At 37.9% G+C, this 70,061-nt stretch overlaps 8 protein-coding genes and 2 pseudogenes across 16 annotated transcripts; 7 read left to right on the plus strand and 3 right to left on the minus strand.

Moving 5' to 3' along the window:
• Positions 1-558: 558 nt before the first annotated feature.
• LOC110746676 (cysteine-rich receptor-like protein kinase 6) lies at positions 559-5,066 on the minus strand (annotated as a pseudogene). Its single transcript, XR_015836498.1, has 8 exons — positions 4,238-5,066; positions 3,792-3,935; positions 3,549-3,679; positions 3,316-3,453; positions 1,634-1,718; positions 1,270-1,507; positions 1,016-1,166; positions 559-906 (listed from the first exon to the last, which is right to left on the minus strand). The product of XR_015836498.1 is annotated as a cysteine-rich receptor-like protein kinase 6 (transcript).
• A 7,911-nt stretch (positions 5,067-12,977) lies between these two features.
• LOC110768785 (uncharacterized) lies at positions 12,978-17,556 on the plus strand. Its single transcript, XM_088254211.1, has 3 exons — positions 12,978-13,539; positions 15,009-15,760; positions 16,705-17,556. Exons 1-3 carry the CDS (start codon positions 13,252-13,254, stop codon positions 17,231-17,233), a joined length of 1,569 nt encoding a protein of 522 aa, XP_088110337.1. The 5' UTR covers positions 12,978-13,251; the 3' UTR covers positions 17,234-17,556.
• Positions 17,557-25,609: 8,053 nt separating this feature from the next.
• LOC148293713 (uncharacterized) lies at positions 25,610-27,977 on the minus strand. The gene has a single exon (XM_088255384.1). The coding sequence runs from the start codon at positions 27,414-27,416 to the stop codon at positions 26,016-26,018; it is 1,401 nt and encodes a 466-aa protein (XP_088111510.1). The 5' UTR covers positions 27,417-27,977; the 3' UTR covers positions 25,610-26,015.
• A 4,871-nt stretch (positions 27,978-32,848) lies between these two features.
• LOC110768786 (succinate dehydrogenase [ubiquinone] iron-sulfur subunit 3, mitochondrial-like) lies at positions 32,849-34,962 on the plus strand (annotated as a pseudogene). The gene is made up of 4 exons (XR_015836742.1): positions 32,849-33,117; positions 33,485-33,729; positions 34,121-34,323; positions 34,594-34,962. The product of XR_015836742.1 is annotated as a succinate dehydrogenase [ubiquinone] iron-sulfur subunit 3, mitochondrial-like (transcript).
• An 858-nt stretch (positions 34,963-35,820) lies between these two features.
• Positions 35,821-40,234, plus strand: LOC148293714 (succinate dehydrogenase [ubiquinone] iron-sulfur subunit 3, mitochondrial-like). 5 transcript variants are annotated; one of them, XM_088255189.1, is made up of 5 exons: positions 35,916-36,220; positions 37,971-38,298; positions 38,759-38,997; positions 39,389-39,598; positions 39,871-40,234. In XM_088255189.1, exons 2-5 carry the CDS (start codon positions 38,026-38,028, stop codon positions 40,085-40,087), a joined length of 939 nt encoding a protein of 312 aa, XP_088111315.1. In that variant the 5' UTR covers positions 35,916-36,220; positions 37,971-38,025; the 3' UTR covers positions 40,088-40,234. The 5 variants fall into 5 exon arrangements, with proteins under 5 accessions (XP_088111316.1, XP_088111315.1, XP_088111313.1 ...); XM_088255187.1 differs by having other exon boundaries at positions 35,917-36,220; positions 37,206-38,298; XM_088255188.1 differs by having other exon boundaries at positions 35,917-36,220; positions 37,934-38,298.
• Positions 40,235-41,093: 859 nt separating this feature from the next.
• HCC2 (Thioredoxin superfamily protein) lies at positions 41,094-44,825 on the plus strand. Of its 3 annotated transcripts, XM_021972645.2 has the most exons (8): positions 41,156-41,295; positions 41,787-41,835; positions 42,073-42,208; positions 42,369-42,447; positions 43,725-43,925; positions 44,013-44,102; positions 44,224-44,356; positions 44,441-44,825. In XM_021972645.2, exons 3-8 carry the CDS (start codon positions 42,158-42,160, stop codon positions 44,568-44,570), a joined length of 684 nt encoding a protein of 227 aa, XP_021828337.1. In that variant the 5' UTR covers positions 41,156-41,295; positions 41,787-41,835; positions 42,073-42,157; the 3' UTR covers positions 44,571-44,825. The 3 variants fall into 3 exon arrangements, with proteins under 3 accessions (XP_021828336.1, XP_021828335.1, XP_021828337.1); XM_021972643.2 differs by lacking the exon at positions 41,787-41,835 and having other exon boundaries at positions 41,097-41,295; XM_021972644.2 differs by lacking the exons at positions 41,787-41,835; positions 42,073-42,208 and having other exon boundaries at positions 41,094-41,295.
• Positions 44,826-46,457: 1,632 nt separating this feature from the next.
• Positions 46,458-47,210, plus strand: LOC148293715 (uncharacterized). The gene has a single exon (XM_088254573.1). It carries the CDS (start codon positions 46,458-46,460, stop codon positions 47,208-47,210), a length of 753 nt encoding a protein of 250 aa, XP_088110699.1.
• Positions 47,211-48,949: 1,739 nt separating this feature from the next.
• LOC110768788 (inactive TPR repeat-containing thioredoxin TTL3) lies at positions 48,950-52,322 on the plus strand. Its single transcript, XM_021972642.2, has 5 exons — positions 48,950-50,538; positions 50,630-50,825; positions 51,076-51,248; positions 51,421-51,754; positions 51,893-52,322. Exons 1-5 carry the CDS (start codon positions 49,520-49,522, stop codon positions 52,007-52,009), a joined length of 1,839 nt encoding a protein of 612 aa, XP_021828334.1. The 5' UTR covers positions 48,950-49,519; the 3' UTR covers positions 52,010-52,322.
• Positions 52,323-67,278: 14,956 nt separating this feature from the next.
• LOC148293716 (uncharacterized) lies at positions 67,279-67,740 on the plus strand. Its single transcript, XM_088254574.1, has one exon. It carries the CDS (start codon positions 67,279-67,281, stop codon positions 67,738-67,740), a length of 462 nt encoding a protein of 153 aa, XP_088110700.1.
• A 300-nt stretch (positions 67,741-68,040) lies between these two features.
• On the minus strand, positions 68,041-68,760 carry LOC148293717 (uncharacterized). The gene has a single exon (XM_088254860.1). It carries the CDS (start codon positions 68,758-68,760, stop codon positions 68,041-68,043), a length of 720 nt encoding a protein of 239 aa, XP_088110986.1.
• Between the last annotated feature and the right edge of the window lie 1,301 nt (positions 68,761-70,061).

A 70,061-nucleotide genomic window follows, 5' to 3' on the forward strand; every position in this document is an offset into this window, starting at 1 on the left:
TTCCAGATGTAGGAGCAGCACTATTAGCAATCATGTTTCATGAAAGATAAAACTCAATTCATCCCTCATCTAATGGTTTTACTTCTTCTATAGCATTGCCTTTCTATTGATAAGTTTCTTTGACTTAGTTTCAGTGTTCTGCTTCTGTTTGCTCTTGTTCAGCTACCCTGTTATGCTTTGATATAGCACTTCCTATGTTATTGTATCAAGAATGTGCTGCATTGATTTGATAACAATGTGCTCATAAAATTTGATTTTATGGTTCGAAAATTGACTCCTTGTTTCGCTTTAGGTCGTCTTGAATGTCCAGACTTAGCTATTTACTTTTGAAATATGATTATTTTTTATCAATTTACTTACATTGGAATATCTTTTGCTACGCAAAATACAGAGGACCTAAGTTAAGTGTACAATATTATGAAGGCTCATTCAGAACCCTACTTGAACAACTAGTGAATGAAATACACAGATAATTAATGAAGAAATAATTAAAATGAATCAAAAGGAATGCTAATAAATTACATCACAATTTCACAAAGCCAGTTTGATCTTCAACCACTAGCGAGGATGTAGTTCAGTAATTCTTGAAATTTCATATTCCAGTACTTTGGCAGAATTACTCTTGGATCAATCAGACCTTGTTACCCCTGAATTATATTCCGATCCTAACGACATGTCCGATCCAATGCTATGCAAATAAAATGCTGGTTGGGAGGGCACTGGGAGAGTGAGAGAGTAGCTATTCAGCATGAGAATAACAGAAGCCATGGTTGGCCTATCAGCCACATTTTCTTGCACACATAATAATCCAATGTGGATGCATCTCATTATTTCTGTTCTTGAACCAGTCCTCAATGTGGGATCTATTAGATTTGAAGCTGTCCCTTCCCTCCAACTTCTCCAGGCCTGCAATGATTTGTGAATTTGCAGAAATGATCAGAGATAAGTTTTCTTTCTTTGATTCGTTGCACTAAATTGTATTGAGATACCAAAACCATATTATATTTTCACTTACGAAGCTTAGAAGATCCTCCGCATTTTCTCCATGCCGGAAGCCACTATTTTTTTGTCCACTGACTATCTCTAGAACTAACACGCCAAAACTGTAGACATCGGACTTAACAGAAAAGTACCCATGCATTGCATACTCTGGAGCCATATACCCACTGCATATCAACAAAAAGAATGTCGCGTTCACCAACACATATGGAAAGGAAATTGTTGACATAGCAAACATAAGCCCACAGGCAATTAAGTGCATATTCTTACTAGGTCCCAACAATCCGACTAGTATTGCCTTGTGTTTGATCAAGCACGAACAACCTTGCCATGCCAAAATCTGAAATTTTGGGGTTCATTTCTGCATCTATCAAGATGTTACTAGCTTTGAGATCACGATGAATAATTCTAAGGCGAGAGTCTTCGTGGAGGTAAAGGAGGCCTCGAGCAGTGCCTACTATGATTTTGTAGCGCCTCTCCCAATCTAGGTGTGCACGCTTTGTTGGGTCTGCAAATATATTAATGCAAAATCAAGACTTCAATTACAATGTTTGCTTGCATACATGTTTCACAATTGGAATTCTATAATAAACATTCAAAGTCAAACGAAAACAAAGCATAATTCCAGACATACCAAATATGATGTGATCGAGACTTGCATTAGGGACAAATTCATAGACAAGAAGCCTTTCACTTCCTTCTAAGCAGAAACCTAAGGGCTCGTTTGGTACACAGGATTGGCTTGGACTGGCTTGGACTAAATTTAGTACCATGTTTGTTTTATCTAATCCTAGTCTTAGATGGGATTGCTAATACCGGGCCCACCAAAAACACCTCCTTAGGAGGGGACTACTAATCCCATGTGGAAAGGGAGGATTAGCTAGTCCTAATGGTGACCAATGTATAAAATGCATATATTATATTGTAAAATTAATAACATATATTATTATTATTATTAAGGGGGTTTCACTAAAACACCCAAAATGGGGGCTGAAATTATAAAAAAACCCAACACCCAAAACACTTTATAAACACACCCAAAACCCATCATTACACACACTCAAAACTCATTTATAAACACACCCAAAAAATATGCAATTGTTGATTTTGGGGTTGATTTTGGGTGTGTTTCTATGTTTAAATAGTGTGTGGGTTTTTTTATAAATACATGTCTAGGATTGAGTTTATTTATAATAATCTATATTATTAAACTTACTTACACATATACTATAATGTACATATATACATGTATATACACATAAATATATCATATATGTATATATGTATATATATACATACACATATATACATATATAATATATATAATATACATATACATATATACATGTATATTATTATTATAATATACCCATATACACATATACATATTAATATTATAATAATAGCATACGTGTATATATGTAATATATATTATAATATAATATACATATATTATATATATATATATATATAATATAGCATACGTGTATATATATAATATACATATATATATATATATATTATATATATATATATATATATATATATATATACATGTATATACATGTATATATATGTATATTATATACATATACATGTATATATACCCATGTATGTATATTATATATATATACTAGTATATACATATACATGTATATATATACATGTATATACATGTATATATGTATATTACAATATATATAATATATTGTAAAATACATATATATATATATTATAAAATACATATATATATATATATATATGTATGTATTATACCCATGTATATATTATAATATACATATATACACCTATATACACATATTATATATGTATAATGTATGTATATATATATATATATATATATATGTTATATATAAATATATAAAATATACATATATACATGGGTATAATACATATATATATATATATATATATATATGTATTTTATAATATAATATAATATATATATATGTATTTTATAATATAATATATATATATATACATGTATATACATGTATGTGTACATATATATATATATACATACATATGTTTATATTATTTATAATATACATATATACATGTATATACACATACATGTCACATATATTATAAAATACATATGTACACATACATAATATATGTATGTATACATATATACATATACATAGATAGTTTTGAAATAAAAAATAAAAAATCTAGTCCTAGTCCAAGCGTACACCAAACGCAGGATAAGTGTTATCCAACTTAGACCAAGCCAAGCCAAGCCAAGACAGTCCCTAAGCATAGTCCATGTCAAGACAGTCCCGTGTACCAAACGAGCCCTAAGAGTCTAACTAAATTCCGGTGTTGAAGTTTAGCCACTAATAAGACCTCATTTTTGAATTCTAAATCTCCTTGCCTAGAATTTGTGGAGAGTCTTTTTACAGCTATATCTTCTCCATTGAGAAGCCTACCCTGAAAAAATATATAGGTACGGAATGAAAAAACAAAAATGATATAAGTGGTTCAAGAAATATCAAAGTTATAAGTTCTTGTTAACTTGTCACTACCCTGTAAACAGATCCAAATCCCCCCTGTCCAAGTTTATTTGCTTCAGAAAAGTCATCTGTGGAAACTCTAATGGTGGCCAAGTCAAATTGCAAGGATTCTGCAAATCCAATTTCATCTGTATCGTCGCCGCCTGAGGGACAATTTAAATTCTAAAAACACTTATAAAAGTAGTAGTACTTGGCTTCCTCCCTATCAAATGGAATAATATGATTAATTAATGTTCACTAGAGTTGCGTCCTTACTTGGAATTAACTTCCTAGTTTCAAGTTTTTTCTTTGTCCTCCTTACTCTTAAACAAATGCAGAAGAATATAACTATTAGTACCACAGAAACAACAATTGGCACAACAATAATGATGAAAGTCCGAGATCTGTTACTCTTGGATCCTGCAAAAACCAGAAATCTCATTTGCATTAATTTGAATACATACATGCATTTGTATATGAACCTAACAAAATATGCATTAGAAATCTCTTCGACCCAAAATTGTTGTAGTGTCAATGGTAGTAATGGTCCCTGAATTTGTATACGAGACAATTACATCAACTTAAAATTGAATTGAGGGACTAAAATGTAACTAGTACAAATTCCTGGACAATTGCTCTAATTAAGCCAACTTTATTTCTTCAAAGCATAATATATTGTGATATATATATATATATATATATATATATGTACATATACGTACCTCCTGCAGACGGTGGAGGAGGACTAGACAGTGGCTGTGAAGGAGGACTAGACGGTGGCGTCGACAAAGACGGCAATGGTCGCACAGTTGTAGGGTCATAGAAGCGAGAGATCTCATACCTAACATTACAGCTGGGTTTAATAACTCTACCACCTTGCTTCCCCTGACAACATTTTGGGATATCTCCCAAAGCACCAACCAAGCAATCACTGCAGATCTGCTCGGTCAAATCCGGCGTACACTGCGCAAGTCCATAGATTGTTTGGAAGTTGGGAGCGGTTGCGGTCCCTACCGCAAATTTTCGAAGCGAACCGTTCGCCGCAGCTTGACCACTTAGGTCCTCCAGTAGCGTCCTCAGCTCTTGAAAAAACCCGTTGACGTCAGAGGAGGACACGTTCTGTAGGTTCCACAGCCAGAAAGCAGGGAGTGTTTCCATGGCGCCGTAGATGGAGCGGTTGGAGTAGCGAAGCATGCACTCGTTATATACGCCGAAAGCTTCCTTTTGATTGGGACAGACCTGTGTGAGCATTTGTGTGGAGTTGCTGAGGCAGCCACGGCAAGTGTCCCCCGTGACATCCCCACGACATAGCCCGATTGCATAAACCTGGTCGGGGTTTTCCCCGTAGGATGAGTTGTAGAAGCCGTAGCCATTGCCGTTGTTGGAGGAGGAAGAAAGAGAAGAGAGAAGGGTGTTGAGGTTTGTCTGGTAGGTACTGTTGGTGGTGTAGTTGCCTTTATCGTTGAAACACGAAAGGCTTAGAAAATCAGGCGGCTGAGCAAGGGATTGAGTGCTGATGATGAGGACCAAAACGGGAGAAAGGAAGAACATTAATGGCGCCACTCTGTTTTGTGCATTATTGTTGGTCAAATCAAAACTGTGTTTATGTACTTTTTATTCTTTATGATAAAAAAGAAAAAAAAGAGAGCATAATACATCAAAAAGAAAATGTAATTTATTTCTCAAATGATATATGTCATATAATAATACTCAGACCAAGTCCTGCCAATTCCAATTCATCAAAGTACTTCTTTTGATAGAGATTGGACTGGTACTGATTTTGATTTTTGAGGATTGATTGAATATTGAATCATTGATTGAAATGGGAGTGGCTCTGGGCTACCGCGTAATCTGGGTCAAAGGGTAGGAAAATTCCACAAAAGAAAAAGTGATACAGTTTTGATCGAACTTCTAAATCTAAAGCATATATAGGAAGTTCATGAGATTGGGAAAATATCAATTTTAGGACGTCAAACATCCGATCATTTGAAAACAAAATAGATAAACTATTCACGTATCGAAATTTGTCTTCTCTGATAAATCCTTAAAAAAGCCTTAGTATGCCCTGATTTTGGAATGAAGTAGCCTCCCCAACTCCTAAACTTTTTCTCATTTAAAAAATAAAAAAGTTAGTCTCCTCTCCGCTTCCAATTAACAATTTTGGTCAACCCTATACAAGACCAATGCATTCCTCAATAATTGAGGTTACAATAATGAATGGTTACAAATAATTTTTCAACGTGATTCAGAAAATATATTTAATTCGGGGTGATATCAGAGACAGTCCTACATCCAGGCTAACCTGAGATGTAGCCTAGGTAGTTGATATTTTGTAGACTAAAATAATACCACAGCTCCGGTGACCGATAAGTTAATAACAATAAAAAATTAAAACTAGACCCACACACAAATAAAATCCGGGTCAGATTAAAGATAAAATCCGAAGTTGGTTCTAGCCTGAGCCCAAAATCAATTTATTTTTTAAAAAAGCCCGATATTGTTGATTTTTCCAAAAGCCCAATTCTTTTTTTCTTCAATACTAGTTTTTTAAACAGCCCAACCCATTTCGTTTTCCTTGCCCAAATTATGTAAATTCAACTATAACCCACCTTTTTATTTAAGTATCTAAACTATCAAATTAGATTTCACAATCATCATCCAACTATCAAATTAAATTTTACAACCCATGACAAACAGAAATACAAGCAAAGCACCAAACATATTCACTTGTATCAGTTAGGGGATGTTTTGCAGCTCCAATGGCTTCTCCATCATCCTCGTTCCAATTCAACAAAGCGCCAAACCTAAATCCTGATCAATTATCACAACTATGGAATATCAGGAAATGATTAATTTTTCACAAAATGACATAATCTAAACCATTGAAAAACAAATATAGACCCATCAATCAATCAATCAAGAATTAATTCAATAAAAAAAAAACTAATTAACCCAAATATTAGCATTCGTTCATCAATAAGATGCTAACACAGACATGCTACAGAAGGAAAAAAATGGAGAAAAAAATAAAACAATGAATGCATTTAGTCAACAACTAGTTAAGCAGATTCATGCAAAAAAACAGATTCAAGACAACTCAATTAAATAAATTGAAACTGATTCAAGGCTAACAATCGAAACTAAAATACACAGTTCAAAATCAGAAATTAAACTAAATCCATGATCAGAAAAGCAACACTAGATTATAACAGAACTTAACCAAAGCATAATTGGTGACTTAGTTCTCATCCACTGTCTTCTTCATGGTCCTTGTGGGCCGATTGATAACCAAAAGTGATGGCTTTAACCGAGATGGATCTCGGTCTTCTTGAGCCATAAATTCTAAAAAGGCTTATTCTTGGAGTAGATGACTCAAAAGATACCTTTAACCAAACGAAATCAAAAAATTTATCAGATTTGTTCCAAAATAGAGAAAAGCAACCAAACCTGATTCATCCAAAACGAATGAAAAATTAGGTCGACGGAGAGAGGAGATGAGGTCGACAGAGAGGGTGAGGTCAAGAGAGAGCAAGAGATTTACAATTCTTCATCTTCTTTAATTTTCTTCTCTAAATTTGTTGATGTTGAAATTTGGAGATTTAGGGTTTATGAAGTATCAATTAGGGATTTACAATTGAGACTTATGAATTATCAATTGGGGATTTTGTTGGTCTATATGTTTACATCTTCTATATATTATTCAATATGTTATATTTTATAATGTCGGATCAACATCGAAATATTAAGAGATCAAAGACTCTTACAGATTTTTTTAAGAGAAACAATGGTGAATCATCAACTAGCATGCCTTCCCGTTCTTCTCCATCTCCTCTTGTGAGAAGCAACCTCCTTCTCAACCTCAAAGAATTCACTCTAAAAATGTAAGAGTGGAGCCTTTTGATCAAGAAGTTAATACCAATTCTCTTGAGTGTGATCTAGGATTACGTCCTCAAATAGACACATTTCCACCTAATCAAACGTGATAGTGTTCGAAGATCTTATATTCTCTTAGGACCATGTCAACCACAATTAAAGGAATTTCCATCACACTTAGATGGGAAACAAAATGGTCGATTTAATGGTAGTTGGTAGGTATAAGCAATACTATTGGCTTGAGTATTCTTTTCATAAAGATAAAGTGTTTTGCTTTCCATGCTTTCTTTTTGATATTGATCACTTACATAAGGTATTCACTTAGAAGTTGGAAAAGAGTGTGTTTTCTTGATTTATGTAAGCATTATAAATTCACCACATCATTTTGCTATACAAAAGTGGATGAATTTAAAAAAATAAACAAAGTAGTGCAAACCCCACAAGAAGTTAAAAAAATCGGTTGAGGCTTGCAACCACAATATAGGCCATTAGATATCTAGCAAATCAAGGAATGGCTTTTAGAGATGATGATGAATCTTGTGACTCCTCCAATTGAGGCAACTTCGTTGAGTTGTTGAAGGCTTTTGCAAGAATGAATGTAAACATTGAAACAGTTGTGTTATAAAAATGAATGTAAACATTGAAAAATTTGTGTTAAAAAATCCTCCCTTAAATGCCCAATATATTTCAAATAAGATCCTAAATATCTGTAGGGTCTTTTTGGTTCCAGCAGCTATTGATGGGCATGGGCTGCTGTAAAGAGCCAAATGTGTGAAATTGCCCCTTGTGTCTGAGTTCAAGAATCAGACCCCAAGAATGCTTCGAAAGGGTAGCTGGGCCTTAGGAACCACCTTGGTTACCTTCACCAGCAAAACTAACAGTTGCTTATAGATAGATTCTTAGCTTGGCATGAGAAGTTTGTGGCATGAAAGCTAAGCATTCATGAGTTTAGCATGAGAGAGAGAGGGCTATGATTTTCTATGAGAAACAGGGGTTTAAAGTAAGGGGGAAGGGATTTTAATAGGATTTGTTGAGGAGAGAGAGAGAGAGGGAGGAGAAGTGGGTGGTTGAGCAATTTTTCGGCAGCCTGGCAAAAGCTTTGTTAGACTCTGGAATGGCTTGCCAGAAGAGAAAATAGGAGGAGATGGAGGAATATGGCACGAAATTGCAAGGGTTTAGGGATGAGAGATGATGCTTGCCCTCTGGATGTGGTTGTCCTTTGATCGGTGGGACATGCCTCTTTTTATAGGCGCTAGAAGCCCCTTCTTCCCAAAAAACCCTAATGGGTTCTCTCCAATTTTGCCAAGTCTTCCCTTTCATTTCTCTTCTCTCCCTTTGATTCATCTTATTTTGTGAAATCCTCCTCTGTCCAAACACACAAAGACAAGATTTTTGGGAGCTCTAAGGCCTTCCTGCGGCTGTTTCAGTGGTAAGCTCCTATCTTTGGCTACTACCTCATCTTCTTTCCTCCTCTCTTTCATGGCAAGAGCTGGTGGGAGAAAGAAATGGGTAAAGGCGTTGGTTTGAAGGGTGCCTCTTCTCTTAGCAACCTACGCACGCTAATACCCTTTGGTTTTTTGGATGATCTACTTTGAAGTTTGCTTTTGGCCACATGCTGGAGCCTCCCAGCAGTCTGCCTTCATGAGTGGATTTTGGCTTCTGTCGTGGTTTTGTCTCCAGCCATGTGCTTGAGACTTTTAGATATTTTCTTGGTCATTTGGGCTGGGCTATTTTGCTTCCAGCGGCTATTTCATCAAGCTACTTGAAGTTTTGGCTGATGTGGGATTTTTCAAGTGTTGTGAGCCTTTTCTTAAGGTGATGGGATATTGGGTTTTCTCTCTCATGCTTACCCATATGTTTGGGCTCAAGGAATGAGCTTGAGTTTTGGTGCTCCCAAGCAGCCCAAAACTTCCACTCCTTTGACCATCAATGGGCCTCATGAATACTCGTAACCATAGTATGAAATATCGATAATATCGACGAAATATCGAGGATATTTCGATTGTTTCGAATCACGGATATTTCGGAACATATCCATGTACATATCGTATAAATATCGACAATATCGACGATAATATCGGAAAATATCGATGTCGATAATTTCGTTCACACTTCAGCAATATTTTGTCAAAATATCGGTGTAATATCACTAAAATATCGAAAATATCGAAAATATCGATGTAAAGGGAAAGGAAAAAAAAAAAAAAAAAAAAAAAAAAAAACACAAAGGGAGAAAAAAAACACAAAGGGTATTTGAACCCCTCCCATTTTTTACTCCTCCAACACCTTAACCACCATATCACTTATGTTTTTGTGATAATATGCTAAAATATTTATATTTATATGAGTGGCATGTTAACAATTATATGCAAAACTATTTTGGAGATTTATCATTTGATGACTACTCTTCACAATACACTTACTCTACACATAGAGATGATGAAGATAGTTAAAAATTTGAACCTCATAGGAACTCTATGTGGTACTAAGTCACTCATGTATCTTACCATGCAATATATAAAGTATAAAATATAATAAATCATTATATATATAAATGATTATGGTGTGTTTAATTTTGTTTTCATTAATTACTACATATTTTCTACACTTACAGTGTTTGCCAGCTCGCTGTATAATCAACTTAAATCAGTTAAATCCATCATGCAATGCATTTCATTCTAATTTTTTGTGATAAACTAATAGATAATTGATTAAATAAACATTCTCCAAAGTTTCAATAAAAAATTTCAAGTTTTTCTTACAATTTCCGTGATTTGTATTCAATTTTTATCGATATCGATAATATCCTGATATTTCTACCGAAATTTCCGTGTTTTTGGACTACCGATATTTCTGATATCATCGATATTTTAGACCTTGCTCGTAACCATCCATACCACAACCCGCTCAGCAAGCCCCAGGCATTTGCGTGGCTTGGGCCCACTTAAGCTTGTAGCGTGACATGTTGCTTATTTGCTTGGCGTGGCACGTGTGCAAGTGCATATGATGAACTCTTGCGTATCCAAGTTGGGGTTTTTTCAAGTTAGGTGTCTTACTGGGCCATAAATATATTTGGGCCCCGCCTTGGATTTTTTAGGCCTCAACAATATCTATGCTACCAAAGTGAGGTAGATGATATGCGATGAAATTGGGGAAGATGAGAAATTTTGTATTCTTAACGATGAAGCACTTGACGACTTTAAGAAGGAACAAATGACTATTATCCTAAGATTTGTTGGAGATCTTCGTTGAAGAGCTTCGCATCCAGCCAGCTTTGATTCTCATATCCAGAACCTCCATCTCCATCTTGGGGATCTGCGAAGACCTCAATCTCTCAACTCCTTCGTTGATGTAGATTTTTTTTTATGATTTAGGGAGAATGAGTGCTCAAGATATGTATGTGAGAGGGGGTGTTTCAGAGAATTTCATGAGGGTGTTAGAGTTGAGGAGGGTTTCAAGGAGGGAGAGATACGGTTTTCAGAGATATTTTTTTTGTTTAGCGTGTTTTAAAAGAGGACGCTTGTTAGTGACAAGCGTCATCTTTTAAAAATCAACCCAATGCTAGTAGTGTATAAGATGAGATATCAAGACGGTTTTGAAAAGCTATCGTCTTTTAAAACACAACGACAAGTTTAAGTTGCACTGTCATCTATTTCATGTCACGGTTTAAATATTTTGTAGTAGTGGTAGTAAATAGAATATCGTTCCAACAGGGATCAAAATAATCTATCAAATACTAGAGTGATTTATTTTCTAATTATATTTGAATTAAACGATAAGAGGATTATGATGACAAAAATGTAATTAAGCAAGTAAATTATGAATAAGTAAATAATGTAATAGATGAAAACAAAGATGATAAAGCACCAGGACACCGATTTCACCTAGCTAATTCCACCCATAATTTTTTTTTTTTAATAAATACCTAGCCATATTCTTTACTCCTCACACCAAAACTCTATACAAATTCATCTCATCACATCTCATGTGAATAGTGATTGCCCTTGGATTGACATGGCAATGGGTGGAAACACAACAAGCCTTTTGCAAGGGCTGCCACTATTCACATGAATAGTAACAGCCATTGCCTCCCATTGCCCTTTGCTATGGCAAATGGGTGGAAGTGCTCTTAACCCTCGCCCGAAATCTACTTTTCTATTTTTTGGTATGAAACTCCCTTTTTAATCTCAATTCTTAAATCTCAAGTCTCTCTTCCAAATTACAACGCTCAAAGAATTGAGAATGAGGAGAAACCGTCAAAAATGAAAGCAAGCTAAAAGTGAATCATTACCCATCAAAATGAACCAAAAGAAAAAAACTAGAAAACCCATTACATGAGGAGAGAACTGTGGTTTTGGGGAAGGGTTACCTGAATTAAAAAAGCTTGGGTTTGACAAAAGCCTCTTTTTTTATTTGTTTTTTATTTTGGAGATTACAAAAACAAAAGGCTTGGGTTTTTACAACTTTTATAACCCAAATTTGTCTTCTATAATTTCACAAATTTTAGATAAATTTTTTAGGGGGGGTGGGGGAATTGAAGGTTCATACGAGAAACAAAAAAAACTAAAAAAAAAAAGAAAAAGAAAAAGGTTTCAGCAGGATTGAAGTTTCAACAGGACCATAACAAAAGAAAAATAAAAAGAGAAGAGAATTGAAGGGAAAAGGAAAAGGAAGGTCAATTATGGGGTGGGAAGGATTGAAGATTCAGGGGAAATAGAAGGGAAAGGAAGAGGAAATGAGAAGTGAAATATGTTTGACAGATGGCAGCATTTGATTGGGCTGGGATACTTATGTGGTTTGTTGACCTGACACCCCCTAAATGGACTGACTGATTCTTTCTTTACCAACCTTAATTAAATGGGCATACACTTAATCCTGGTCAAAGGAATGGAAACTTCTAAAAATGACAAAAAGATTAAAATGTAGTGCTTTGTTCCAAATCTAAAGCATTTGAAGTTTATGAAATTGGAAACATCTAAGCTGAAACTCAACGTCCATTTAGGGATACGAGGTCAAGTCAAGCATCTTTTTTGTTTACGGAATGTGCTAAGTGCCCTTTCATTTTCTTTTTTCATCTTCTTCGTTTTTGCAAATTATGATTTTGGTCTCTATAATTTGGCAAAATCCAACGTTGGTGTTGGTACATTAAATTTCAATTCTGGCGGAAAATTTAAAATCATTTAATGCTATCAAACATTTGATTAGAATTATGAATTATGATTTCATTTGACCATATAATAATGCCCACTAAATTGACCTTAAAAGAAAGCTACATCACAACAATATGAGGTTAGCCACAACAAAAGTATCAAACTCGTTGAGAATATCGTTCTCGCTGTCCATGTGAATCAAATTTGAGACCTCCTCTGACTAAAAATACTATTAAAATAAAGGTATGTTAGTAGCTCAAAATTCCTTTCAAGTTTAGATAAAAAGCGTCATAACTCTGTTCTATGAGCAGATCCGGAACACCTTGTAAAATAACATCGATTTCGGTTCCCATCACCCATCTTGCTTCTTTCTTTCCATAAAAAGCAATTATACTAAAAATTGATCAAAGACAAGAAGAATCAACTAACTGCTAGGCCAAATCTTTTATCCCCAATCTCCATCCATCGCCCCACCCCTAATCACACCAATCCCAACCCTACACGTGTCAGACAAGCCCAGATCTTGCATACCAGGTTCCACAGTCAACGTGGGTCATCATTTCCAAAGTAAACCTTCAGTCTCCATCCAGCCTTTAGTCAACGAAAACTTCTTCCCCTTCTGTCCCTAACATAAAACCTCTGATTTGTCCTTCTCCCCTTGGACTGAGAGCCGAGCAGAGTGCTCTGTTTTCAATCCAAACAGAGATTGGAAAATGAAAGCAGAGGCTGTAACATTGTTGTTGGTGAACCTAGCAAGTATTATGCAGAGAGCTGACGAGTCGTTGTTGCCAGGGGTGTACAAAGAGGTGGGGGCCAGTCTGCACACCGACCCAACTGGGTTGGGCTCACTCACTCTGTTCAGATCCATTGTCCAGTCTGCCTGCTACCCACTTGCGGCTTACCTTGCTATGCGCCACAACCGAGCCCATGTCATTGCTCTTGGTGCCTTTCTCTGGGCTGCTGCCACCTTCCTTGTTGGCTTTTCATCCACTTTCCTTCAGGTCTCTCTCTCTCTCTCTCTCTCTCTCTCTCTCTCTCACTGGTTTCTTATTTTCTATGGTGTTTTCAACTTGCAACTTTCTTTTCAAAAATGAAATATAGTGTAATATGGAATAATTATTTTGGTCATCTTTGAGGATCTAAGAGAACCAATGATTTGGATTGGTTAGTTTAGGTAGGCAACTGATTTTGTTAGTGTTTTATGTTGAGTTGTTTCTCAAATTGGCAATACAAAATTCTGTTTCATGTCTTGTCCAATTATGTTTTTGGGCAACTGTGGAGTTCAATCTTTATTGGTGACTCAATGGACAGGGATTTTATTGGTATCAATGCTTCAAATGAAGGATTTGGGGGGAAAATCATTGAACTCGGCAAACTTTCAAGTTTGAAGAGAGCAACCTTTCAAACTTTCATATTAGAGTGTACTTTATTGTTTTCCTGATGATTCTGTCTGATGGATGTCCTGTTTTACAATAATGGGGATTCTGGATAGTTTACAATTAGAAAAGTTTTGAGGAATCAAGGACATTGATGTACAAGAGCATAGAAAAGTAGGGCACTTTAAGGAATTCAAAGCAACAATCTAAATGGAAGATGATGCCATTGAAATTCGTTAGCGTGTCAAGCATGTCACGGATCAGTTTTATCGTTCATGTTCAGTTTAATCTTGTGGCTCAGAAGATTATTGGTAGTGCTGATGCTGCCACATTTGCCAGAAAAGTAGGGTTTAAGGGATTATTGGAAGATCTTAGTTTGAAGATGCGTATACGTAACACTACGAACTTTAAGATATCTTAGGAAAAATGAAGAAGGATACAAAAAGATAACTACATTTATTTTAGAAGTTAGAACTTTTTGGAAATTATTATATTGGTTAGTTTTTGTGTATTAAAATTAAGATTTAAGGGTAGTTATTACAGTAACTAGGGGTGTTGATTGTTAAATTAGTTGACTTCTTGAGATTTTAGTCTATGTTCTCTTCCTGTTTTACATCAAAAGTCTAAAGTCGCAAATGCAATTGTCCTAAAACAGTAAGTTTAATGATAGTGCTTGATAACCCAGCTGTTTCTTTCCTTTTTAGTAAAATTTAGTCTTTGCTCATCCATGACTTCCGAAGCTCATGCTGCATATTGATACCAATCAAGTGTTGCTGCACATTTCATTGTTTTCAAGAGAAGTAATTGGTTCATGACTCATAAATTCAAAGCTATACTAAGATGCTGTGCTTGTCGTGGTGAGGGGCAAAGAGATGAGTGCATGTTTTATCATGAAGCTCACAAGTCTTGATACGAGATAATAAAGCTTAAACAAATTAAAAGTAAACAAGCTCTAAAACTTTTTAACATAAACTTATAAGGTGTAATTGAAAATTGTAGGTAACAAATTCTTCCTGCGTAGTGAATTTCGTTTATTTGCAGTTTGACTTACCAGATTACAATTCAACACTTAGTTGTCTGATTTGGTTGATTAGGTGGCTGTTTCAAGAGGATTAAATGGGATTGGACTTGCCATTGTCACTCCTGCTATTCAGTCTCTTGTTGCGGACTCAACTGATGAGAGCAACCGGGGTACAGCATTTGGATGGTTACAACTAACAGGAAACCTTGGCTCCATAATTGGTGGTCTTTGTTCTGTACTAATAGCGTCCACTACATTCATGGGTATACCTGGCTGGAGAATAGCATTCCATTTGGTTGGACTCATAAGTGTCATAGTCGGTATATTGGTTCGCCTCTTTGCCAATGATCCACACTACTTAGAGAGCAATGGTAGAGCTAAAGATAAAACTTCACATAAGCCTTTTTCATCAGAAGTGAAAGACCTGATTATTGAAGCAAAGTCGGTTATTAGAATCCCGTCTTTTCAAATACTAATTGCTCAGGGTGTCTTTGGATCATTCCCCTGGTCAGGTTTGTCATTTGCTCCGTTGTGGTTAGAACTTATTGGTTTCTCCCACAAAGAAACGGCAGTTCTTTGGACCATATTTATAATTGGTGGCTCACTTGGAAGTGTCTTTGGAGGAATCATGGGCGATGTTCTTGCAAAACCCTTTCCCAATGCTGGGAGGATAGTTCTTTCACAGATAAGCGCGGGTTCAGCCATTCCTTTTGCTGCTATTTTGCTTCTGGTGTTGCCTGATGACCCATCCACAGGATTCGTGCATGGGCTGGTCTTGTTCATTATGGGATGGTTCACTTCCTGGAACGCTCCTGCAACTAACAAGTATGTATCCTTTCCCACTTTGTCCTTTTTCCTTGTCTTCTAGAGCTAACTACCCTGTGTTCTGGTGGGGTGGGGTGGGGAAGAGGTTATTTGATACAATTGAATTGAAGATTGGATTGGTTGCTTTTCCTAGGATTGTCCGATGAAAGTTTCATACTTCTCTGAGTGACCAATTTATTTAGATTTGTCCTTGTTCACACATTCACACACTAATTAATAATTATTGGAGTCTCAAATAGCTTTCTTCAAGTCTTTCTCACGTATGAAACTTGCAGAGGATATTTCTTTTCTGATAATGGGTCAGCTTTATATTGTTCCATTCACATATGAACTCATGTAGTCCGTTAGATTTGCCCCTATGCTAGTTTGGTTAGTTCCTTCTGTATGTTCTCTAGTTTTCAGAGGTACTCTTGAGTTCTTGATAATTAGTCAGCTTTAGAAAGTAACATTCAAAATCTTCTCAACTCATTTAGTTAGTCTGAATTGAGTCCTTAGGTTAGTTTGATTAGTTCTATATATGCGTTCGCTAGTCTGATAGGTTTGAACAAATACAAAGCTACCTTGTCCAATCTTCGACTTAGTTATTAATCTTTGACCTTTGCTTTCACTGTTTTTTTTTCCTTTCCAACAAACACTCTTTCATCTACTGAAACATTTATATGCATGATCTGTCAAGTAAAAATACACAGCCTTCAGTGCACCAACTTTGCATGACCAAGCAAGTTTGCACAATTTATGGTTGGTAAATCATGTCGACTAGAGTTACTTCATGAAAGGGTGATTCCTTTCCTACTATGAGTTATGGTTGGTGAGCCATCCTGACTAATGTTGCATGTTGTCAGTTCTCAATTGAGACTGGTGCGATTAAAACTAAATTACTGGTAACGAAAGTTTCATATACATCAACTTTCTTGGAACTCTTCAACATGAAAACTTGTTCTCAGTCCAATATTTGCAGAGATAGTGCCTGAGAGGTCTCGTACAAGCATCTATGCTCTGGATCAATCTTTCGAATCCATCCTATCATCATTTGCTCCACCGATAGTTGGGATTTTGGCTCAGCATGTTTATGGCTTTAAGCCAATTCCTAAAGGATCATCAAATTCTGTAGAGATTGAAACAGATAGAGAAAATGCTGCATCACTTGCCAAGGCACTATACACAGCTTTGGGCATTCCGATGACACTCTGTGTCTTAATCTACTCCTTCCTTTACTGCACATACCCTAGAGACAGGGACCGGGCGAGAATGCAAGCTTTAGCTGAATCAGAAATGCAAGAGCTGGAAACAGATTGTTCCCGTTTTTCAGGAGAAGAATACTCCGAAGTTCGTGTTTCAGAATCTAAAGTGCTGAACGGAAGTGAGAAAAGCAAAATTGACATAGAATATGGATTGGAGGAGAGCATTGACTTGGATGATAATGACGAGAAGTCCCTGCTTTCCTGTCAGCAGCCGTCGAATCTGAAAGAATAGAAGACCTACGAAGCAGAAGCTAGATTTTGTTCATTCCCTTCCTATAAACCAACACAAATACAAAAAAGAAAGCTTCATCTGCTTGCTTCGGTAAAGACTGGATGCTCATGAAGTCTCTTTTACTTTAACCCCAAGACAATGTTTGCAATACCACATTTTGTTACTAATATGCTTGACTTTACTTGTGAGACTTTCCACGACTACAGAGCAACTATGTTGTAAGGTTACATATTGATTCTTGTTGTAATCGCAATTGTTCATTCCTGTATTAATAACAATATTGTAGTTAGTCAGCGGATTTATATAAGTTCCCCTTTTAGAAATGTGGCTGCAGTTATTTATGCAAAATTCTCATACCTGAAAACCCCAACTTAGAAGTTTGGATGGGGCTTAGTTTGTCTGGGCTGCAACTAAAAGATAGATGGTTTCTTGCAAAGGTCTTAAGCCTATGCCCAGTCCTCAGTGAGTAGGCATATGATATCAGCCTCTAAAGTCTCAGAATTATAGTTTATGACGATAAAACACTAAGATTATGATGATAATTAAATGGTTAATCGATTTCCGATTTTGATTTTGATTTTGATATATATATAAGTGATTTGTATCGTATTAAGTTACATCCTAATATGTATTTGAAAATTGATCTGTTTTTCAATTACATGGATGTCAAAGCATCAAGACAATTCTTCCATCATTCTTTTCTATTACATAGTTGGTGGTAATACACTAAACTCACACACAAAACATGAATACTAGGACTCGAACCCAAAACCTTGCATGGTGAAGCAATTACTCCAAACCACTGCACTAGGGAGTTATTTGTTAACTCTATCATTCCTTGCCGTAGCCTACTGCTCTTTTCTTTTTCCTAAATTTGTTTTCTTTAATAAAAAAATAATAATAATGAACATTCCTTTCCTATTTATTTGATATTTAATATAAACCACAACAGAAAATAAGCATAAGCATAACATATTAACCAATCAGCTCTAAATTATTTGCTGATCATCTGTTAACTTTGTATTGAGTAGAATCCAACCGGTCATCCATTTGGGCCCTTTGTGGTTCCTTCTCATCATACTTGGGCCCTCCTTTGTTTTGTAACAAAGAGGAATAAGAAACAAACTAAATAGGAAGAGAATGAGATGAGTGCAAGAAAACAATTTTTAAAGAAACCAAATTTAAACTTATTACTTGTATCAAATTCCAAGAACTCAAAAGTCTACTTCTCATCCGAAAACAATCATGACAATTGGCCCTTTAGCTTCAACCTAGGTGTTTTATTTCCACTTTCTTTTTTGTGGGAGGGGTAGACGAAAAGGGAGCCGGATTTAGCTCAGTCATCTTTGGACCTTATCAGTGGCGGAGCTAGGATTCTTAGTATGGAGGGGCCAAATTTTCAAAATTAATTCCACATAGATTTTTTATCTTCAATTGGGAGGGCCATCACTAATCTAATTACAGTAATTGTATTGCTATAACATATATTTTATAATATATTACAATAGATTAAAAATTAAATGGGGGGGGCCAGGGCCATGGCAAGCCTGACTATGGCTCCGCCCCTGGACCTTATTGTCTGTGAATTTTTATTTTATTTATCATACAAGTGATATTCTAAATTAATATTGTTTACGAGAAGGAGAATTCGAACTTAAATGTAAATAGACGAATTTACTGTATTGACTAATTGACCTTGCAATTTTTTTTCATTTTTGTTTTCTTTTTGGGTAGTGAGGTAGGGACATAGCTGAGTCAGTTGGCATGATTAATATGGGCTCAGGGAATTAGAATCATGAAGAGGGAGCAACCATGATGGAACACAGGACGGTTGCATTTGGCAAAGGCCCCACACTCTATGCCATCTCTCTCTCTCTCTCTCTCTCTCTCTCTCTCTCTCTCTCATCGCTTTATCATGACTTGCTTTGTCCTTGTGCTTGTGCTTGTGCTTGTGCAGTGCATATTCTCGATGTCAATGGGCTTCTCTCTCTCTTTCTCTCTCTGCCTTGTGTTCCTGTCTGTGTGTATTTATCTTCTCTGAGCTTTTACTGGGGGGGAGACAGTTGACAAATCTAATCAAAATTGATGGTGCACCAAACCAAGCTAAAAGTAGTGCCTGCTTCTGCTTCTACTGCTTCAGCTGCTTTGGGCTTCAAGCTTTGCCTTGCATGCCGCCAGTGCATCATCCGCGTGTGCTGCTCTCTTCTGTACGTACGTGCATCTAGGCAAAAGCTTGAGAGCCACATAATTGCCACTGACTTACTATAACCAAAACCAATACAATACAAAACACAAATAATTCCTCACGCCATTTAATTTAATTAAATTTTTTTTTTTAAAAGAGAGGTAACCACATGCCATTTCAGTAGTGACACGTTGTCGTAGCATGATTTTGACGTCACATAGGTTGTAAATGTTAACTTTTTTAAGTGTTTATATCATTTCTCGTAAAAAAAAAAAAAAGAAGAAGAAGAAGCGGAAGGTATATGATGTAACGACATGTCTTTGTGTAATAACTTTATTAGGGTTCTAGTTTATGAGTTTGAGCACCGCGAGTTGTTTTTAATCTTGGCAAGTTATAATCAGGCCAATACGGTACCACATCTCAAATAGTCCTTCCATAATTATTTAGCTTTTGTTGTGGGATAAAGGAAGCCATCAAAGCCTAATTATTTTGATTGTTGAAGATTTGGATGCTCGTGGGTAGTGAACAAAATTGTTATGGTTAAAGTCCAAAAGAGTAGGTAACTTTTGAGATCATGGTGAGGCAGCATTCATAAGTGGATATGTAGTCACAATCCCGATCATTTATTTTCCACTTGGTCCAGAAATGAATCCATCCATGTAGAAATGAACAAATTATTCATTACTTTATAATCAAATTTGGAAAATTAAAGAGGAATGAGATTCGAGAGAGGCTATTTCCACTTGATAAACAAAAACCTAAAGAATGAAAAGAAAAAAAAAAAAAAAACTATGCTGAACTGTTGCAGCATGAGTGCCTCTGTGGGTTGTATTTTTCAGTACCTGTAAGAGTTTGTGGGAACTGGAGACATCATAATTTGAGGAGCTGGATGTTAGTAAATAATGGTGTTGGCAGACAATGTAGGGTTAATGAAAATCACCTCTGACCCACTAAAGCAGACACAAGAGATAATGTGAAAAATCTTATTATAAGCACTACTAGTACTGAAGTAGGAATTCTGCAACCAATCTCTATTACTTTCTGAAAATAGTTTACAGTGATTAGGCAATAATTTTTTTTGTTTAAAACTATTGAAGATCGATCCAAGGGAAAGAGGTGATGGTGATGGTAGTGGAAGTGGTTGGAGGTGGAGGTGATGGTAGTGGTGGTGGTGGTGGTGATGGAGGTGGAGGTGGAGGTGATGGTGGTGGTGGAAGAGGTGATGGTAGGGGTGGAGGTGGTGGTTGTGGTAAACGATGTCATTTAAAAAAATTAATGATTGTATTATGCGAATTGAAAAAAATACATCAAAGGCTCTTATCTGCTTCTTGTGAAAGCAACTTTCAAAATTAACATAGAGGTTGTTGTTAGGAGTGCATTGCTTTTAAAATATTCAGGATATTTTATTTTTACCAAATACCTTAAACTGCTTAAGGTGGCTTTTTCTTTTTTCTTTTTCTAGAGGATTGACGGTACGAGGATAAATTTTATTAAATAAAAATCAAACTAGTACAATGAGGGAGTCATAAAACCAAAACCTCGCAAGAAAAGAGAACCTGAAATAAAAGGACAACAATTAATGAAAACAATAACAAGTAATTAAATGAAGAAATATCATGAACATAAGCATTGGCAGCACATGAAAGAACTTGTGACCACCAATAATAAGCATCATGAGTCGCACCAAAATTAGCCAATGCATCAGTCGCACAACCTCATGAAAAATACGGGAGACAAAAAAATTCATCTGATGAAGTTTCCATAAACAATTATTCCAAGCAACCAGCAAATACCAAGGAACATCCGAAGGAGATGAAAGATAATGAAGCACCAAATTAGTTGTGTTTGGTTTTTTTTTTTTTTTTTTTTTTTCTTTCTGAGAAATTCTGGGATTACATTCATAATTCAGCCAAAAAAGCCACTAGCCACGAAGGGCTAATACAAACTAGCCACAAAAGGCCTTTACAATACATAGTGATCTAACATCAAACTTAAGACAATATGGGGCTCCTCCACTAACGATCACGCATGATCGAAGAAACTCTGGCATAGGCATCCCAACTAAGAGTGCAAACTCAAAACAACAAAAAATAGATAAATCTCTTGAAAAAACCAAGTCATAACAATACAAATAAAACTATCACAAAGGAGAGGTGGAAAGCTTCCACAAAGGATAGGTGAAAAACTCTCACAGAAAGAGAGGTGAAACCTACACAGAAAACTCAAAAAGTCTCTGCGACTTATTCCAAACATAAAGAAACCGCAAAAAGGATGGTAGTAGAGATCCGACACCGAAACGCGGGTGGAGATTCGACGCCGAGACGAGGGTGGTATATTCCAAACAATGCTTTTATAGGTGTAGAAATTGTTTCCCATTTTACTTTCCTCATATGTGGGATTCGTGGTATACAATAACATGGTGTCTTCTGTGTAACACCTCAGGTTTTGCTAGCACGTTGAATCCCACATCGGTAAACTACTGGGTCTGTTTGTGCAAATATCTCGCGGGGGAATATTTCTAGATGAAACTTTTCACATTTGATCGTCCTTCTTTTAGATTCCTTGCAAGATAAAAGAAAACAATCGAAAAACTACTGTTGTGGTTTTAGCCAAGAGCCCTCCGATGCCTAAGTCAGTAAATAACACGGGGTATTTTTGAAAGATACAAAGTTTTCTCTACGGGAGAGATGAGTGGCGGCATGAGAGCCAAGAGAGGGGGTGAGGCGGCGGCAACTAGGGTGGCCGGCCTCAAGTGTGAGTGGGAGAGAGTGAGGGTCGGCTAGAGAGAGAGAGAGAGAGAGAGAGAGAGAGAGAGAGAGAGAGAGAGAGATAGATCTAGGGTTTATGAAAAATTACCTTCTTTGTGTCTCCATTTAGCTTAAATAGCTTTCCCATTTTGTAACCTTCTCTTGTCCAATTAAGGAGGGAATAATTCTCTTTTATGGGAATTATTCCTTTCCTTAAGTAATTAGGTGGAGAGGATCAAAGGGATTTAGTGCAATTTAATCCCTTGTCTAAATAAAATAACTCCTCTATTAATTATATTAATAAACTAGATGAATTGGTTTAACTAATATAATTTAGGGTAACTTTATTTTCACGTGGTGTCGCCAGATTGGATGTCGAATACTTTTGCTCTCACAGGGTCGATCTAGGCTCATAAGTTATGGCATGGAGCCTCATTAGTGACTAGTCCTTTTGGGGTATAGCGCCGAGGTGGCATGCGTTTCCCCGAGTCGAGACAAATGTTATCAGAGCCAACCCTGTGGGTTGCATTATGTGATGAGATGAGATGAGGACACCAAGCATTTAACTGGAAGAGAATGTAACACGACAAGTTGTACTAGCGTGTTGAGTCCCATATCGATAAAATACTCGATCGATTTGAGCTTCAACCTCATTAGTGACTAATCATTTTGAAATAAAATACCTAATGTGGCGTGCTCTGCTTGAGTCATGACATTTTGAGTGGTTGGTTTCTAACCATTCAAAGTCTAGCAGATGCCTAGAACCCTTTGCACTATAGGTGGCCTAATAAGAATCAAATCACATTTCTGTCAACAACTAAAAAAAAAAAAAAAAACCCTCACTTTTTAAACCCTATTAGAAATTGTAAGAATCTCCTCCAAAATCTCATAACATGATTATTCTATATAGCAATATGATTATTCTATAAATACTAAACTTTTTGTCTTCATCTAGTGTTTGGCACTTGAATATATGCTTTCCAAGTGAGGGAATGGTTTCAAAGTTGAGAAAAGGAGGGAATGGTGCCAGCCTTTTGCTGCAGGGGATGCCAAAAGTTGAATATCTTTTTGAGTTTACAGGCTCAAAAATGTAGGGCAGTATTATTATAGAGTGAGAGATAACTTTTCCAGTTTGCCTCACTGTTTCTGCGTTTGACATTACCTCCCTATGGGCTGAGATGAAACAAACAGCCATCATTGCAAATGAGCAAAGGTTTTATTCACAAGCATGGGCCACCATGATGCCAAAACAAGTGTCGCCCTTTTCTCTCTCGAACGGCCTGGTCTGGCCCTTCAAAATCTCTCCAAAATCCCATGCCTAATCATTTTATGTTTATTTACTGCATTTATTTTGAAAATAAAAAAGATTTGATTTGTGAAAGAAAGTGAGAAAAGAGGAACCCCTTTTTAAAAGTCTACAAAAGAGAGAATTCGAAATTTTTTGAAAGCGGTTTTGCATATCCCCCTCTCATCATTCCAAATTTAAACCAAGGGTGAAAAAAAGATGCATAATTGAAGTGAAAAAGATCATGATCTATCAATCAACAAATGAAAAAAGATTATCGACTTTCACATGGATCACCGTTTCATGTTATCTTAATCATAACAATTCCAGAGGAGTGATTGAAAGTACTTCAACTTTTTCCCAATCCATAAATTTAAAAATTGAAGCATTCTTTTGGTCGGTTTTCAAATGTAAAGACAACCCTTTTGGCGGGAGATTAGGGAAATCTTTTGCCATAATATTGTTTGACAAAAAGTGTACCCAAACCAACCAATGAGGGTTGGTTAGTTGGTAAGGTCCCTGCATTGTGTGTAGCCCCACTAGTGTTCGAGTCTTGCTGCCAGCAGTTCTCATTTGTGCGCGATCTATAATATCCTATGTAAATCCATACCGATGGCAACTGGCAGTTGGGTACCATGCGTAAATCCTTTCAACTTGAGGTTGTGGGTATGCCCTGGCTTTGGTAGTAAGAGTAGCCAATCTTCCCCTAAACTTTTTTTTTATGAAAGACAAGAAGAGACAAAAGAAAAGAAAAATAGTGTATTGGAGAATTACAACAATGCATGGCTCGTACTATATATGAATTTTTTGTACGTATTTGTGCAAAAACAAGATCTCACTAATACTCTTGATCACTGTGGTTATCGTTCAAAAAAGTAACTTTTAAAAATACGAAAATATTTACTAGGTAGTAAATTTTATGTTTCTGTTTGATGGCGATTTTGGGTACTTTTATCAATTTTCAGTGGCTTAAATTTGTAGAATCACATCGCTATCATGTATGCATATCCCCAGCTAAAGATGAAACTAATTGGATAATTATTATATACAAGCGATAGTCTAAAACTATAAGGAGAATGAGGCTTTCTTATAATTTTTATCTAAGTAATGCAGGGGTTCAAACTTAAAACCACTGATCTGCAAGTCATGCTTTTTTTTCACGCTGAGTTGTTGGCAATTGCTAGGGTACTTTTTGGTTTTTAGCATGTGATATGTGTAGCCCAGATTAGTTCAATGAGGTCAGCACACATGCCCCATATATGTAATAAAATCTTTTTATTAAAAAACCAAGAGAGTTGAAAGTAACATATATACCCACGGGAAAAACAAAAAGGTCACATATTTTTATGGTGTAATAATCTTGGTGAATTTTTATGGTGTAATCAATTTTAAACAAGAAAAAGAAAAAAAAAAAAAAAAAAAAAGAAGGGAAGGAAGCATGGAATTTGCAATTAATTTTCGTGGTTGTACAAAAAAGACAATAATCGGAATTTGTGGGGCTACCTTGTCCCAGAAGTGCATGCATTAAGTGTTTTATCTCATTTCTTTTTTCTTACTGTTTGAGTACAAAGATGAAGATATTTACGTATGAAATGAACAAAAGTATTATATGCGGATTCATGGGGATTTGTACAAATCTACGAGTAATTTATGTATGTTCCGAGCTGGATATGTAGAAATATTCTTCAATATACATAGAATATAAAAATAAAATATTTTCACATGTCCCATGTGTATTGAATGATACACCACCAACTAATATACCCGGAAAATACAAAATTTCTTGGCATCTATATATATATATATCTCTCTTTAATTTAATAAAAATGAAAAGAACCAAAAAAGTTTGGAAACACAAGCACATGAAAGATATTTGATTCGTATAATAAGAGATTGCGGCGGCTAACTATACCCCAAATCTCGCCACCAATCACTCCTAGACATCATATAAAATATTCAGAAAAATATAAAAAAAATAAAATTGTTTGAAAGAATATTATGAAAATGGAGGGGTAGAGAATAATAAAGCAAGCAAGCAGACAAACCTCTCAGACCATTTGGTAGATTTTTCTTCTTTCTTCTTCTTCTTCTTCTTCTTCTTCGTTTCAGATAAGATTGAAATCACATGGCACAAAAAAGAGAAGGTACGAGGAAAAATATTAAGCTGTTCATGGTTGGTGGGCTTATAATAAATATTCTATCTGAACCATCATAAATCGATCCAGAGATTCTGGTTTACACAGGATTTGCTTTCAGACTTTGATGACACATATGTATAATCAAACTAACAGCATTTTAATTACTGTTCGAACCACAAATTGACAAAAGAAAAAATCCAAGATGGTTCGTGTATGGAAGTGTATGAAAATATATGAAAAAAGAAAGAGAGAGAGAGAGAGCGAGAGAGAGAGAGAGAGAGTAGTCTGTTATTTACATACAAATATTAACTAGAAAAGGAGAAACAAAAAAAGAAAAAAAAAGTGTTCAATTATGTTGGTCGTGGTCATGGTTAAGACAAACACGAAGATTCTGTGAAACTTTTCTCATGATTTGGGGTGTAAAAGCCTAATCTGAGGAGCAAATCCATGATTCTACCATACCTTCACTTCTAGCAGCAGCAGCAGCCACATTCTGATCCTGCGTCTTATCGCCATGGATAATATTATTGGACGAAGAACCAGCAGAGTAGTTTAGCTTCCCGTTGCCGTAATTCCCATTGATGGATCTCATCAGACCTTGATGATCAACATTGTTGTTGTCAATGTTGGTCTTGTTGTTGTTGCTGGGCCCTGTTCCGTTACCCCAGTTGGAATTACTGTCGTGCCTCGACAGCGCGGCATCCGAGGAGGATACGATGTTGTTGGGAAGCACATTGAGCTGCTGCTGGGTCAAGCCAAAATGGTCCAAAGAGCCTTGGTGATGGTGGTGGTGAGGCGTCTTGGAGGCAAGAAGATCATTCGGAGAATTAATGGGCAGTGAGTATTTAGGCTGCTGCTGCTGATGTTGGGGTTGAAAGAGGGACTGGAAATTAAGAACCGAGGAGGAGGAGGGTGATGGGTTTTGCTGCATATTGAGGAGATTATTGTGGTGGTTAGTGGCACTTGAATTAGTTGAGGGTAAGTTTGGATGATCAAGAATGGAAGAAGAAGATGGTGGTTGGTGAGAGACTTTGTGAGCGAAAGGCCTTAAAAGGTAAGAAGGAGGTGAAGGCTCCAAACCCAAACCCCCTCCTCCTCCTCCAGCTGATCTCATGAGGGCAGAGGCGGCAGCAGCTGAGCTAAAGAGATCCAGTCTGCTTCTCGGGAAAGGCGAGGAGGATGTAAATGGAGGAGCAGGGATACCTGTAAATTCCTGAACCATGGCTCTGAAATTTGTGGTGTCTGTTGTCAGCACAGTCGTCGGTGCTCGCCTCGACGCTCTCGACCTCTTCTTCGGGTTCCGAACGACTCCGTTGCTGTTGCTGTTATTGTTGTTGTTGCTGTTGCTGTTACTGTTGATGTTGTGGGTTTGGTTGTGTTGAGCCGAAGAAGAAGCCGAAACGTTTTGGTGATCATGCGGGATCTGAAGAGCCGCAAAAGTAGACGAGCCGCCTCCGGCCCCGCCACCGCCTCTGCTTTGTCCTAATTGATTAATATTGGGGTTGGTCAAAAAGGGTTGGCTTAGGCCACCGAGATCGGTGGGATTCGGGTCGGATCTTAGGGTTTTGGACCACGCCATGTCGAAATTGAGAAGCGGGTTCGGGTTCGTGAGCCTGGAGGATAATGGATCGAACATGTTTGATAGAGGGTCTAGGTGGTGATGGGTTTGTTGTTGGTGGTGGTGGTGGTGATGTGGCGGTGGGTGGCTAGACATGTGGCCGAGTTGACTCGGTGGGTTACTCAGTAGAGCGGAGATTGACTCGGCCCGCGAGTCGTACTCGTCATCGCCGCCGCTGGAGGACTGCATACTCCCACTGCCAGAATCCATGAGAGAGAGAGAGAGAGAGAGAGAGAGAAAGATATGGAGGAGGTGAGAGATATTTGGTTACTTAAAATACAAAGCTCAATTAAGAAGAGGAGAGAGACAGAGCTGAAACTGTGAGGTAAGCTGATGAGAAAGTACAACTATGAGAAGCCATATATGAAAGCTAGCTCTGTGAGATCTGCAAAGCAAAGGAGTACAGTGCTTTGGTTTTGTTTGCTTCTTGTGCTTTATCTGGGAGCTGCAGAAGGGTATGCGTGAAGAAGAGAATAAACAGCCTACGGAAATGGATGGTTGCAGAAAGAGACTGTTTCAAAAATACATATGAAAGCTAGCTAGCTCTTCTGCCCCCTCTTCTTTTTTACTATTTTTGGGTTAAGATCAATTAGGGTTTCAAACAAAGGGCTGCTGCTGATAACAGAGATGATAAAAGGAGAGAGAAGGAGAGAGAGAGAGAGAGAGAGAGGGAAAGAGAAAAGAAGAAAAAGGGGTTGTTCTCTAGCCTTTTCTCTTCCCTAAAAGAGAAGCTACTTCTCTGCTTGAGGTTCCACTCAAAAGATCAGGGTGGGGTAGCCGTGAGTGTTTGAGAGAGAGAGAGAGAGAGAGAGAGAGAGAGAGAGGCAACTGGTCAAAGTAAGTGAGAGTTGTGGTTTTGATTCGCAGTGTGAAAAGAAGAAAAGAGATATGAGGTATAATAATAATTAATTAGTTAAAAAATTAATTAATTCAGTGAATGTCATATTTTAGTTTATTTGGAATATTATGAGGTGGGCAGGCAGGCAAGCAAGCAACCAAATCTGGGATGATGGTTGTTGAATGGTATGTGTAAAGGTTAGAGAACCCACCATCACCACCGTTACTTTTTAAAAGCCTTCCAAAAAAAAAAATCAAAACAAAAACCAAGTAAATTAATAAAAGCCCATATCATTTTCGCTAATTATTGTTCTACATGTCAAACCTTTTCTAATTTCTCCTCACAATTAGGCTCAGTGTTAGGTTTAATTATGCCAAAGTAAGTTAATTAACTACCTAATCTTTGTTTCTTTTCCTAAATTTAAACCATGGAAAATATTTTACCCTGCAGCTTTGACTATGTCAGCAACTTGACAAAAAAATATCAGTCCATCAGAAGAAGGAAAAAAAAATCAAAATCAAAATCAAAATCTGGGTTATTATTGAAGAACCTCAGAGAATCTTTCAGTCTTCTTCTGCAGAAAACGTATAGATGGAAGTCATGATTTATATCCCTGATATTTTTATACTCCTTGCAAATTTTTCTACCACTTTGTGTGTTTCTTTAATGGAGAAAAAACTGTTTGGAAGAAGGAAGAAGAAAGAAATCTACAGATCTTTTTTTTGGATAGATCAGTTCAACAACATCTAGGTTCGCTGCAACCATCAAAACTAAAAAAGAACCAACAAATATTAAATCCCACATTTATCATTTCCTTTTGCACATTAAATAATCATATTTAAGGACACTTAAATAAACACAACTTGGGTTTTAGATACATAAACGTCGTTATCGTTCTTCATGTTATACATTTTTTTTTTTTATACAAGTAATAATCTACTTTAAACTAATCTAAACTACTCGGAGGAGGATTCGAACTTGGGTGTAGAATGAAGAGCACATCCGTTTTAATCAACTTGGCTAAACCCAAATCTGCTACGTTATACTTTATAATTTTCGACATTTACATTGTTTCCATCATAAATTATTAATATTATTACTTACTATTAGCAAACAAAACCCTAACCCTAAAATTTGGACAGTTGCAGGACTGTAATGTGCATGTCATCTAGCTAATTCATGAGCTCATCATGTGGATCCACGTGGCGTTTATTAACCTCAAATCAATTACCTAATTATGTCTTATTTAAGTTACTTGAACCTGTGAAACTGCTTTTGTTTTTAACTGTAAGTGGGGCGCTATCTCCGCCAACTACGAAGATTAAGTAAGATCAAAATTTTGGGTTTGATGGGACCTCCATCATTTTCAATGAACCTGTACCTCACACAAGGAGACGCAAATGCCTCCAAGCATTGTGATTGATCTGGACCGTTGGATTTGATGGGATCTTCCGCTTCCAAAAGTTAGTGTACGCACTTGATAAAGGCGTATTAAGAATTCTACCCAGGTCCCATAACGTGGCGTATTTGAATGTATTCTTTTCTTTTTCTTCAAGTATTTAAATGCAGGGAGAAATTTAGCGGTGGAATCTCTACTTTCAATATGGCCTTAAAAGTTAGTCGTGTGCGTTGCACGTGATGGAACCTAACGGAAAATTGTGATATAATTGATAGTTAGTGAGACATTGGGGATGAATTAAAAGTTTATGGGGCTCAAAATTAAATTAAAAATTCAGAGGGCAAAGTAAAATTCAAAAGTCTTTAAATATAACCAAGGTCTTAAATATCGATAGTTTCGGAAATATCGGTGGTTCAAAAACACGGAAATATCGATTTTTAATATCGGGAAAATATCGATATCGATAAAAATTGAATAAAAACCACGGAAATTGTGATAAATACATGGAAATTTTTAATGAAACTTTAGAAGAAGTTTATTTAGTCAATCATCTATTATTTTGACACAAAAAATTGGAAGGAAATGCATTGCATAGTGGGTTTGAGTGATTTAAGTTGATTATATTGCGAGCTGACAAACTCTGTGACTTAGAAAATCTGGAGTAATTAATGAAAGAGAATTAAACACCCCCTAGTAATTTATTTATCAATTTTTAGTACAATATTTTACATGGTAAGATACATGAGTAACCTTATTTCACATTATTCACTGGACATGGTACACGTTCTTATATTTATTATTTATCAAAAATTAAAAATAATTAAAGATGTAAACCAACTTGATTTTTCATGAAAATTAGGCACTTTACCATGCTTAAAAAATAATAGTGAAGATTGAAAATTAACTAAGAACATAAATAAATTTATCCAAGGAAGAATTAAATAGTAGATAAAGAAAATAATTATAGAGATTTAAGTAATTAAGCAACAATTTGAAGGGAAATTTAGTAATGTAAGTACTTATAATGAATAATAAAATAATCAATAACATTAAATGGATTAAAGATTCATTCTCATGTGAAAATTTGATTCTTGCAAAAAGAATTCAAAACAAAAAAATATAAATATAAACATTTTAGCATATTATCACAAAAACATAAGTGATATAGTGGTTAAGGTGTTGGAGGAGTAAAATGAGAGGGGTTCAAATTCCCTTTGTGTTTTTTTTTTCTCCCTTTTTTTCCCTTTTTTTTCTTCTTCTTTTTCCTTTTTTTTTTCCTCTGCATCGATATTTTCGATATTTTCGATATTTTAGCGATATTGCACTGATATTTTGACAAAATATTGCTGAAGTGTGAGCGAAATTATCGACATCGATATTTTCTGATATTATCGTCGATATTGTCGATATTTATACGATATGTACATGGATATGTTCCGAAATATCCGTGATTCGAAATATTCGAAATATCCTCGATATTTCGTCGATATTATCGATATTTCATACTATGGATATAACTATGTCATATCATATCGTATTAGTTATTACGTGAGAGTATCCAAACATATTAACTCCTATGATTTGAAAAATATGGAGAAACACTTGTGTTGATAAAATGTTGTAAAATTAAGAGTTAAAAATGAGAAGAGATAAATTGGAGGATTGGAAATAGTGCGTATAGAAGACTACATATATACATGATTAGGGTATACTTGTGGTCAGCCATGATTTACAACTATCCATTATTGAGTGGATGAATAATTTAGTTGAAAGATGACATGTGTTCAAATTTGATTATAAATTTTTAATTCATGTAATCTTTTAACTGGGTTATTTCCCTACTTAGAATGTATTTATCACATGATGAAAACACTATCACATAAGTTTTTCTTCGTGGACCATGTATAATTTTACCATCCAAAATTTATTTTATTTTGTTCTATGTTTTATTGCATGTATAATCCAAAAGACATTATTGTCTTCGTGATTGATTGTGACGAATATGTCGGTGAGTTTAACATGATTTTTTGTTGTTGACAATGACGATATTAGTTTGAACTATTTTAACGTACGAGGAGGGAGTTCAAACTCGGGTATAAGAGGGCGGGGCACACTATCTTTGACCAATTAACCTAACCCACATGTACTAAACTTGTATTTATAATAGAGTGAAGCAAATAAAATTAACACTACCCAAAAATATTCTCCAAATCAAAATTTCTTCAACACCAATGAGTAGAATATTTTCTTTTTGCCTTTTTTTTTATAAAATTTCTGGTGTGGTTTCCTCTCTGGTGTTATTGTATGCCTGCCAGCCATCCAAAAGATATACGAATAGAAAGTTCACTTAGCTTTATATAATTTCTAACCAAAAAAAAAAGGAACTGAAAAGAAAGAAGAGAATACAACAAAGTATGATATTTTATAAAGAAAATTTGGTCAGTAGTAATACAATCACCACATTTTATTATTGACTTTACAGAGATTTCCTATTTGGACACAACAAAGTTCCAAGCCCACCCGACAAAATGCTTCTGGACAATTTTACTCTCCAAAAACTCACATACCCAATGAAGTCCCCACCCCCTCTCTCTCTCTCTCTCTCTAAACAAGTTTTATTACCATGCTTAACAAAATTGTTGCTTGAGCTCATTGGGAAGTTTAATTCAAAATCAAAACAGAGTCTCTCCTGCTGGTTCGGGTCAAACCCTTATAAAATTCAACAAGGTGGTCCTAAATAGTTGCAGAGAAGAAGAAGTTTAGTGGGACATATGACTCTATTTATTAAACTAGTGGGGTGAATTTGACGGTTGACTTGTCCTGAAGATCTCCCACACATGACCCGAGGCTCTGACCATCTAGCAGAGCTTTGACAAACTGTACACATCACACCCAGAGAGCCATACATTTTTCGGACACCCAAAAAAAAAAAAAACCTAAAAACATCTGCACATTCTCAATGTGGAACAATTGAGAAAATTTTGGTCATTAATTGTGAAATTAAACACACTAGAGTTCGTTTGATAACTATTTCAGTTTACAAAATAATAAAAATTGAAAATAAAATAATTAAAATAATTATCAAACAAGCTCTTATTCTTTAACTCGATTTTTCGATAATTTTACACATTCACGTGACAGAAACGACATATAGAATTTTTTTCTTGAAAGATTGGAGAGCACTTGGTAAATCACTTGTTCAGTTTCTAGACTTCTAATTCAGTCCAAACTTAAGCACAAGACCAATTCAAGCCCAATTGAAAGTTGTGACGGGTTTATTTATGGACATGTGTCCGCTTGCATGGCTACCGATAATTGTATGTTCTGACACCTGTGATATATGCAAAGGCCTCAAATGTGCAAGCAAATTCTGCAGGGTTAGTTTCATATGAGAAATAGATAAAGATGTCAAAGAGCTGGATCCGCCATGGCTTCAACAGGGTAGCTCGAATTGTAGGCAGAGCTGCTGACCCAAAGAAGGAGAACTTCCTGTGTTAGAAGGCCACCCTGTTGCCCAGCAGCATGCAGAAGTAGCTCTTGAGACCCATGACAGAGTCAGAAAGAAAGACCAAGTGCTGAAGGAGTTCAAGATCTATAGATGGAGCCCTGACCATCACAACAACAAGCCCTACCTTCACTCTTACTTTGTGGACCTCTCCAACTGCGGTCCTATGGTAAATTTATCTTCTCTACTTTTATTATTGTTCTTTTGCTACTGATTTTTCCTAGGTAGAATGTTCAGTTTGATATGTCTTTTTATATTCACTTTTTTGGTGCATGCACTTTGAAAGTGGTAGTAAGGGGCTTATTGCCCAAGAGCATTTACTTTTGCGTTCGAGGTCTTAGGTTTGATTCCCCTTCCCCAATATCACTTATATAAAAAAAAAAATTGTGTACAAAGAAAATGCCAGATGGGCCCTCTTTAAGTACTTGAGTTAAATTTTCAATTTTAGGTTGAATATTTTGATAAAGTTTGGTCAATCAGGCTGGTCCAACTTCAAGCAGGCCAATTCTCGTTGAACCAAACCAACCAACTTTTAGGTTTTGGTTTTGGATGCATTGCAGAAGATGAAAGCAGAGGATGATTCAAGCTTGAGTTATAGGAGGTCTTGCAGGGAAGGGATATGTGGGTCATGCTCCATGAACATTGATGGGACAAATACTGTGGCCGGCCTCAGGCCCATAGATGCAGACACTTCCAAACCCACTACTATAACCCCTCTGCCTCACATGTTTGTGATCAAAGATCTGGTTGTTGACCTCACCAATTTCTACCAGCAGTACAAGTAGGATGAGCATTTCTATTTCTATTTAGGGTCAGACCTAATTATTTATGTTCTGTTATGTTGTAAATTAAAGTTTCCATCCCAATGTTTTGCATTATATTTTTCTAAAATATTTTGTTTTCATCTCGCCAGCTCTATCTGGTCGGTCTAGTGGTATTTCTCTTCTTAATATTAGAAATAATCTCAAGTTTGAATTCACAAAAGAGCGCTTTCGTTTGTTTTAGGGCAAGTTATGCATCCATTTAAATGCGCAAGATAAGCTTTATAATTCTTAAAGGGTATTAATTCTTTAGAATTTAGTTAACGAGAGTTAAACTTATCACTTTTTATATTATGAACTAGTACAACGCATCCTCATGAGAGTTTCATTTCTTGATATTACCTTGGCTAGGTTGATTGAGCCACGGCTGAAGACGAAGAAGCCACCAAAGGATGGCCGAGAGTACAGGCAATCACCCTCAGACAGGAAAAAGCTTGATGGGCTTTATGAGTTTGTGCTTGTTGTACTACCTCCTGCCCTGCCTACTGGTGGAATCCGGAGGAGTACCCTGGACCAGCGGCTTTGCTCCATGCTTACCGATGGATTGCCGATAGGTAACCTTACCAATAAGTTATCAAATTACTTTGTTTTGTTTTGTTTTGAGTGATTCAATCAAAATTTTGAGTAATACTAGAGACTCCAACACAAATTTCAAATTTTGAATCCTAACAAAGCCGGAAGTATTTTAGTTGTATATTTCTAACTCCCACTATGAATCTCGTTTATTTTGAACAAGTAAAAAACTGGGAATGAAATTTTGTTGCCTGAGTATTATTGTCGTAGATTATGTATGTGTTGTGATCAATTGGGTTCTGCTTTGGCAGTCGGGACGAGTTCACAGAGCCACGATTGCAGGCATTGACAGAAGACCACACGAGGTTATATAGATGCAGGACTATAAAGAATTGCACAGCCAATTGCCCCAAAAGCCTCAATCCTGCTGATGCCATTAGCAAAATGAAGACCAGGCACCTCTTGTCTCAACCAGTCGAAAGGGTTGAGGACCAAGGACATGTTGTGTCAGGCAGACCAATTGGTTGAGAGCTTGTAAACTTGTATATCCTGGGCTTGTAGACATTAGAGAATATAGAGATGCAAGTAAGTCCAATAACTGTATAACTCTAAAAGACCATGTAGTTTGTGTCCAACAAAGAACCATATATAAAAAACATGGAAGTGCTTGCCACAAGAAGTAATAATTTGAAAAAAGGTACTGAAGAGATTTTTTAATACGAATATTTAGGAATCAAAGGAACTACATATGTGCAATATAGTGAACAGATTTTTCAACTCCATCATCCTAATCCTGTCGTTCATAGCAGTCATAAGGTTTCCTAATGTTAAAGTTCAGAAGATGGCAGTAATTCCGAGACTTTCTAAGATTTTTTTAAATACAAGCGATATTGAGAGAGAGGAAATTCGAACACATGATTTCGGGGAATGAGTAACTGTTTTTAACTAATTGAGCTACAAGTCCCTTGTAAAAATGTTTTAAAGGATTACAATTTTTTTTTTTGTATCCGTTTAGTTTTTATTTTATTTTATTTACAAGCGATATTGATGAAGACGGAAATCAAACTTAGGACCTCGTGTGCATAGATAAATGCTCTTAATCATTAGAGCTACAAGTCCCTTGCGTACAATAGAATAAATGTGACTCATATTTGTCTATGTTGGCACTATAACAAACTTTAGGTAACGGATGGGATTTTTCGTGAGTTTTAGTATAAGGCCCTATAAAATCGAGTAATGTGACTCATATTTGTCTATGTTGGCACTTTAACAAACTTTAGGTAACGGATGGAATTTTTCGTGAGTTTTAGTATTAGGCCCTATAAAATCGAGTACTAGTTTGAAATGCACCCACAATTGAGAATTGAAAGAGAAACGTGGTGTAACCACCACAAGGTGTGGTACGACCTCCAATTGACAAGTTACTTGGTGTTTCAATAGAACGAGTTCGAAACCCGTTAGAAGTATTTTGTGGTCAAAAGCAAGCCGAACCTCGAGCGGGGATTAATCCCCCTCTTCAAGTGTGGGACATCTCGTTATATTTACCAAAAATAACAAAAGGAGAAACGTGGTGTTGGTCGTCGATCTTGGAGTGCGCACTGCAAGACTAGCTGATTCAACGGAGCAGACAAAGTTGAGGATGGGTCGCTTCGGAATGGGCTTATGGGCTTTCCTAGCTTGTGCTAACCCAAAAAGGAAAAATAGAAAAAAAGAAGAAATTAATATTTCCATATAAGGCAATTTACAGAATACGGAGGGAAAACGAGCGCGTGCTTTGCTAGCTTGAGCTAGTCATACAAAACCCAAAAGGGTTTTGCTCAAAACAGCTATCCACAGAAAACTCACCCAATAAATTTTCCTAGAAACCATGCCCTTTTCTCGTTTTCTTTTCTTTTCGGCCAAACAACGCTCAATAGAGGCTTTCAGTCTACTTCGGAGGTACACACTCTGAAGCCCTTTTTGAGAATGTTGGTGTCTTTTCTAGTGTTTTAACTCAGGGGAAGTGCAATTCTGCTGGATCGCTGAAATTCAATCTTTATTTTGAAATTACTCGTTTCAGCGTTTTGGGTTTATGCTATGCAGATTATATTACATGTTCTTTGAGTTCATATTGATGTTTGTGTGCGTACTTTTATACATATTTGTGTATTTGTTAAATGTCTTTATTATTCCCCAAATTTATCTTGTCGAAAAGATAAAGTATCTTTTGAAACAGTGTATGTGCTCTTAGCACCCTTTTCTTGCAAGTTGATTTTGCAAGGCCAAATTCTATATTTGGTGGTAGCGCAGGTTTTTTTTATAGTAAATACCACGAGGTGTCTCCACACCTGAAGGATGAAATTAATTCTTGCTCGGGATTCGGTTTACCCCTGACCACAAAGTGTTTTCAACGAGTTTCAAACCTCTGCAATTGAGCCACAAGATAGCTCGCTAGCTGAAGGTGGCAGTTTACCAACCACATCACACCTTGTGATTTAACGCAGTTTTCACTGAGTTAGTGTCCATTGGAAGTGTGATGGATTGCCACAATCCAAATTTTCTCACTTCGAAAAAGAAAAATGAAAAGAAATATCTTGGGGTAGTAAATGGTTATGTCAACTATGTGACATTTTGGCTATGTTCTGGTACTCAGGATTTTTACCGGGAGGAGTTTGCTTAGGATTTCTGAACATTAATTTGAATTGGGTGTTTCGGGTTTAATGTTTCATTTGAAGTATATTGGGGGTTTGAATTTAAGGGATTAATTAAAAAAATCCTAAATGGGGTTTTTCTCGCTTATATGTGAAACGGTGTTAAATGTTCATTCACCCTTTCGGCAAGAATAAGACATATTCTGAGCCCAATTGGGGAATACTGCTCAAAGTTCTGTTTCATGTTTCCTTTAGCATCTGAGTTTCTACTGAATCATTTGTGCCTGATATAGGTCTGGCCTCCCTAAGAGAATTCATTCTCCTAGTTATGCAAATTCATCGAAAAGTGCTAATGGAAAGATAGATATTAGACCTCCGATGACTGTAGAAACACCACCGGCTTCTCGCTATAGGGCTTCCAATGTTATTGTATGCAGCCTTCCCCTTTTTGTTCTCTTATCAGTAATATTATCTACATCTTCTTGCTTTCAAGGTGGCCCCAAATAGTTGCAGAGAAGATGTTTAGTGGGACTTATGACTCTATTTATTAAACTAGTGGGATGAATTTGACGGTTGACTTGTCCTGAAGATTTCCCACACATGGGCCGAGGCTCTGACCATCTACCAGAGCTTTGACAAACTGTACACATCACAACCAGAGAGCCATATATTTTTCAGACACCCAAAAAAACATGTACAATATAGTGAAGATAGGGTTTGTTTGATAATTATTTCAAAATTTTTTTAAATAGAAAAAATATTATCAAATATACCCTTATTCTTCTTTGACTTTATTGTTCGATCATTTTACATATTCACGTGACAGAAGACTACTAAACAACCTATAGAATTTTTTTCTAAAAGGATTGGAGAGCACTTGGTAAATCACTTGTTCAGTTTATGGACTTCTATAATTTAGTCCAAACTTTAAGCATAAGACCAATTCAAGCCCAAGTCCAAGCCCGATTGAAATTTGTGACAGGTTTATTTATGGACATGTGTTCCGCTTGCATGGCTACAGATAATTGTATGTTCTGACACCTGTGATATATGCAAAGGCCTCAAATGTGCAAGCCAAAATCTGCAGCAGTTTCCTATGAGAAATAGATAAAGATGTCAAAGAGCTGGATCCGCCATGGCTTCAACAGGGTAGCTCGAATTGTAGGCAGCAGAGGTGCTGACCCAAAGAAGGAGAACTTTCCTGTGTTAGAAGGCCACCCTGTTGCCCAGCAGCATGCAGAAGTAGCTCTTGAGACCCATGACAGCGTCAGAAAGAAAGACCAAGTGCTGAAGGAGTTCAAGATCTATAGATGGAGCCCTGACCATCCCAACAACAAGCCCTACCTTCACTCTTACTTTGTGGACCTCTCCAACTGCGGTCCTATGGTAAATTTATCCTCTACTTTTATTATTATTATTTTGCTATTGATTTTTCCTTGGTAGAATGTTTAAGGGTCATTTTGGGCTTCAACTTGGACATGCTTCTATGAACTTAGAATTTTTAGTTTGATATGTCTTTTTATATTCACTTTTTTGGCGCATGCAAATGGTTTCCTAAACTTAGAAAGTGGTAGTAAGGGGCTTGTAGCTCAAGAGCATTTACTTATGCATCTGAGGTCCTAAGTTTGATTCCCCCTTCTCCAATATCACTTGTATAAAGGAAAATTGTGTGTACAAAGAAAAAGCCAGATGAGCCCTTTGTAAGTACTTGAGTTGAATTTTTAATTTTGGGTTGAATCTTTTGATAAAGTTTGATCATTTAGGCTGGTCCAACTTCCAAGCAGGCCAATTTTCGTTGAACCAAACCAACCACATAATATCTAACTCTAAACTCTAGCAATTTTAGGTTTTGGATGCATTGCAGAAGATAAAAGCAGAGGATGATTCAAGCTTTAGTTATAGGAGGTCTTGCAGGGAAGGGATATGTGGGTCATGCTCCATGAACATTGATGGGACAAATACTGTGGCCTGCCTCAGGCCCATAGATGCAGACACTTCCAAACCCACTACTATAACCCCTCTGCCTCACATGTTTGTGATCAAAGATCTGGTTGTTGACCTCACCAATTTCTACCAGCAGTACAAGTAAGATGATCATTTCTAATTCTATTTAGTGGTCAGACCTAATTATTTATGTATTGTTATGTTGTAAATTAAAGTTTCCAGCCCAATGTTTTGCAGTATATTTTTCTAAAATATTTTGTTTTCATCTTGCTAGCTCTTTTTGGTCTGTCTAGTGGTATTTCTCTTCTTAATATTAGAAATAATCTTAAGTTTGAATTCACAAAAGAGCGCTTTCATTTGTTTTAGGGCAAGTTATGCTTCCATTTAAATGCGCAAGATAAGCTTTATGATTCTTAAATATTAAGAAATGTTACTTCTTTAGAATTTAGTTAATGAGAGCTAAACTTATCACTTTTTATTATGAACAATGCATCATCATGAGAGTTTCATTTCTTGATATTACCTTGGCTAGGTTGATTGAGCCTTGGCTGAAGACGACGAAGCCACCAAAGGATGGCCGAGAGTACAGGCAATCACCCTCAGCCAGGAAAAATCTTGATGGGCTTTATGAGTGTATACTTTGTGCTTGTTGTACTACCTCCTGCCCTTCCTACTGGTGGAATCCAGAGGAGTTCCTTGGACCAGCGGCATTGCTCCATGCTTATCGATGGATTGCCGATAGGTAACCTTACCAATAAGTTATCAAATTACTTTGTTTTGTTATTTGTTTTGAGTGATTCAATCAAAAATTTGAGTAATACTAGGGACAACAAAACAAATTTTGAATTTTGAATCCTGACAGAGCCGGAAATATTTTAGTTGTATATTTCTAACTCCCACTATGAATCTCATTTATTTTGAACATGTAAAAAACTGGGAATGAAATTTTGGTGCTTGAGTACTATTGTCGTAGATTATGTATGCGTTGTGATCAATTGGGTTGTGCTTTGGCAGTCGGGATGAGTTCACAGAGCCACGATTGCAGGCATTGACGGATGACTGCACGAGGTTATATAGATGCAGGACTATAAAGAATTGCACAGCCACTTGCCCCAAAAGCCTCAATCCTGCGGATACCATTAACAAAATGAAGACCAGGCACCTCTTGTCTCAACCAGTCGAAAGGGTTGAGGACCAAGGATATGTTGTGTCAGGCAGACCCATTGGTTGAGAGCTTGTAAACTTGTAGATCCTGGGCTTATAGACGTTAGAGAATATAGAGATGCAAGTAAGTCCAATAAAGAGATATTTGTAGAAATGTCACTTGAATTTATACATCAGTTTCAAATTTTCACCTTAAAGAAAAATTTAAGCGAAATGTCACCTTAAGTTTTCAATATTCATGATTTGTCATCTCACTTTGTCTAATTTTCCATCCATTTAGAAGGGTGTTTTAGTCTTTTCATTTTGAAGGGGATTTTTAGACTTTTTCAACATCCCCAAACTCCAAATTTGGGAAGGTTGCAGCATTACTTGAGACATTGGAAAGACTAAAATAGTTTGTTTCCAACAAAGAACCATATATAAAAAAATGGAAGTGCTTCACACAAGAAGTATTAATTTGAAAAAAGGTACTGGAGATTTTTTTAATACGAATATGTGCAATATAGTGGACAGATTTTTCAACCACTCCGCATCCTAATCATGTCTTTTTAATACAAGCGATAACTAATTGAGCTACAAGCCTTTTATAAAAATGATTTAAAGGATTACAAATTTTTTTTTGTATCGTTTAGTTTGTATTTTTTTATATTTTTTATACAAGCGATGAAGAAATGAATTGAATTTAAGACCTCGTGTGCGTTGATAAATGCTATTAATCACTTGAGCTACAAATTCCTTGCATACAAGAGAATAAATGTGACTCATATTTTTCAGACCAAAAAATAAATTTGACTCTTATTCATCTGTGTTCGCATTTTACAAACTTTAAGCAACGGATGGGTCTATAAGGCCCCTATAAAATCGAGTACTAGTTTGAAATGCACCCACAATTGAGAATTGAAAGAGAAACGTGGCGTTGGTCGTCGATCTTGGAGTGCACTGCAAGACTTACTGATTCAACGGAGCTGAGGATGGATCGCTTCGGAATGGGCTTATGGGCTTTCCTAGGTTGTGCTAACCCAAAAAGTCAAATAGAAAAAAAAGAAAAAAAAAGAAAACAATTTCCATAGAAGGCAATTTACAGAATACGGAGGGAAAACGAGCGCGTGCTTTGCTAGCTTGTGCTAGTCATACAAAACCCAAATGGGTTTTGCTCAAAACAGCTATTCACGGAAAACTCACCCAAGAAATCTTCCTAGAAACCATGCCCTTTTCTCGTTTTATTTTCTTTTCGGCCAAACAACGCTCAATAGAGGCTTTCAATCTACTTCGGAGGTACACACTCTGAAGCCCTTTTTGAGAATCTTGGTTTCTTTTCTAGTGTTTTAACTCAGGGGAAGTGCAATTCAGCTGGATCGCTGAAATTCAATCTTTATTTTGAAATTACTCGTTTCAACGTTTTGGGTTTATGCTATGCATATTATATTACATGTTCTTTGAGTTCATATTGATGTTTGTGTTCATACTTTATACATATTTGTATATTTGTTAAATGTCTTTATTATTCCCCAAATGTATCTTGTTGAAAAGATAAAGTATCTTTTGAAATTCTGTATGTGCTCTTAGCACCCTTTTCTTGCAAGTTGATTATGCAAGGGAAAATTCTATATTTGGTGGTAGAGCAGTTTTCACTGAATTAGTGTCCAATGGAAGTGTGATGGATTACCACAATCCAAATTTCTCATTTTGAAAAAAACCATTAAATATCTTGTGGTAGTAAATGGTAATGTCAACTATGTGACATTTGGCTATGTTTTGGTACTCAGGATTTTTACCAGCAGGAGTTCGCATAGGATTTCTGAACATTGATTTGAAGTGGGTGTTTCGGGTTGTTTCGTTCGAAGTTTATTTTGGGGGTTTGAATTTAAGGGATTAAGAAAATCCTAAATGGGGTTTTTCTCGCTTATATGTGAAAACGGTGTTAAATGTTCATTCACCCTTTTGGCAAGCATAAGACATATTCTAAGCCCAATTGGGGGATACTGCTCAAAGTTCTGTTTCATGTTTCCTTTAGCATCTGAGTTTCTACTGAATCATTTGTGCCTGATATAGGTCTGGCCTCCCTAAGAGAATTCATTCTCGTAGTTATGCAAATTCATCGAAAAGTGCAAACGGGAAGACAGATATTAGACCCCCGATGACTGTAGAAACACCCCCGGCTTCTCGCTCTAGGGCTTCCTATGTCATTGTATGCAGCCTTCTCCTTTCTGTTCTCTTATCAGTTATATTATCTACATCTTCTTGTTTTCAAGGTGCACATTTATGGATATAATAAACAATGAGCATTTGTTTCATGCTTTCCTGGATTGAGGTCCCTTCATTTGTTAATCAAATACTTTTTTCTGCAGCCGGCTGCTGGTGTACTCTTCTTTGCTGGGTTGGCAACTTTCATTCATTATAATGATGAGAGGAGAGTAACTTTAAAAGGTACTATTTCAACCTTTAGTACTGCTAGAGAACTGGTTTTGATTTGAAGTTGGTATCTGGAAAATGATGCTTGTGGATACTTTGACCCATTTATGTGGCCTTTCTCATATTAGTTTGGTCATCTTGTTCTTCCTCCGTATTTTGTTAGCATTCAAACTAAATTGCTAATTTAATATAACAAAGATAGCTCATTTCAGCGACTTTAGAATATTTACTTCTGACTGTAAAGAAACATTTAGAATTGTTAATAAATTCATTTTATGTTAGGCTTGATGTGTGAAAGGCAAGAGGTCTAATAATGAATTAAGTGGCTCGAGTCTGAAACCTCTAGAATATAATGGTTGTGGATACTTTCACTAATTTATGTGGCCTTTTTCATATTAATTTGGTCTTCTCGTTCTTCCTTCATATTTTGTTGCATTCAGTGGATTTCAAATTTTTTTTTTGGATGACACAACATTCAAACTAAATAGCTAATTTTAGCTATCAAAGATAATGCATTTTAGTGATTTAAGAATCTTTGCTTCTGACTTAAAAAACGTTAGAATTGTTAAGAGATTCATTTGATGTTGGCCTTATGGGCGAGACAAGAGGTCTTATGATGAGTTTAGTGGCTTCAGTCTGAAACCTCTAGGATATTGGCTGTCCAATTATTTGTTTAAAAGGATGCAATTGGACTATTTATGCGAAGTGTTACTGGGTTAGTCTTCATTCCATTTTCTTATTGAGGTACTTCATTAATGTTAGTTTGTAGAATAGTGAAAATGTTTAATATGATTTTTAGCTTTGTAATGTAAAAAAATATTGCTGGCAGAAATGCTATGTTCACCTCAATTTGGATTTACTTTGTGGAGTCAAATTGTTCTTAATGCAGGACTGCATGTTTTGTTCCTTTTCTAGCTTTTGTATGATGAATTGAGCAGCGTAATCAATTAGTATGATGAACTTATTGTTGTGCTTGGGCTATAGTCTATTCAAAATCAGTTGGAATGGAGACAATTAGAATATCTTTTCATCGTAGGACAATGTGCATGCTAGCTGTTCAATATCTACCCATTGGTTTAAACTTCAATTTTTGTCTAAAATCTGCAGGGAAATTCGTAACGAGTTTAGTTTTCCATCGAACTCTGTTCTCCCATATTAATTGAACTACTAACTTAGCTATTTAGAATGTACTATGAATCTGCAAGTACGTTTCCTGATTGAATGATGGGGAAATGACTTTGTTTTCTAAGACCAAGCGACATCCTTCTCTTACTCTTTCTCAATCTTAGCAGGTCAGGGTAACTGCCCATGCGTAAACAATGTCAGGGGCCCTATAATCGGTGGTCCCTTCACTTTAGTGGACATGGAGAACCACACTCTCACTGAACGAAATCTTTTAGGAAACTGGGTTCTTCTCTATTTTGGATATACTTCTTCTCCTGATGTTGGACCGGAACAACTCCAGATGATGGCCAAGGCCACAAACATATTAGGTTGGTACTTTATTAACATTTTATATTTGAATACTATTTTGTTGTTGGACCACTGACGTGCTACCATTTTTTTTTCTCGGGTACAAGAATCAAGACATAACCGTAAGATTCTACCAGTATTTGTTACACTTGATCCACAACGTGATACCCCTTCTCATCTCCGTGCCTACCTTAAAGGTCTGAATTCTTCTACAGTGGAATATTTGTACTTTTTATGCTAATTATTTAAATACAGATGGTTTGGCTAATATCTCGTTTTGGCTTCCCCTATCACCTCACCCAACATTTTCGTGGACAGAGTTTGAATCAAGGATTGTAGGGTTAACAGGACCTGTATCAGCTATAAGGCAGATGGCTCAGGAATACCGTGCTTATTTTAAGAAGGTTGAAGAAGAGGGCGATGACTATCTTGTTGAGTGTTCCCATAACATGTGAGCTACTTGCTAAAATCTTTTTCTTATCAGTTTTCTTGTACATGAGCTCAAAGTGGCTTTAATGTGCATTGAAACAACCAGGTATTTGATGAATCCAAACATGGAAGTTGTGAGATGCTTTGGTGTAGAGTACAATGCAGATGAACTGTCAGAAGCAATCGTAAAGGAAGTGAAAGGAACCTCAACTGACAAGAGCTATAAAGTTTTGTGAAGCGTAATGGAGATTTTTTCATTCCACTTCCCCCGCCTGCCTCTCTCTCTCTCTCTCTCTCTCTCTCTCTCTCTCTCAGGCATACACACGACAGAATTCAAATGTCACTCTTGACCAAGCAGTAGTTTAGAACTTTTGTAGAATGTGTTAAGTTTCTTGATTCGGAATAGTCATCAGACAAGAATATAGAAAAGTTGAGTAGCAATGTCATATTTGGTTTAAAGGCTACCTCAAATTCAATTCAGCTTAACTTCATTGGTTATAGACAAGAACATGTATTGCTTTTCAAATTGTTAGGATATCAAGACCTAATTTGTGAATCCATTGCAATGAGAAGCAATGGATTACAACTGGATGGCGACTTTTTTATTTTTTTATTTTTCTGAAAAAAATGAAATCAGTCCTAGACCCAAGTCATTGCAGCAATGTGCTATGCATCTACAGTTAATTGCAGGATGAGCAGCAGAGGCTTCAAGAAATTGGTTCCCCAGTTTTTTATTTTATTTTTATTTTTAAAAAATTGTTATTTTTGTGGTCAACGTTTTCCAGCTTTACTCAAACTATCTTAACTAAATATTACTCTTATCCTCATCTAACTATACACAGTCTCTTTATATATAAATAAAGATTTTACGAAAGAACATGTATATTGCTGCAAAAGAAGTTTTTAGCTCGTTCTTTCATTTCTGCTATGCAATGCATGCTCTAAATGTTGATGGTCTCAGGGCCACGAACACCAAAAGGCTTCATACTTGAAGAATAATTCTTCAATCACAAGACAGCATTCTCCTATTTCAACTCAAAATTGAGCAGCATTTTCTTACTGAATAATTCATCTTCTTAATAGTGGCAATCTTAGCCCTTTATGCATTCTCATACTGTCAACTAAAATAATTCAGAAAAATGTTCTTAACGACTTGAGTTACAAAATTCGTAATCACAAGTTCACGTATTAGTAATGGGTATGTGAGGAAAGGGAATGATTTCCATTCTTGACTTCCTCTGCGTTTACTTGCAATCAGGATTGAAAAAATAAGTGGGCCCTACCTCAAAATCCGTAATCACATCCCCTCAAAACTAGGTATCAAATCATTTTTTTGGGGGGGGGGGGGGGGGGGGGGGGTGTAGTCGATGCGATTCCCATTCCTGTTTTCCCTTAATAACTTCCAAAAATAGCCTTACCACTTTACCATAATTCCAAAACACCCCAAACCCTAAAAAAAAAAAAACTCACGCTAAGAAGAAGTTCAAAGACGCTCCAACTTCTTTTTCATGTTAACGTTGCAGACACAAGCTTCTTGAAACAGCAACAACGCCTTGTGCTATGTAAGTCATTCTATCTATCTATCTATCTGCCTTCTTCTTCTTCTATCTTTTGTCTTCACATTCATCGCAAAACAAAGTATGGTCATGGATAAAGAAATTGATGATATTGTCATAGTTGACCATTTTGGTAGTATATGAATGAAGTTTGATAGTAGAATATCACGATGGTGTGAATTTCAGAATTTATTTCCATTGGGTTTGGAAAATCTTGTAGCTGGTGCAGAAAATAAACCAAATTACTGTTCTAATTCATATGGTGTTGATTTGTGTTGAGAAAACAAACATAGTTTGCCTACCCTATCCATCGATCTTATTAATCTTTATTTGTACCATACATAGTTTGTAATTGAAAGCCTGTTTTTCAATTTGGCACTTTATCTTTCACAAAGGCTTGTAGTGTGCCTGCTTTTGATAATTTGAGTGAATCATATATGCAAGATGAGAAGGTTTGATTGGTGGCATATAACCTGGAGGTAAATCAAAGCATATCCTATTCTATGTGTATCGAATTAAAAAATACATATGTTATGCTATGTCTTTAATATTTATTTAAGAATACTAATGCATATATATATATACTATGCACTTGGAGAGATATACGAAAAAGATCGTGCTATTGGAACAAATGCTGGAAATGCTAATGATGATGAAGAAGACGTTAGGCAAGATGATGCAAGTGTTCATCAGAATAGAAGTGTGGGTGATGACTTTATTGAGGAGATGTTTTCACATCCTGATGGTGGGTCACAATATGGGGGTTCAGAATATGAGGGATTTCAATTTGAGGATGTTGAGGATTTGGAAGATGATGAGACAACCTTTACACAACCAAATCCCCAACCCTCAAGTGCCAAACAGAAGAGACCCGCACAAGATGTAGCAAGTGATCCAAATCATCCTTGTAGGAAGGTATATGCTTTGAATGAAATGTCTAACAAATTTGGACTTATGGCTGAAGCTGTAGCAGGAATGGCACCTCAGCTTGCAGGCTTGGTAAATGTTCTTTCAACAGAGAAGGATCTTGCTGATATGCAAGCTAAACTTGGTGGCGAACTGAGGAAAATAGAATTCCTATCTCCTTTGCAAGTATTTCGTATCACCAACGTTTTAGCCAAAGAGCACGATTTGCTAAGGGTCATCTTTATCATGACTGATGAAGAAAAAAAAGATTATGTATTTAATCATGGCTTATTTATGTACATGCCCCCTGTGCTTTCAAAGTTGTCTCAGATTACCACATGTGCTTTGAAACGTCTCAAAATACCCCCTATACTTTTAAAAATTGTCTTACGTTACCCGTTCCTTCAGTATTAAGAGACGTTCCATTACATGGTGTGGGCCCCACTTCTTTTAAATCGCTTAACAATATAGAATAAAGGTTATTCAATTTTAGAAAAGGAGAAATTGGGAGAAGAGGGCTAGGGTTCATGAAAATCTGTCTAGGATTTTTGGTGCACTATTCTACTCCACTGAGGTGCTGCCTTACTCCTCATCACCCCAATTTGAGCTTCTGCACAGTAGGGTTTGGCAGATTCGAAACCCTAGAAATTCCATTATGCCAGTGCTCCATCAATGGCGGGTTGAAGGGGGAGACGTGAAGCAGCTCGAGCTCCAAGGTTTCATTAAGCGGCTCCGAGGGTATCGTCGCTACGGCCATGCTCTGCAGATGTCAGAGTGGATGAGCAATGAACTGAATAACCCTAGCCCTCTTCTTAATCCAAGCTCTCTTCTCCCAATTTCCCATTCTCACCCAATTTCCCCTTTTTTGAAACTGAATAACCCTTACTCTTCATTATTAAGCGATTTAAAAGAAGTGGGGCCCACACCACGTAACGGAACATCTCTTAATACTGACGGAATGGGTGACGGGAGACAGTTTTTAAAAGGGTAAGGGGTATTTTGAGACGTTTAAAAGAATATGTGGTAATCTGAGACAACTTTGAAAGCACAAGAAGCATGTACAGTGATTGTGATTGATGAGTAATGGGTGAATGACTTTTGTGGAGATTATATATCTCTTTTTTTGGTAGTATGACGATTATGTATTTAATCGTATGAAGATTATGCAGGTTATTATTATTTGATTGTTTACTAGTTATGTAGGTTAAAGATATATATTTATTGGAGTTTATTTTTTCGTTTGAAATTGGCTCTGGCCAAAGGCGTTATTAACATTATCATTGAACTAGGCTCTTGCTGTTCATCTTATTCAGCATATTGATTCCTCATGTTTATATCGCCTTACTAGTTTGCTGCAGGATTAGTTTGGTCTCCTTAGCCAATTTGAGAATTATACATGTGCTGTGGTGAAAATGTGAAGGGCATTTTAGTAATCAAATTAATTTGGATTCTGATTCATGAAAATTAGTAAACAATAACAATGGGAATCAACCCCATTCCTTTGCTAATTCCATATGTTTAGTAAACAGCTTAATGTGAATGATTCTTTCCATATCGATTCAATACTTCCCCGATTCCTAAATTCTCTGATTCCTTACTTTCTCCATTACTGATACATAAACATACCCTAATATTCTTATTTATGATTATAGAACACCATCAAAAGTACCTCCTCCGGAATTTCCTATTTTTTTCAAGACCTTGTTTTGACCCGGCTTCTTTTAAATTTGCAGATTTAACATAGAAAAGCCACAACCATTCTACCAAAACTCAACCACTTCTCAATCAATTCAAGAAGCAGTTGGTGATTGGGTCAATCACTCAATTAGGTCTTAGTTTTTTATATTTATAAATATGGTATATTCCCAGTTCAAATATGAGATGTTCTGCAATTTCCTTTCTTGTTTTTTTAATTTTATTTTGGGTTTTTTAAACAAAATGTATTTATATATGACTGTTATTAAACACAACTGGCTTCATACGTGGGATGTTGAAAACCAACAAAGACGTGCCCTCCTCAAAGAAAACAAGGGCCATGACAGATTGACAAGGCTGGGGTGAGTCATTCTAAAATTCTAGAGACCATCATTTAACGCATGACCGGGTCTTCTGCTTCCACACAAGAAACCCAAAGCAAAGAAAATGGGAGAAAAAAAAAAAGAGAAAAAAAAAAAAAACATAACCAGAAACAGAAAACAAATATGAAAATTGAGAAAAAGATTCAGCACCAGCTATTACAGTTTTTCATAAAACAATAAACCCGTAATCTATTATTTTCTTTTCCTGCCATTTATTCCCATTTCTTTCCCTGCCCCTAGTTTTAATCATGCAATCCAATTTCATCTCTCTTGCACAGAGCAGAGAGAAATCCAGGAGGCATTGTCTCTGATTAATAATAATAATCAGAGCCACTCAAGCTCCAGGAGGAGGAGGCCATGCAAATAATCTCCTGGGTCCTCTCTCATTTTTTCATTAATTCTTGATTTCTTTTCCTGTGATTTTTTTTTTTTTTATTCTTCTCCAAAATGTGATCTTGGGTTCAACTTGGTTTTCTCTCTTGAACTCTAACAATTCTCATACATCTTTTTCATTTCATGCACCTCATGCTCTTCCCTTGGTTTTCTTAATGGTACACAGAAAATCCCAATTGCTGTAACATCATCACACCATGCACAGAATTTGATCAGGGACTTGAAAGGGACATAAACAATAAAAGAAAAAAAATGGGAGAGTCGCCGGAGAAGAAATCAGGCTGTGGCATATTGAGTGCTGTTTTTGGGAGAAATAGTTTTTGGCCAAGAAGAACAACTTCTACAGGTTCTCTTCCTGTGGCCAATAATAACAATGCCACATTTGTCAAAACACCAAGCACTCCCAATTCGAAACGGCGGCGTGGTGGCTCCGATGAGACTTCCTTCCTTGATTCATCAACCAATCCATCAGATGCTCCTCCATCAAAACCTATCACAAAGCCTTCCCAATATAGTAACAGGGCACCTCCTATACAACAACAGCAACAGCAACATCTGCAGCAAAATATTCAGGGTAGAAATGGTAGGCCACCTCAAGAAGCAGCAGCACAAGCAGGTCCAATAGTTTCCTCATCAGCCCCAAGCAAAATGGCCCCAAGCCAAGGTTACGTGAACCAAGGCAAAAGGGTGCCAAAGGAGGCAGTTGGTATATCTGGTGAGCTTGATAGCATGATTGCTGATCATCAAAAATCAAAAGGGAGCAATACACTTGTAAGGGCTTCCTCCAGCAATGTCATGCTTTTTGGCAATTTGGGTAATTTGAGACAACCTGGTGGAGGTGGAGGTGGAGGTGGTGGAAATGTAAACTCAAATAATGTTCTTGATTATCTTCCAAAGACAGCAAGAGAAGAAATCCCTAAGATGAGTAATGTAAATGTGGGAAAGATGAGTGCTGCTAGAGAAGAGAAGAAACAGAGTGTCACAGAACCGCCTGCTTCCTTATGCCGGGCATTGTCGACTAGGATGGACCCTGAAACTTTGAAGATCATGGGCAATGAAGATTACAAGAATGGGAGGTTTGCAGAGGCTTTGGCTTTATATGATGCTGCAATTTCTATTGACCCCAATAAGGCTTCTTATAGGAGCAACAAGAGTGCTGCATTAACCGCTCTAGGTCAACTTCTCGAGGCAGTTTTCGAGTGCAGGGAAGCCATTCGGATTGAGCCCCAGTATCACAGGGCTCATCATCGTCTGGCAACATTATATTTTAGGTACAACTTAAACTGCATAAAATTCCACATGTTAATGTTATTTGGGAGTGGCAATCTTTTTTGTAAAAGTTAATTTGTTGTGTGCTTGTAGGTTAGGGGAAGCAGATAAAGCTTTGTATCACTACAAACATTCTGGACCAGAGGCTGATCAAGAGGACCTTGCTAAAGTAAAATCTCTTCAGGCCCTTCTGAACAAGTGCACCGAGGCTCGTAGGTTAAGAGATTGGAACACCCTCATAAAGGCATCTGAAAGCGTTATATTAGCTGGTGCAGATTCAGCACCACAGGTTAGCCATAGAATTATCAAATTCCAATCCCATCTTTATTAGATTTCCCTTTCTCTTATTCTCCATTAAACATCCTCTGGATATGAATTTGTTTCTCAACGTTATGAGGAGATGAGATGCACCTCAAGAGTTCATATCGAATTTAACAGTTGAGAAGCTTTCTGTATTTGACAATAGAAGTATATATATGTAGATAAGCTCACTTATGTATGCTAATATGAGTCCATATTTTGTTTGTTACTCTACAAAGATATATGCTTTGCAAGCTGAGGCCTTAATGAAGCTCAATAGGCACCAAGAAGCAGATGAAGCACTATCCAGGGGTCCAAATTTTGAAGTAGATGCCTGCTCTAAATTTTTCGGTCCTATTGGTAATGCGAACTTGTTAGCAACACGGGCTCAGGTGGATATGGTTGCTGGCAGGTACTGTGTTTTATACTCTAAAAGTACCTATATTTATCATTGTGCATAGTGTCACACAACAAAGTTACATGATTCAGAAAGCAAGAGCATAATTATGCAAATGCTTATGCACTACTCAAAAGGAAGAATATTGTTCAAATAGTTGGTTTATTGGTTTCCAATGGCTTGACAGATTGGATGATGCATTGGAGGCAGCTCAACGAGCATCCCGTCTTGATTCAAACAACCGGGAAGCAAACATGGTGGTGAGGAAGGCTCGAGCTGTTACGGTATCTCGATCAAAAGGCAATGAGCTTTTCAAGACAGCAAGATTCTCAGAGGCATGCGTTGCCTATGGGGAGGGACTTGAGCACGACCCTTATAATTCGGTGTTGTTATGCAACCGTGGTGCTTGTCGGTCAAAACTTGGTCAATTAGATAAAGCAATTGAGGACTGTACAGCTGCCCTTAATGTGCGCCCATCTTACAGCAAGGCTAGATTAAGAAGAGCACATTGCAACGCCAAGGTGACCATATGTGCTCGCTCATTAATACATACACATCTTTCAAACAACAAAAAAAGAAAAATTCAAGTTGCTTTTGGTTTCTCTTTGATTATGTTATTTGTGATAATTGGTATGTTTCAATGATGATGTATCATGCAGTTGGAAAAATGGCAAGCTTCAATACAAGACTACGAGATTTTGCTTAAGGAAACACCCGGGGACGAGGAGGTAAGCCGCGCTTTGTCTGAGGCCCGGCAACAGCTTAAGAAACTGTGAGGTAAGGCATAGCCAGAGAGACCTTAGAGATGGAGAATGGAAACAAGCCAATGCAGTATAATTAGGAGGCTGTTAGGAAAGAAGCTGCCCTTCCGCAATTATATGGCTCTTGGAGCTCAAGAGGAGAAACACATAAGTTCAAGTTGGAGAGGCAAAAGTAGATGATTTTTCAAAGAGGGGATTGAAGGTGGCGACTGATATAACGTAACACAAATACATGACCCACATTTTCCTTTTATGTATAGTTGTATTTGTGCAATTCTTTCTGGGAAATGTATTTGATACTGCTTATTAAAAAAATGTGAAAATATATTTGGAACAAATATTGAATTCTCTGTTTCTGTACATGTTTTTCGACCCTGTGCTAGATTTAGATTTGAGATTTAAGTGCTTCACTGTCGTACAATGGTTGTTCATCGGAGCTATAAATCCTATAATTTTCCTTCTTCGAAACGTTGAGCCTGAATGAACTTTGGGCAATTTCAAATGCCACATCTGGTGGCATACATGTACAATTCACCTGCGATGTAACCTTTTAAGCCCAATTAATTGATGATTATGAGGGCTTGGGAAGAATGGAAAGCATTATGCTTAAGGGGTCCAATGTTAACACTTTTCTGTTCTTATTTCTTGTGCTAAAGCTCAACCAAATGTGCAAGTGTGAATGGCAACAAACAAAGACGAGTAAGAGATAAAGAAACAAACCAACAAGAACACATAGATTTATACTTGTTCGGCTTTACGTCCAACTTAGAAATGACGAAGTATGGTTACGCTCCCAAAACACCAAAATTTCAAAACACCAAATACACCGAAGCTCACAAACTTTTGTTCATGATCACTCTGCTGTGCAGCATCCGGAGTAACCAAAGTACTATCTTTTTCTTAGTCTGATGGGTAGAAGAGCAGCTGTGTCTCTCTAACCCAAAATGGTGCAGCCAACATAAATCTCATGTGGAATGCCTTGCAGACATAACAGATCCATCATAGTACGTCTGAGCAATAATATACCAAACCACTTTCGCAGTAAGGATTTGGATAAATAGCCCCCATCGAGTTAATCATGACATCCTCTAACCACTGGCGGACCCAGAAATTTTTTAGCGGAGGTGCAATATTGACTAAGTATGAAAAATGGTTTTTCGGAATAATCATTTTCTCAAGATAATTTTTGGCGGCTTTTGTTCCTTACACATCAAATAAGAAAACTTGATTTTATGGGATTTTAATATGAAGTATATATTGACTTAATGAGCCATCATTTTTAGCCTAAATCGTATTTTGCACTAAAACCGAATTTTCATATTTTGATTTGGTGGGAATTTGATTTTCTAGTATTTTTATTTGAATCCAAATGGGGGGTACTTCCTTATTTACATTGTAAACTTAAGTAAATGGAGTAATATAAAAATAAATAAAAGTAAAAGGACAAAGACATTTACTTAAATTTTGAAGATGGAAATAAGATAATCTGTACACCAGTTGAGCAAAGGGGCAATTTCAAGCACCTACAATAGTTTTTCCGGTTAGGGGAGGTGCAGCTGCACCTCCTTGTGCCTTAGTAGGTCCGCCTCTGCCTCTAACCACAGAATTCTCAGCCGTCCACCTAATGTAATTGGTAGTGGTGGGCATTTGAACTAGTAAATTGGTCAACCAAACTGAACCGATTTGAGAGAAAACGAAAAAATCCGATTGGTTCTCTTTTTGCCACTTAAAAACCAAACTAGTCCAGTTTTATGATATTGGCAAAGATATTAGTATATTACTCAATTTTCCTATGAACATAATACCAAAATCCTGTCCTCCTCATTCTTAAGAAAATAAACAAGAGAATATTTTGCTGAATACTTTGTTATATTGAATAAGCAATTCGTACAAGGTATATATACAAGAGTGAAGCTCCATCACGTCAGCCTTTTAAGGCTAAATAATCGTGTGATCCACTATCTGTGGGATTCTACTAATCTATTCTAGGAAACTAGATATATTACAATAATATTTTACAATATAATTCTTAATACTCCCCCTCAAGTTGGAGAGTGAATATCATGAAGTCCCAACTTGTTACGTTGTGTCACAAATTGATCCTTCCTCAAAGTCTTCGTGAAAACATCTGCCAACTTGAAGTGTGTAGATATGTGCAATGGGCTAATTACTCCAGCTTGCAGTTTTTCTCGAACTATGTGACAGTCAATTTCAATGTGCTTTGTACGTTCATGAAAAATAGGATTCGCCGCAATATACAAGGCGGCTTGATTATCACAGTATAATGGTGCAGGAGCTAATTGTGGAACTCTTAAATCTTCCAACACATATCGCAACCAAGTTAGCTCCAAGCATGTATTTGCCATAGCTCGATATTCGGCTTCTGCTGATGATCTAGAAACATTGGTTTGTTTCTTGGATTTCCATGATATGAGAGAATTTCCAAGAAAAACACAGTAACCTGTAACTGACCTTCTTGTGGCACGACAACCACCCCAATTTGAATCACAAAATGCTCTTAAGGCAAAATTATTGGTAGCAGAGAATAACAGACCTTGACCAGGAGTACTTTTGACATATTTGAGGATCCGTATGGCAGCATCCCAATGTGGTTTTCGAGGCTCATGCATGAATTGACTTAGTATTCGAATAGAATAAACTATATCAGGTCTCGTGACAGTAAGATAAATCAGTCTTCCAACCAATCTTCTGTACTTAGTGCCCGTTTGGTATTGCTTATTTGGGGTAATAAGTGATTTTTAAAAAATTTTGGGAAGCCCAACCCGTTTGGTAAACTATGAGAAAATCACTTATTGTTAAAAATTGCTGTGAGAGAAAGCTATTTGGGAAAGCAGCTAATAAGGTGCTTTCATTTTCTGATTATACATGAATCAGTTTCAAAGAGGCGCTGGGTTTAATGATTATGCAACAATTATTTTTTGATTATACGGGAATCTATACCAACAACACTTCTAACAAAAAGTTTACCAAACGCCAAACTGTGTTCTCTCACAGCTGATTTCTCTCACAGCTGATTTCTCTCACAGCAAATCTGACAGCGATTATTTTCACAGCATAGCAATGCCAAACTGGCCCTTAGTTGGGTCATTCAACAATGCTCCATCTGTGGGAGTGAGCTTTAAGTTCTGTTCCATGGGAAACTTCTCTGGGCGTGCTCCTGAAAGTCCTGAATCTTGTAGAATATCTAGTGCGTATTTTCTTTGAGACATGAAAATGCCTTTCTTGGAACGTGAGAATTCAATGCCCAAAAAATATTTTAAATCACCCAGTTCTTTGATGCGGAAGCGTTTAAGAAGAAACGTTTTGAGACGTTCCATCTCTTGGAGATTATTTCCTGTGAGGATTATATCGTCAACATAGATAAGAACTGCAGTAAAGGAAGTACCTTGAGCTTTGGTGAAAATAGAATAATCAGCCTTTGATTGTTGATAATCAGCTTTCTGAATGGTATCTGAAAAGGTAGAGAACCAATTTCTGGATGCTTGTTTGAGTCCATAGAGGGACTTGTTGAGCCGACATACAATGTTCTCCCCCTGTCGGCGAAGACCAGGAGGAGGTTCCATATACACAACTTCATGTAAATCACCGTGAAGGAAAGCATTTTGAACATCTAATTGGTGGATGAACCAATTGCATGCCGCAGCAACAGTAAGAAGACAACGAAGAGTAGTGAGCTTTGCTGTAGGAGAAAAGGTCTCAAGATAATCAACGCCTTCAACCTGAGTGTATCCTTTAGCAACAAGGCGAGCTTTGTAGTGCTCAATGGTGCCGTCAGACTTGTATTTAATTTTGTAAACCCATTTGCAACCAATGGGTTTATGGCCAACTGGGAGAGGAACCATACACTATGTATTATTCTGTTGTAATGCCTCTAATTCTGTATTCATGGCTTGTCGCCAATTTGGATCAAGGATAGCTTGAGCATAGGAGGTGGGCTCAGTATGACCTGAAATGTTAGCTAGAAAAGCACAATGGGTGGAAGAAAAACGAGAATAGGAAAGAAAGTGAGAAAAAGGATATCGAGTACCTTTTACTGGACGAGGCGCCGAGATAGAATGATTGACGTGGTTGGACATGTGGTAGTCTTTATGCCATGCGGGAGGTTGTGTTGGATGGGTGGAATGACGCATTGGGAGGGTTTAATGTGGTTATTTGAACCTATAATTTGAGAGATTTAATGTGGTATCCCAAAATCGTCATCTCATGATTAATGATTTTGTTATTATGAATATTACAATTGCTATCATAGTAGCTAGAAATTTTCTTACTCCTATAGATGAAATATTATTAATAGGAAGGTCTGACGAAGAGGCTATTGATGACTCAATAGCTTTTAACATTTAGACTCCTGCTTCTGTTTCTAACTTGGCTCATCATTTGCTTGCCATAGCAAACGAGATTTAGGAGCTGAAAACTGAAAATTCATCTCTTTGAAGAATGCTTCATGATTCTCAACAAGAGGTTGAAAACCTTAAAAAGGAAAATAAGACTTTGTTGAAACTAGTGAGTTCATACTCCATAGATATATATGCAGACAAAGCTTGACATGTTGCAGATTTCCAATGAAAATATTCTGGAAGACCAAGAGAGGCTCATGGCGAAGCTCAAGAGGCGTCGTTCTCTTTCTCTAGAGACTTCCAAATCATATTGGAATTTAATATATTTAACAGAGCCTGCTCATTCCTTACAGGTGAAAAGAATCTATCTATTGTATGCTCTTTTCTTGTTAATAATAATTAGGTAAATTCTTAAACTTGCACCTATGGTTTTCCACGTCTTTTCAAAATGACGGTTTGGAATCTTGTGCCTTATAGGTTCAAATAACCACATTAAATCTATTATATATATTTCAATGCATGTGAGTTTGGAACTTCTGGCTTGGTACATAACCTCAAAATTTAATTGCCATTTTCAAATGGGCATGAAATATAAATTGAGAAAAAGCCATGATAATATTGCAATATAGCAGTGAAGAGCATTACCTACTATATACCCAGAACTGCAGGTTCAGGATTTCGGATATATTGAGATCTATGGGCTTCCGGCCCAATTCATATAACATAACAAAACATAGGGAGCCTCAATTCATCCTTTGAGGTTTATCGTGATATTATTCATTTCACGGTGAATCTTTAACAACTGGAACTCACAAATACAATTCTTCCTTGAGGTGTCGATTGTAACAAAATCGAGCTTTGTTAAATTCATCATTTTCTTATGCCAAAGAAACATGGGGTTTGCCATAGCTTGCAATAAAACCTCAAGGATTGTCCACTTAATTGTTGGAACTTTAGGTTCTCAACATTTTTTTATTTTTTGAACTTCAGGTCAAAATTATATATTCTCATGGTATGGACATTCTTATAGTTTCATGTTCATATTACGGGACTTTAGGCCCTTACATAGTTGTCCATGTTTTGAGGAACTTTTGGCATCTAATTTAATGGTTCATCTATGAGTTTAAGGAATTGCAGGTCCCTTTTTGCATATAGTGACGATTTACCCTGTTTGTGTCTGCCGCGCAAATCTCACGGCCTGGAGTTCCGGGCCGAGGGGATATGCGTTAACACGCGGTTTCCTGCTTTTGGGTGCGGTGCGGTTTGTGCGCGGGCGTGCCAGCACGGTCTACCGTGCGTCGATGTGTTGATGAGTGTTGGATGGTTGAGTAGTGCGCCTGTTTGAACTCGTCTTCCTAATCAAACGATTGTAGCCGAGAGAGGAACTGGTCTCGGCTGTTAGGTTCACGGCCTGAACTACAAGGCCGTTGAGTGATGGTGTAGGTGGTGGGTTTTGGGCGGTGCTCTGGCGCGCTGCTCAAGGAGCGACGGTCGTATGATATATGGGGTGAGTGAACGAACAACAAGGATGGTGCTCTGGCGCCTTGAAAATCAAGGGTCGTATGATATATTGATGAACGGATTTTCCTTACAATCTACCACTACTCCTAGGAAAGCAAGTAAAGATATTGAAAGTGCATTACAGGAAAAAATAAGTTGCTCCGTGGGAGGCTTTGTTTTTGGTGTTGAACCCTTTGAATGTAGCTCGAGCCTTGTATTTATAGGGAGAGTCCCTGGAGGAGTAATCGAGGCTAAAAATCTGCATGGTGGAGCTGGATTGGAGCAAGTGGGCAGTCCAATCGACATTTGGGATCGTGAGGTAAGGTGGTGTGACCCCAGAAATCCCGGTGAATCTCGGCCGCCGCTCTTGATCGTGGGTTCTGAGCTTCTGGCCGTGGAGACGCATTTATGGCCTGGATAGCTGGTGAACCAATGTCTCAGGCTGTCAGAATTCTTGTGAGAGTGTCCACGTCTAATCATTCTGATCCCCATCACCAAATTCTGACTCCAGTCACTTCCCACCTTCCCTCATGCATTAAATGCTTCTTTGTGGCCAGTGGGTTTGCTGCATTAAACAGGCACTACTTCATTAAATGAAGCCTGGGTCCCTGCTATCACGTGATGATCTGACTTTAATATTTCTGGCCGCGATTTTGCTTGGCCTCGGCCTCGGCCTGCGCTTGAGGCCGAGATGATCATGCCTTAGCATTTCTTCTTTTGTCTTTAGGAAGGCGAAGTACCTTGGCGAAACGCTGCGTTTTCAGCTTTTACGAACAAGTGCCAGGGCCGAGAGAAGGGGCTCCTTCGGCCAACTTATGGCCGTGATTTATCAGGCACAAACAGTTTGGGCCTAAATCCCGTGCACCCAGCCCAAAACACTGAAGAGCCCAGAAATGACAAAACAAGCCACATGGCCCAAGTAGCCTGGACTTTGCAAATAGACAAGAATCGAGGGCCCAAAATCTGAGAAGGCCCAACCCAGGATCTATCAAAACCCCAACAACGAACTTGGGCTTCAAAATAAAAATTAATCAGCCCATGGCCCCAAAAAATTGGACATCGGCTTGGCATGATTAAAAGAAAAGAAAAAAAGCCAAAGTTAGAAGCAAACCCACGTGACCTCCTGACTTGGAAAAGTCAGCAATCTCAACTAGGATTGATAGGGAGTTAATAAGGGTAGGTATAAAAGAAGGACATCTCTGGAAACTCTGCCACTGGAAGATCAAAACCCTTTTGTATATTCAAAGATATTTTCTGCTCCAAAAGAGGGCACCATTTTCAAAGAATACGTAGACTATGTTTTCGAAAAAGAGATAAGCAGGAAGCAGGGTGTTGCTCAAAACTGGAAAATCAAACTTACCATCACAGTTTGAAACTCTTACAAGAGCAGTTAAATTGGAAGAAGGGTCAAGTTTTCTTTCAAGAAAAACAGGGAAGTGATTGCCTTAGGAACTGACTGTTGAGAGCTTATCTGCCAGAATTGATAAAACCCCCTTTTTTGCATTTAAAAATAAAAGATCTTTTGAGAACTTTTGCCGCCCATTATTAAAAGAATTAGAAAAAAACCCACTCCAAAAACATTTCTTATAAATATAGGAGAGGGAAAACGCACAAAAAAACACAATCAAGACAACAACCAAAAAATCAGTCAAAAGACAAAAAACTCAAAGTGATCACTTGATCTCAAAGAACCTCCAAACAAACTGAAGCAACCAAAAGCTCATTCAGCCATAGGAAAAAGCCAGCTACAAATCGAAACTTCCAGTTTCAGACTTAGAAAAAGTCATTCAAAACGATATTTCTCTAGTTACAAATTTGGTTTAGCAAAAGCCAAAACAAGCATAGCCTGGGGTTTTTTTTTTTTACAAATATGAAAACCTCAACAAATTTATGGAGAGCCCTGACCAAGCAGAATAGGTACCACAGTGCAGTTTCCAGCTCAATAATCCTCAAGTCCAGCCACTTCTGCTCCTTTTAGACTAAAGAGGCCACAATTCTGCCCTCTCAAAAAGCCTTACAGGGCTTGAAATAGATTAAAGCTCTGCCAAACTAGAACTTTGGTATCGATTTACAGCTGAAGCTTAGCAGTTGAAGTTGTGGACAGTCAAGTCTAGCACAGACATACCCAGTCCAGCCCGGGTCAAAAGCTTCTATCCAGGCAGAAATAGAAGTCCAGCCTTCTTTTTGTCTTTCTAGAGTTGATTCTTTCCTTTAGAGTTTTGTAAAAGGAAGTCCCGCCTGAAAACAGTTCATTTTCTTACTATTTATTCTGGCCAGAACTACCAACCGTTTACTGTGAAAAATTATGAAGTCCTCACCAGTCTGAGGCAGGAAAAGAACTTACTTGGGAGATATTCCTCACCCAAATTCACATTCGCTTGTTTGGAAATCAATAACTTGGGGTGCAAGTTATCTATTTCAAAAGTCTATTAGGATTTTTTATTGTTAGCAGTGGGACGCTTGCACACTAAAGAAAGTTGACTTGTTGACCAGTCAATGGTTTTCGAGACAATGGGGAACTTTACCCTACCATCATAGGAACAAACATCAAACAGGTGAACAATTTAGCACGCCCAGTGGGACTTCTTAGTATATGTACTCCTAGAGAAATTTTCTAAAGTATATGAATATTGGAAGTTCTAGCCACGTTGCGCAATGGAAAAAGACCAAGCAGCTCTCCGGGAAGGGCTGGAGTCAGAAGAAAGTGATGCCAGGCAGTCAGCCCATGGCAGTACCGAGAGTAGACGTTCCAGGGCAAGCTCCAGGAGGTTGAATCAGATACAAGAAGCTGTGTTCCGACTAGAGGCTACGGCACAAAGGAGGCAAGATACTTTGAATAACATGACAGCCATGATGCAATGGCAAGTTAATAGGCAGTTCAGGAAGGACCGTGAGGCTGCCATGGCTAGAATTCCAAACCCTGATGTTGTGGTCCAGCAGTTAGACCTCCCTTATGGACCTCCACCGGTACTGGCATGGCCATATTAAGAGAACCCTCTCATCGCACAGTTAGCTGGAATACCAGGACCTAGAGAGGTTCAGGTTGGACAGAGGGGAGGAGCCCTCCCCACTCAGGAGCATGAGGTTCCAGTAAGGCCAGAAGGCCTTGCACCAGTTCAGGTTCCCCAGAATCAGCCAGAGCCTCCACCTATTCCATAGCCTGCGGCCCCACATGATCAATCCTTGCCACTTTTGCCTGAGGCACCAGTTGTGTTGCCCTACAGACCTAGAAGAATGGACCCCAATCCATTCCCTCCACCACCGGGAGGAAGCTCTGCCCAGGCCATATAGAATGGAGCACAGATTTGACAACGTCTAGCCAGAACAGGGGCAAAATCCGCACCCTGTCAATGCTTTGAATGACATGGGGGCACTACAGAGAATGATCAGGGAGATGATGAAGCCTGAAGCCAGAAGAGGAGAAAGGCCCACCTACAGAAAGCCATATTCGGCTTACATAGACCAGATACCTCTATCCCCAAGTTTCAACGTACCAAACTTCACTTTATTTAATGGAGAGGATCCTCATGCTTCATCAGTTGAGCACATAGGCAGGTTCTCTATCCAGTGCATAGCCATAGAAAACAACCCCCTGTTAAAATGAAGGCTTTTTGGAAATTCTCTCTTTGGACAAGCTTTTACCTGGTACACCAGTCTACCGGCTAACTCTGTTCAAACCTCGGAGCAAATGGAAAATGTCTTCCATAATTACTATTTCAGGATCCAGCCAGAAGTCACCATCAGTGATCTTGCTGCCCTAAACAGAGTGAGGATGAACCTGCTCAGGACTTCATAACCAGATTTAGAAAGCTCAAAATGAAATGCCGAATCCCTATGGAAGAAAGAGACTTCATTCAGATAGCTCAAGCTACCCTTAAAATAGCTCTGAGGAAAAGATTTGATGGGATGTTGTTTGGAGATCTGGCAGAACTGGCAGACAAAGCATCCAAGTACGAGGAGCTGCTCAAGGAAGAACAGCAGAAAAGGAACTCTTCCAAAGGCTCATACTACAATACCCCTTCTTCTTCAATCCATCCGGTTGACGTAGAATCAGAAGAAGACATAGAGGGCTCGGAGGAAAGAGAAATTGCAGTGGCAGAAATGGCAAAGTTAAAACATCTCATCAACTGCAAAGCTCTTACATAGCCACCGAAGGACCAGAAGCCGCCACCATTCACAGGAGGGTTTGTTCCAAACAAACCAACACAAAACAAGGTCTATTCCTTCGATCTAACCAAGGTTGATGCTTTGTTCGATGAAATGCTGCTACAGAAGGCAATAGAGACACCCCACATGTTGCCCAAGCCAGAAGAACTCAAGGGCAGACAGTATTGCAGGTGGCACAACTCTTGGAACCATTCCACCAACAGTTGTGTTGTTTTAAGAGACGTCATACAGGAAGGAATAACAACATGAAGGTTAAAACTGGTGGAAAAACCTCCCTTAGTGACAACAGATCCTTTTCCCTAACCTCAAGTCAACATGGTCAACTTAAATTGGCCAGAACAGAAGAGAAACAAACCAGCAACAGAAGCTAGCTCCAGCAGAGTCAGAAGAGTCACAGGGGAGACTACTCAAAGGCCAAAGGCAACCATCTTGGCTGGGGTAGTGCTGTGCAGTAAGTGCAAGTGTGAAAGTGATTTAGAAGTGACTCTGGACAGGCAGAATCAACCCACACCTAGCGTTTTTGACCGGATTGGAACATCATGCCAACAAGGCCCAGTTCTGACTCCATCTAAAGACAAAGCCAAACAGAAGGACTATCTTGGGCCTGCTCAGCATAGCAGAAGAATGACAGAGCAATCCAAGAAGGAATATCAATTAAGATGCCTGGAAATGACAAGCCCTTGGCAACTATCAGAGAAGGCAGATGGTATTCAGTTGGAAAAAGCGATAGACTAACTCTGGAACTAACCAGAACTCAGAAGAGGAGAGTCCAGAGGCAATACTGCACCTTCCTCAGGAACAGGAATGACACACAGGTACTTCCAGAGACAAGTTCTGCCAGAAGAAGGAAGAATTGAGAAGTAGCTCCTCAGGCAGAACAAACTACACATCAACTACAAGAGCTGATGAAGACAGAATCTCCAAGCAGATCTTCCATCCATCCTGCCTATCCTCAGTCGATCAGCTTGAACCTTCACAAATACGAGGTGAATCCGAACCTATTCCAGTAGAAGAGCAAGAAGACTGGACTAAAGAATATGAAGAAGAGCAGTTGGACTATGAACTGTCTGCAGATGACCAGATTGGGCTCCTCAAAACAGGAGAACAAGAAGGTTGGATAGAAGAATATGGGGAAGAACAGATGCAGTATGATGGAGAACTAGATGAAGAAACTGACGCTTTTGGTGCAGAATTGGAGAGCCTGTTGCAGGGTGATCTGGGCATTAACATGGTGTTCATCTTGCCAGAAAAATTCAGGGCGGCAGAAGGACAAGAGAACACTCTAGAGGGAGACGTGTTCTCCCAGGAAAGTTTTGAATGCAGGTTGGCAGAAGTAGAAGAGGCGCTAGAACAGCAAACACTTGCTGCCAGAATAGGTGGAACTGCCATGAAACTGGCTGTAGAACAGCGTTGCTTCCCCAAACCAACCAAGGAAATGGCTAATCACTTCAGACCTTTGTTCATAACAACAAACTTTAGGGGTAGTCCTATTCCCAAGGTAATGGTAGATGGAGGTGCATCCATTAATCTTCTGCCTCATAGATTATTGAGCAAGATGGGCAGAACAGAGAAAGATCTGATCCCAACGCGTTAAACACTTGCTGCCAGAATAGGTGGAACTGCCATGAAACTGGCTGTAGAACAGCGTTGCTTCCCCAAACCAACCAAGGAAATGGCTAATCACTTCAGACCTTTGTTCATAACAACAAACTTTAGGGGTATTCCTATTCCCAAGGTAATGGTAGATGGAGGTGCATCCGTTTATCTTCTGCCTCATAGATTATTGAGCAAGATGGGCTGAACAGAGAAAGATCTGATCCCAACGTGTTTGACTGTCACCAACTTTGCTGGGGGCATCACTAAGACTTATGGAATCCTGGATGTGGACGTCATAGTAGTTGGAACCAAAGAGCTGAAGATTGCATTCTTTGTGGTAGACACTACTTTTACCACTTACAATGCATTGCTTGGCAGGGACTGGATTCACCAAAGCTTATGCGTACCTTCCACTCTGCATCAGCAACTAGCCCTTTGGAATGAAGAAGGTTACATGGAGATAGTAGAGGCCGATCCACGGCCATTTTTGCCCTTTGCCATGTGTTTGGAGGCAAGGTATTATCATGATGACCTTGGTCCTTTCACATTCCTTGGAGTCAACCAGAACGGCCGCCCCCATGGTGTCACGGCCTAGAGACTCATTGAAGTTGGTCTAGCCAATTCTCTAGAGGATTGGAATAGGCCTTTTGTTCTAAACCTCCAGGACTCTGATGTTTAGTCTCAATCAACAAGAAAAGGATCGAGCTACAACAATCCAATCCATTACAAAAAGATTGTTGATATATTGGGAAGAAAGGAAGCTCTTTATGTAGAATTTAGCCATCAATATGGCAGAATTCACGCATGAGAGCACTGAAGAACAAGAAGAGAGTTTACAGGAGGAAGTACTAGATTTTGCACCAGTAGCGCTAGATGACTCTTTACCAGAAGTGGAAGATCCATTACGGGAGATAAACTTAGGGACAGAAGAGGATCCAAGACCCACTTTCATTAGTGCACTGTTGAAAGAGCCACTCAAGAGTGAAATCATTGCACTTTTGCATGATTTTAGAGACTGTTTTGCTTAGCATTATCATGAGATGCCTGGATTAGATAGAAAGTTGGTAGAACACAAGCTGCCAATCAAAGAAGGCTACCTTCCAGTCAAACAGGCCAGAAGAAGAATGTCTATGGAAACAGAACTAAAAGTCAAGGAAGAAATAGAAAGGTTGCTCAAGGCAGGATTCATCAGACCAGTCATTTATGCTAATTGGCTAGGCAATATTGTGCCAGTTCTGAAGAGAAAAACAGGGGCATTTAGGATCTGTGTGGATTACAAGAATCAAAATGAAGCATCCCCCAAGGACGATGCTAGTAGATGGAGCCGCTCATAACCAAATGCTATCTTTTATGGATGGCAACGCAGGATATAATCAGATTATGGTGGCAGAAGAAGACATCCATAAGACAGCCTTCATGTGCCCAGGACATATAGGTGCTTTCGAATACACTGTAATGCCTTTTGGCTTAAGAAATGCAGGAGCGACTTATCAAAGAGCAATGAATTCTGTTTTTCATGATATGATAGGGCATTCTCTAAAGGTGTATATAGATGATGTGGTGATTAAATTCCCAGAAGAGGGAAATCGTGCATCAAATCTGAGAAGGGCATTCCTAAGAATGAGACAACATAAAATGAAAATGAATCCCAAGAAATGTGTTTTTGGAGTTCAGGCAGGAAATTTCTTAGGTTTCTTGGTCCACCAAAGGGCATAGAGATTGACAAGAATAAAGCAAAATCCATCATAGAAGCTCTACCACCTCGGAACAAGAAAGAGCTACAGAGTCTCCCAGGAAAAATCAACTTTCTAAGGAGATTCATATCCAATTATGTGGGAAAAATTCAGCCCTTCTCCTCATTGCTAAGATTAAAGCTGGAGCAGACTTTTAAGTGGGAAGAACAGCACCAACATGCTTTTGAGGAAATCAAGCACTACCTCTCAAATCCACCAATTTTGTCCCCACCAAAGAGAGGCAGACCGCTCAAACTCTACATCCCTGCGTCGGAAATGTCCATTGGGAGTCTGTTAGTTCAAGATAACAAAGAAGGGAAGGAACAGGCAGTTTACTGTCTGAGCAGAACTCTGATAGAAGTAGAAAGGAAATATTCTACAATTGAAAGGCTTTGTCTAGCCTTATACTTCACTACTGTGAAACTCAGACGCTACATGCTGCCATTCACCATCTACATCATTGCCAAGACAGACCTAATCAAATCCATGCTAACAAGGCCGATGTTGAGAGGCAGAATTGGAAAATGGATTCTGGCTTTGACAGAATTTGCTTTCAGATATGTTCCTCAGAAAGCTGTCGAAGGACAAGCTATAGCAGATTTCCTAGCCAATCATCCAGGGGAAGAAATTGAAAATATGGATTCTTTGGATATAGCACATGCAGATTTGTTGACTAGAGCTCATATTTGCCTTAACAATCTCATCTATTCGATTCACCTCACACCTTGGAAGCTGTACTTTGATGGGTCAAAAACTGATGTAGCTTCTGGGGCAGGAATTGTTTTGGAGGAGCCACTGGGGATCAGACACTGTTATTCTTTCCAGTTAGATTTCCAATGCACCAACAACAGAGCTGAATATGAAGCTTTAATCATTGGCCTCGAAATGCTAATGGAATTAGGGGTCCAGTCTGTGGAAATCCTAGGAGATTCTATGCTTGTGTTAAAACAAATTGCTGGAGAATACAAGTGTCTAAATCCTTCTCTAGCTGTCTATTTAGTGGCAACTAGGAATCTTCTTACAGAATTTAGGGAAGCTACTTGGGAACATATCCCAAGAGAAGAAAACTTTGCAGCCAATGAATTGGCTCAGGTAGCAACAGGGATACAAATGCTTGAAGACTGTGTGCAAAGGATTATCAAGGTAGGAAAGAAAAGTCTACCATCTGTTCTAACCAGAGGAATGGAGATAGATGTCAATTTTGCCATAATCACTGAAGATGACTGGAGAATTTCCATCATAAATTACTTGCAGTATCCAACCCTGCCTTCTGAGAAGAGAGTCAGAATCATAGCTTTAAACTACCTTATGTGGGATGGAGATTTGGTCCGAAAAAGCAAAATGAGGTACTACTAAGGTGCCTAGGAAAGAAAGAATACATGAAGGTCATGGGAGAGACCCATGAAGGAATCTATGGAGCACATCAAGGTGGAAGAAAAATGTGTTGGTTAATTAGGAGGTATGGCTACTTCTGGCCAACCATGATGAAAGATTGCATTGATTATTCCAAGGGATGTGAGGCTTGTCAAAGGCATGGTCCAATCCAGCAAGCTCCTTTAGTTCCTACGAATCCAGTAGTCAAGCCAAGGCCATTCAGAGGATGGGCAATGGATCTCATTGGCAAGCCAGTAGCAAGCAGCAGTGTTTTATCATTGTAGCTACAGACTACTTCACCAAATGGGTGGAAGCCAAGCCTGTTAAATCCGCTACATCTCAAGAGATCATCACCTTCGTAGAAGAGCAGATTATACAAAGGTTTGGCATTCCAGAATCAATCACAACAGACAGGGGATCTTCTTTCATATCTTGAGAAATGCTAGATGTGGCAGAAACGTTCAAGTTCAAACTACTTCAATCCACTCCTTATTATGCTCAAGCTAATGGGTAGGCAGAATCAAGTAACAAGGTGATCATCAACATTATTAGGAAAATGCTTGAGAAAAATCCAAAGCAGTGGCATGAGAAGCTATCAGAATCTCTATGGGCATATAGGACTTCAAAAAGAGAGGCAACTGGCATGACCCCATATGCTCTAACTTATGGTCATGATGCAATTCTGCCTATGGAGATAGCAGTCCAATCTCTCAGAATTGCCCATCAACACAGTCTGATTGGAGAAGACTACTCTCAAGCTATGCTGTTAGAATTGGAAGGATTGGATGCAAGTAGGATTGATACCCTCAACAAACTCTTAGCAGGAAAACATGTTGTATCAAGGGCCTACAACAAAAGAGTTAAAAACAAGAGTTTTGAAGAGGGGGAAATAGTCTGGAAAGCAGTTCTGCCCCTTGGAACACACATAGCTGGTTATGGAAAGTGGTCACCAACATGGGAGGGGCCTTTCATAATTAAGCAAATCCTCATATTGGGGGCATACAGATTACAGGATTGAGATGAAGATGTTCATGCTGCACCAATCAATGGCAAGTGGTTAAAGAAATCTATCCAACTATGTGGGATTCGCAAGCTGTGCAAACAGATCCTGGAATAGAGAGGCAGTAAAATGAAACTGTTGTTTGAAATTCTGTTCAGAATTTGTTTTGATGTAGTTTGTTAAGTACTTTTTATCTTTTTCTACTTTCTTTTATTTTTGTCAAGAAAAATGAAAAATTATGTATTAATAATAAATAACTTTTATTTAAATATAGTCACTCTCGTGACTAAATTGTTTACTACAGGTCTAAATTTAAAATTAAAACCTTAATTTCTTAAGGGTCTCCTGCAAGCTAGCTTTCTTGATAGAGAGTTCCTTTTGAAGCAGCACCCCCTGGTGGATTGAAGCCTCTGCAATTTCCAAAGCTGGCCTGGAAGCTGAAACCATGCTTTGCACGAGGAAGGTAGCCATGGTTTTGGAACTCCGTCCAGCCCCAAGCCTGCTCTGCACCTCCCTGCATTCTGCCAATTGCTTTTGAAGCTCTTCAATCTGCTTCTCCAACTTGTCTGCAATAGCCTTGGCTTCTTTGTATCCCGCAACCATCTGGTCCAGTTCTGCCTTCTGTTTTGCGTAATCAGCCAAGTTGGCTTCATGAGTGGCTTTGCAGAACTCAGAGGTTTTGAAGGTGGGCTTAAGATCTTCATAGCAGTCATGAAGGCTGAGCACATCTCTGGCCAAACCAAAGCTCATCTCAAGTATAGGCTTAGGAGCCATGTTCTGTCTGTGCAGTAGGTCCAGATCCTTCATCAACTGGTCAATAGCTTCCCTATTTTCATCGAGTTCCAGCTCAGTGGATTGCCAGATCTTCACCCCCTCCATTGCCTCATCCACCGCCTTGGACTTGGCCTTGCCAGAAGTGGAATTGAGTTTCTTCAGCTTATCCAGCTGAGCATCTAGGTCCATGGCTTCGAACTCTGCCAATGCTGGATCAGTAAAGGAAGCTGTGGCAGATGAACCTGGGAGGGAATGGATGGGCATCTGCAAAAAGGGATTGTAAATTAGCAACAGGCAGAAGCAGGAAAGAAAAAAAGCCATGACATAGTAATACTTACGGCTACAATAGGAGGCTTCAGAGGACTGGTCGGAACTGCCAATATCCCAGCAGTTCTAGGCACTTCTACCTAGAAAGACTGATAGTTAGAGAAACAAGGGCAGGACAGAATTGCAGAAAACAGACAGATAAAATTAGAACAGGGAATTACCTCAAGGCCAGAAATAGCAGCAGCTACCTCTACTTCAGATTCTGGGGCTGCAACAGGAAGTTCTGCCTGTTCCATAGGCTCTGATGCAGATTGCTCTGCATGCTCCTCAAATATTGGAACTGCAGTGGAGTGCTCTGCCTCTGCATCCTCGAATAGGGCCAATTCCGAGTAGGTCAGTTCTACCCTTGGGGTTTCCCGTTGTTTCTGTGCCAAGTCAATGCTTTTTGCTATTACCTCAGCAAGAATCTCCTCCTAACAGATGAACAGAAGTCAGGAGTTAGAAGTTTAAAAAAGGAAAGCAGATACAAAACAATCATACGGCTTGAATGAAGTCTCACCTCTTCCTCAAACTCTTTTTCTCTTTCTTTTAAAGGAACTTATTTTTCTTTTTCTTCTTCTTGCTCCTTCTCTTGCTCAACAGCTTCGAAAGCCTCTCGCAGCTCATCATCAGTTCCAGAAGTCTTAGTTGTAGCAACTGCAGATTCTTCTATCTCATTGGATTCAACTCCAGTCCTCTTTCTAAGTCTTTTTGACCTAGTAGGAGGGGAAGGAGGACTTTCAGCCGCACAGAACAAAACGGAGGTTAGAAGAATGGGCAGAGCAGGACAGATTCAAGGAAATAGTCCGCAATGTCAGGATCTTACTAGAAACTTCAGGCTAGGTAGCATTGTCCTGAGCAGGAGCAGTTTCTTTTGTTTTTTCTTCTAACAGAGGGACTGGCCTTGATAGGTGGTTGTTCTGCCAGATTTTCATCCTCTTCACCTCCAGAGGGAAGCTCCAAATCTCCAGCAGCAATGATAGAGTTGACTGCATAGGAAATAAACAAAGTCAGAAGTCAATCCAGCCGAAGAATAATGGAAGGAACATAATGAGGGAAAACTTACCAATCACTTCTCTAGCCTGGACAGATTGTCCACCTATGTTCCTTGTCAAAGAGGGGTCTGATGCAGACATAACAAATTATTAAGCATCATCACAAAGGCAGAATGAGTAAAATATAAACAGAATCGAGAATCTACCTTCTATGACTTGAGCATTGATGTTTTTGATGGTCTACACCATAAAGGTCTTGGCCTC

This window comes from Prunus avium, chromosome 6 (genome assembly GCF_965620075.1).
Source record: "Prunus avium chromosome 6, drPruAviu1.hap1.1, whole genome shotgun sequence".
NCBI lineage: Eukaryota > Viridiplantae > Streptophyta > Magnoliopsida > Rosales > Rosaceae > Prunus > Prunus avium.

Coding starts and splice junctions, on each gene's coding strand:
- LOC148293714 (XM_088255189.1), top strand. CDS start 38,026: ATGTCAAAGAGCTGGATCCGCCATGGCTTCAACAGGGTAGCTCGAATT. Junction 38,299..38,758: donor TCTCCAACTGCGGTCCTATG/GTAAATTTATCC, acceptor TAGCAATTTTAG/GTTTTGGATGCATTGCAGAA. Junction 39,599..39,870: donor TATCGATGGATTGCCGATAG/GTAACCTTACCA, acceptor GTGCTTTGGCAG/TCGGGATGAGTTCACAGAGC.
- LOC148293717 (XM_088254860.1), bottom strand. CDS start 68,760: ATGCCCATCCATTCCCTCCCAGGTTCATCTGCCACAGCTTCCTTTACT.
- LOC148293715 (XM_088254573.1), top strand. CDS start 46,458: ATGCATATATATATATACTATGCACTTGGAGAGATATACGAAAAAGAT.
- LOC148293713 (XM_088255384.1), bottom strand. CDS start 27,416: ATGGATTCTGGCAGTGGGAGTATGCAGTCCTCCAGCGGCGGCGATGAC.
- LOC110768785 (XM_088254211.1), top strand. CDS start 13,252: ATGAAAGCAGAGGCTGTAACATTGTTGTTGGTGAACCTAGCAAGTATT. Junction 13,540..15,008: donor TTTCATCCACTTTCCTTCAG/GTCTCTCTCTCT, acceptor TTGGTTGATTAG/GTGGCTGTTTCAAGAGGATT. Junction 15,761..16,704: donor AACGCTCCTGCAACTAACAA/GTATGTATCCTT, acceptor ACTTGTTCTCAG/TCCAATATTTGCAGAGATAG.
- LOC148293716 (XM_088254574.1), top strand. CDS start 67,279: ATGCTTGAGAAAAATCCAAAGCAGTGGCATGAGAAGCTATCAGAATCT.
- LOC110768788 (XM_021972642.2), top strand. CDS start 49,520: ATGGGAGAGTCGCCGGAGAAGAAATCAGGCTGTGGCATATTGAGTGCT. Junction 50,539..50,629: donor CTGGCAACATTATATTTTAG/GTACAACTTAAA, acceptor GTGTGCTTGTAG/GTTAGGGGAAGCAGATAAAG. Junction 50,826..51,075: donor GTGCAGATTCAGCACCACAG/GTTAGCCATAGA, acceptor TACTCTACAAAG/ATATATGCTTTGCAAGCTGA.
- HCC2 (XM_021972643.2), top strand. CDS start 41,225: ATGCCCTTTTCTCGTTTTATTTTCTTTTCGGCCAAACAACGCTCAATA. Junction 43,926..44,012: donor CAAGGCCACAAACATATTAG/GTTGGTACTTTA, acceptor CTCGGGTACAAG/AATCAAGACATAACCGTAAG. Junction 44,357..44,440: donor GTTGAGTGTTCCCATAACAT/GTGAGCTACTTG, acceptor TGAAACAACCAG/GTATTTGATGAATCCAAACA.